Source organism: Castanea sativa, chromosome 12 (assembly GCF_040712315.1).
Source record: "Castanea sativa cultivar Marrone di Chiusa Pesio chromosome 12, ASM4071231v1".
In the NCBI taxonomy this organism is placed as follows: Eukaryota; Viridiplantae; Streptophyta; class Magnoliopsida; order Fagales; family Fagaceae; genus Castanea; species Castanea sativa.
The window spans coordinates 5,365,118-5,436,401 of record NC_134024.1 but is presented as its reverse complement, the minus strand read 5'-3'; the positions used below and the strand labels follow the sequence as shown (position 1 = coordinate 5,436,401).

The 71,284-nt window shown below is 33.7% G+C and overlaps 6 protein-coding genes and 1 pseudogene across 6 annotated transcripts in view; 6 read left to right on the top strand and 1 right to left on the bottom strand.

Annotated features, from left to right (window-relative positions):
• Window positions 1-2,975: 2,975 nt before the first annotated feature.
• LOC142618778 (WAT1-related protein At1g43650-like) lies at window positions 2,976-6,164 on the bottom strand (annotated as a pseudogene).
• Window positions 6,165-14,013: 7,849 nt separating this feature from the next.
• LOC142621331 (3-hydroxyisobutyryl-CoA hydrolase 1-like) lies at window positions 14,014-26,242 on the top strand. The gene is made up of 14 exons (XM_075794648.1): window positions 14,014-14,052; window positions 15,394-15,474; window positions 18,247-18,315; window positions 18,838-18,901; window positions 19,138-19,217; window positions 19,352-19,435; window positions 21,013-21,097; window positions 23,010-23,095; window positions 23,627-23,748; window positions 24,176-24,236; window positions 24,404-24,502; window positions 25,760-25,861; window positions 25,940-25,981; window positions 26,105-26,242. Exons 1-14 carry the CDS (start codon window positions 14,014-14,016, stop codon window positions 26,240-26,242), a joined length of 1,152 nt encoding a protein of 383 aa, XP_075650763.1.
• Window positions 26,243-35,562: 9,320 nt separating this feature from the next.
• Window positions 35,563-38,268, top strand: LOC142619913 (large ribosomal subunit protein uL6). Its single transcript, XM_075793286.1, has 3 exons — window positions 35,563-36,025; window positions 37,764-37,886; window positions 37,986-38,268. The coding sequence occupies exons 1-3, from the start codon at window positions 35,651-35,653 to the stop codon at window positions 38,070-38,072; spliced, it is 585 nt and encodes a 194-aa protein (XP_075649401.1). The 5' UTR covers window positions 35,563-35,650; the 3' UTR covers window positions 38,073-38,268.
• A 12,258-nt stretch (window positions 38,269-50,526) lies between these two features.
• On the top strand, window positions 50,527-51,510 carry LOC142621237 (germin-like protein subfamily 1 member 14). The gene is made up of 2 exons (XM_075794554.1): window positions 50,527-50,683; window positions 50,862-51,510. The coding sequence occupies exons 1-2, from the start codon at window positions 50,554-50,556 to the stop codon at window positions 51,407-51,409; spliced, it is 678 nt and encodes a 225-aa protein (XP_075650669.1). The 5' UTR covers window positions 50,527-50,553; the 3' UTR covers window positions 51,410-51,510.
• A 2,195-nt stretch (window positions 51,511-53,705) lies between these two features.
• LOC142620069 (uncharacterized) lies at window positions 53,706-54,743 on the top strand. Its single transcript, XM_075793504.1, has 2 exons — window positions 53,706-54,174; window positions 54,456-54,743. The coding sequence occupies exons 1-2, from the start codon at window positions 53,706-53,708 to the stop codon at window positions 54,491-54,493; spliced, it is 507 nt and encodes a 168-aa protein (XP_075649619.1). The 3' UTR covers window positions 54,494-54,743.
• An 11,389-nt stretch (window positions 54,744-66,132) lies between these two features.
• On the top strand, window positions 66,133-67,208 carry LOC142620928 (germin-like protein subfamily 1 member 14). The gene is made up of 2 exons (XM_075794237.1): window positions 66,133-66,313; window positions 66,478-67,208. The coding sequence occupies exons 1-2, from the start codon at window positions 66,181-66,183 to the stop codon at window positions 67,023-67,025; spliced, it is 681 nt and encodes a 226-aa protein (XP_075650352.1). The 5' UTR covers window positions 66,133-66,180; the 3' UTR covers window positions 67,026-67,208.
• A 4,047-nt stretch (window positions 67,209-71,255) lies between these two features.
• Window positions 71,256-71,284, top strand: part of LOC142621230 (germin-like protein subfamily 1 member 14) — an 852-nt gene continuing 823 nt past the window's right edge. Inside the window, exon 1 of the mRNA XM_075794548.1 lies at window positions 71,256-71,284. This exon is cut by the window's right edge and continues 106 nt beyond it. Within this exon, the coding sequence (XP_075650663.1) occupies window positions 71,258-71,284 (27 nt within the window). The 5' untranslated portion in view covers window positions 71,256-71,257.

The following is a 71,284-nucleotide window of genomic DNA, read 5'->3' as shown; positions in this document are numbered from 1 at the left end:
CCAAATAACTTTGAACAGTACCTATAACAATAATAAACTTCATTTTTTACAATTTTTAACCAAAAGACTCTAGATATTGACGGAGCTAAATGTAAACGCAAAAATATTAAACACTTTACTTCAACTTGTAGTAGTGCATCGATATATAGATTAGAATAGCTATAGGCTAATAGGTTATTGATTAATATCTCTGCACCAAGAGGGTATCTTGTGAGACGCGTGGGACCTACACGTCAGTGAGACGTTAGACACATACGCACGTCTCATTCGTGTTTTTTTCCTCTGCACCATGAATTTCGATCACACGTAAAGAGAATGTCTAAATTTTTTTATTAGGTTTGAGCCGTTTGACAAAATGATTGCAACCCATCAACCAAACCAACTACCAAGCCCAATTCAAATAGAATAAGTTGGTTCAAGCTGATTTTTGAAACTACCAACCCAAAGAGCAAGAGAGAGAGACACACACACAGAGACCATGAAGATCATCTTGTCATCTGAGACATGGACATTTCAGATGCGTCAAGATTAAGGTGAACACTAAGGTTATTGAGATGGAAGATTCAAGCACCTGAACTTCGATTTCGACCTCATCACCGATGAGAAAAAGGTACCCCATTTCTCTTTTAGCTGTTTTTTTCAATTGGGTTCTCCTTGTTTTTTCATTTTTTTGCATCTGGGTCGTTTTCGTTTACTGTGAGTTATGTATATTTGTTGTAGTAATCGATTTTGGTTTAAATGCAGCGAAAAAGTGTTTGGGAAGGTTTATATCTTGTTAATGCATTTGGTGGTGTCAATAGTAGTTACTCTTGTGCAAAACCGAAACTTTAGGATACTACAAAGTAATGTGTTATGGGCTACAATTAAAGTTCCTATTGTTCGTTCACTTTCCGAATGTGACTAGCCTCTGTAACAGTGCAGCTTAGGCACTTTATGGTTCTACTTGTTAATGCTTATAGTTTGGTAGTGTCAATAGTAGTCACTCTCATGTAGTAATTTTATATCTAATATGAAAATCCGAAAATGTTAGGATGCTACAAAGCACTCTGTTATGGGTTATAATTAAAGTTCCTATTGTTTGTTCACTTTCCGAATGTGACTAGCTTTTGTAATAGTGCAGCCCCTTATTTTATGGTTCTACTTGTTAATGCTTATCGTTTGGTGGTGTCAATAATAGTCACTCTCATGTAGTAATTTTTTTTTTTTTTAATCTAATATGCAAAACCGAAATGTTAGGATACAAAGTACTCTGTTACGGGCAATAATTACAATTCCTATAGTTTGTTTAATTTCTGAATGTGACTAGCCCTTGTAATAGGTTGAAAGTCTTAAAATAAAAAATAAAAAAAGCTTAAAACTTGATTGTACAACGTCAAGGGTGTGACACAACTCATAGGATCTATTTGACATCTGTTTATTTTACTAAAACTGAAAACTCTTTACTGAAAGTACTGTAGATAGAGATAAAAGTTAGCTGAAATGGTATAGTGGGACCCATAAATAGTACCAAAAAGTGCAGTGAGGCCCATGAATATTAGCAAAAATAAGCTGAATAGTAAAATAAACTGACAAATTTCGACATGCCAAACGCACACACAATATAGGTTGAGAAGAAAAAAAATTTGTTGTGACTTCAATTTTTTTTGGCTAGGAAAAATAGGTCTCTCGGATTTCTCACATACACTACGTATAGTTTAGTTAAAAAATTGAAACTTTAGACCAATTAAATGGAAAATTTTTTGAGCAAATCGTAATTTTTTCGATCTTAATTTTGGAATTAAAAACGGTTGATGTCACTTTTTTACAATTATGGGTCTATCAAAATATTTATTTTGAAAAAGATAGACAAAGCCCATGTGTACTTTTTTCCTAAAGGAAAATTTAAGAGTTGTGGATTGGAAGGCAAAAGAGGATTTTTCTTATCTATTTTGGGTTTGATGGGAAAACCTTGTAAATGGGCCTGAGGTATTTGCAAAACCCATCAGCCCATGTGTAGTTCACTGTGCATAAATCCTTTTTGTCTGCTAAATATATTTGCATACCAGACAACCTCAAAATCCCCATTAATTGTAGACCTATGACCATCCAATATTGATTTTCACAATCTCACTTGCATTTCTCTTAAAAGAAGAAACAGGAACAAGTTGGGTGCTTCAAACCAAAACATCAAACTTTGTATGAAATCCCATTACTCAATGTTCTAGTTTAGCCAAATATCCACAAAACAAAGTGGTCGTTCTATTGAAAAAGAGAATCTTGGCAGCACCTCTAAATTGTTACAAGCATCGGAGGTATCTCACAAGAATCATCCGCTACTTTATTAATAAAGTCAATATCATTCTTTCACTAGAGTTTAAATTAATAGGGGTAGTTTTGAAAACTTGTACATTTTTAACTAAAAATGTAATGTATGAAATAATGTTCCCTTAAAATAGTTGTACTTAGCAATTACTATTATAGTATTACATTTGGGCACATAGCTTTCCATAATTCTACAAGACGTTTGTTTCCCTGAAAAACAAACTCAATCTAACTTTTGAAAGAAATGGATTTTGGGTATCTTGTACATTATTAATGAACTATTCATTGCAATCACACACTGTATCTACTTTCATCAACTTTCTCTCTAGAAAATAAGAAAATTCTATGTGTGTGCTTGCAAATTAGGAGTAGAAGCCAGGTTAAACAAGCATATGATATATATGCAACTCAGTAGCTGCCTCTTAGGTGCACATATGAGTAGGAACTAGAAATTTATATTAGGAGGATGAGAAGCTTTTTCCTGTAGCTGCAGAGAGATACTGATAGATAATAGAATGTGTGTGCACAAGCTGCACTTATTTCCCTTGATTAATGTGTATGTTTTGCGCAATGCACCTCAAATTTATTTTTTGGATTGAAAAAGCACTCACAAGACACAATAGTGTTATCATTTCCCCTCCCCCCGCGCACGCTTTTGTCATTACAACTGTTGATTACACGACTGCAGATTCATCAGCGGTTGTGGGTGCTACTACACTACCAGTATCATTGTTTGTCTGAAGCAAGCTTTTCATCTCCTTCCTTTTACCCCACAAGAAGGAATACAACCCGACAATGATCAAAACTGAGCCTAGTAACCTGCATTGATAATTCAATAAAAGTGAGATTGATTTGATATATGTAGAGTGGTATACAAAGAAGATGTACTGTCATAATAACTTGTCAAAAGGTAACAACTCTGGCTCAGTTAAAAGAAAACATGTCCTACATTCCGAGTCTGATTTCTGCACCGAGTATGGGAGATTCTAATATGGTCACAAAAATTAGTGACAGTGGAGAGAACATTGGGGCATAAACGGGCCCCCCAATTGCAATTGCCCATGTAACTAAGCAGAATGTTCCAGCCGTGGCTAGCGCTCCCTAGATGAATAAAATGCATTTGTCATTGTCTAACATAACTGGGGACAAAATAACAAGTAGATGTAGGGCAATATTCAAATAAAAATGATGTCTAACAAAGGAAAATAATTAGATATAGCATTGCAAATTTGCAGTAGAAATGGTTATGCCTAGAAACTTACTGAGTAAACTATTGTAAGTAGTTGCAGATTCCACCCTAAGCTCCATGCAGACTTCTATCTATTTAAGCAGAGGCCTATTACAGCTGATTGCATTGATGCTATGATGCATGCTAACGCCTAACATTATTGCCCAGTATTTTGAAGGGAAAATTTTGAGCAACTTAGCCTGTTTGTTGAAAAAAAAGGATAAGGTAAAGTAAAAAGAATGAGACCTGAAAAGAAATTGATTGTAGATTATAATGTGATACGTACTTGAACTATGTACCACACACCATAGGAGAGGCAAAAGCCAACCAACGTGAAAGTGCCACGGACCCAATGAGCCATAGATGTTTTCAGAGCAACACTATGGTGAAGACCTTGATGACCAATATGGAAAGCTTTTCCTTCATAAAGACAAGCAATTAGTGCTCCTGCCACAGAAAAAATTGCCCCCAGAATCTTCATCTTGCCTGCCTTTGTAGTCAGTCCTAGTTTCTCTATACTACAACCATTAAAAACAAAATATTGACACGCTGCTTTGGTGATTATAGACGTTGAAATTTCATATCTACTACAATAAGTTCAATTGATGATCAGTATACTATACCCTACGATTGTGGAGAAGACAAAGGTAACCATTAGAATCAAGTTGAAGAAGCTCATCGCATATGTAGCGTTGGTGTCTCGAAGACCATAATAATACAGTCCCACAGTCATTGACATTCTGTATTTATAAATAATAATAAAAAGAGACTCAAGAAGTCAGCATTGGTTTATCAATTAGAATTGGCAAAACTTGACTCACTTTAACAATGGTCTATACCAAATGATTCTATGCTGGGTATAGACTGAAAATTCGAATTTGTGTTAAAAATACAAGAGCTTTTCAGACCCCAAATTAATTAAAATATTACAACTCGGTTGATTTTACTCTAACTTAAACTAAGTGGAAAGGAGTAAATGCGAGCACACAAACAATGAAACTACTCTAAGCCATATTCATCAAATATCAATAATAAAATGAAAGCTAAAAGAGTAGGGAAAAAAGATGCAAACATAAGATAACACGGTGATGTGTTATTGAAGAGGAAACCAAAGAACTCGGTGAAAAACATTTCCGCCGCCCTCCAAGTGGTAAATCGATCTACTAGACAATAAGTTGGGATACACGAATAACAAGAGACCCTCCAATCCTAATCTACCCAATGCACCTAAGCCCTTCAAGCTCCTAAGCCCTTCAAGCTCCTACTCTAACAAGACTTCTCGGAAACATGTCTTGTCTAACTTTCTGAATCCCGTAATACGCCCAATTGCATTCGTCAAAACTTAGCTTCTTCCAATATTTCCCAGCAGCACCAAAATCTCACTTTACACTCAGATTGGGTGTGGTAAATGTTTGGGCTATTAACCTCTCAAAGATATGGATATGGAGAGGTAGGAGTATGAGGAAAACCACAAAGGATTGTGTAGAGGATTGTGGGTACAACAATCTCTAACTCTCAAGTATGTATGCTAGGTTTTTCTCTCTGAAAAACACTTCTTACAATATGTGGGTAATGATGGTATAGATAGTGTGGGTGAAGATATGGTAGAACAGATATGCCAAAATAGCAAAACAGAATATTTCGCGGGTATTTCGTGGGAATGCCTTACTTGCGAACTACTCGCAAAAACCAATTGTCACCAGTTTTCATGACTCTTCGCATTCAGTTATGTGTTTTGCACGTGGCTCACTTCGTGGGAAGTTTACTTACGAAATACTCGCGAAATCCATTTTGTCTTCAATTGAAATCTTGAGTTTTCATACTCTCTCTCACACACAACCCATACAATGAAATCCTACATAAAATAAAGTGTAAACATGATTAAATAAAATTACAATTAAATTTAGTACGAAATTAAAGCCAACACAAAATAATTGTAAATAACAATTTTACATGAACCAAGATATTTTAGTAAGGAAAAAGTGTTAACTTGACTGCATGACATATTTATCAAATGGGTCAATATACAAGGTGGCCATGCTCAAGCCTAGAAATTAAATTTAATGAAGTTGATACTTTAAGAGACTTTAATTAAATGTAGCTATATTGGGTATTGCTTTTTACGATTTGCATCAGAGAACGAGAGTCATAGTTTTTTGAGATAAAAGATAGAAAATGAGAGTGATTGTTGAAGATAGAGTTTCATGCAATTCTATAAGCATCAAAAGGCACCCAGTTTAGTCTCAAATGGTAATACTAACCCAGTTAAGGCGCTAAGAAAAAGCCAGAACCAAACTGACCAGCTCAACTTCTTTGTGATTTCCCTGCAACCACGCAGAACCATTTTCAGTCTTATCAACCAAAAGATAGCGAAAATGAATGTCACACAAAATTTATGAAAGGAATAATAAACAAAGACAAGCTAACCTTTCGAAATAGAACGCAAAAGGAGCAACACAAATAGCAGCTACAGCATTACGGTAAGTCATGAGTGCAAAAACAAACGTTCCCTGGCTAAGTATGACCCTTGACAGTAATTGCAGACCGGTCGTGAAAATTTGAACCAGCAACATAGCCATAGCTAATTAGCTATCTCTGAAGCTACAAACAATTTCTTCACCTTTCCCATACCCATCTCTCTTTTCTCTCTCCCTCAACAAAAAAAAAGTAATAGCAAAAATGAGAAAAGAAATGCAATGGGGTCAGATAGAGAAAGAAAAGAAATTAATTAATGGTTGTGAGCATTGAAAACAATCCAAAGGGTCAAGGATTGTTGGAGTTGCTAGTAATAACAGAAGGTTTTTTTGTTTTGGTTTTTTGAGTTACTACTTGGCACTTGCTATATATGCTCAAGTTTAGGAGAGTCTCTCTTTCAGTTTGGACGCTAAGCCTACTCCTCCACCATGTTTTCTAAGGCGATATAATGTGATATCAAAGTATCTAGATTTTAAATATGAAAAGTACAAGAGTGAGAGAATAATTGGCCATATATGTCTTTGCTACATCATCAAGTTTAACCCACTTTGGCCCTTTACACTGATTTATGATTTGCATTATTAAAAGTTTGCAATTGATTTCAGCCCATAATTTATTACCTCAGAGTCATTTCTTTTGTATTTGGGAGAGAAAAGCATCATAGTCATTGTTTAAGAAGTTCGTGCATGAATGGGATCGAACTATGAGATATTATTGGGCCACGTAAGGATTTCTTTGGGTAAAACCTTTTTGAAGAGGAATTCAATTTGATGGGATAGTTTTTCTTATGATTTGACGATCGATTTTGGAGTATGGGAGGAATAGTATGAATTACCAAGTAATATTACGGCATAAATGCGGGCAAGGCAATGCACTTGTGATGAGTGAATATTTTCGTAAGGGTTCGGTTAACGTGTGTATTAAGTTATTTATTTTTAAAAATATTTTATAAAAATTTAAAATAATTGTAAATTTTTTTCAATATTCGATATAAAAGAGTTCGGTTAATGTGTACCCTAAGACACACGTTAGTAAAATCATTTTCATAATTTTAGGTTTTAGATCTTTTCATGCAACTTTTTTTTTTTTTTGAAATCTTTCATGCATCCTTTTTTATATTCTTACGTGATCTTTCCACAGAATCCACACTTGTCCACTTTGGAATTTGCTTGAAAATTTGAAATCACAGTCACACTCGCTAAAATGAAATTTCATTTATTTATTTCGACGGATAAAATTTAGTTACAAAATTAGTTGTAACTTTAGTTTATAATTTTACTCAATAAAATAAATATTATTACATATTTTGAAAATTTAACCATTGTTTTGCATATTTTTTACTCTATTAATACATACGTCAAATCTTGTGTCAATAAGATAGTGTTTACTATATGATCTATAAGCTTATATTTTATGTATTATTTTAAATTACAAAAACTTTCAATTTAAACAATTTATTGATAACATAGCTATTGATCTTTAATTTTCTAGAAATTTTGCAAGCATGGAGGATATAGGAAAAATATGTAATCCAATGATAGATTTGTCAAAATTCACCTCCAATAAAAAAATATTAAGTAAGATTGTAGCCTGAATTTACAACCAATTTTGTAACTAAATTTTGTCTTATTTCGACCGCTTTTTACTAGTGTTTATTGAAAAGATAGAAACGAATTCTACAAATGAATTTTACCCCCTAAATTATACTCCAATTTACATTTATCCTTCTAAATTATAAGAATACACATTTTACCCATTTAAAATATATTACTTTTACACTTATCTCCATGAATTATGAGAATACACGCTTACTTCCATAAACTATTACCTATGAGATGGTGTGCAAAGTGTTATGGGAGTTATAGTTTAAGGGGTAAGTGTAAAAGGAAATATAGTTTAGGGAGATAATGTGTATTTTTTCCTATTTATAATTCTATATTCATATCCATTTATTTTGATTCAATATAGCCATATTCATATTCATTTACACTTACTTCCCTAAATTATGAGAATGCACACTTACTTCCGTAAACTACTACCTATGAAATGGTGTGCAAAATGTTACAAGAGTCATAGTTTAACACGTAAGTGTAAAAGGAAATACAGTTTAGGGAGATAACGTGTAATTTTCCCTATTTATAATTCTATATTCATATTTATTTATTTTGATTCAATATATCTATATTAATCATGTTACATAGAAGACACTAGTATTTTTAAAAAAAAAAATTTATAATTTAATAATTGGTAAAGGTGAATTTGAACTATAGACGTTTCCATTGAAAATATCATGAAGTATTAGCTGAGTTACAAGGTTGTTGATGATAGTTGTACAATTTTTAAAAATATATAATCTTGAGGCTACTAAGACTATGTAATTGAAGAAGACCATTTGGCCAAAACTTGTTTATAAAATTAAAAATATTAAATTACAAATGATAAACTCTAATTTGACATATTTTAATTGTAGTCCTTATAATTTCAAATTTTCATTTCAATTCTATAACTAGCAGTTGTTTTTAATATAGCCCTTTCATCATCTTTCATTTAGTTTAAGCCGTTAATGGTCACAAAATGATGAAAATACATTTTTTATTATAAAGAACTACATTTTAAGGAGAATTAACAATAACATTTTTCTCCTGTCAAAAGCCTTATTGCTTAACTATCACATCTTAGTGTTTTAATAGAAATATTCATGGTCCAAATCCCCCCACCATAATTATTAAATTACCAACCAAAAAAAATTAACATTTCTGTTATTTATTCTCTTTCATCTTTCGTTCATCCGCTCTATACTACTTCATGGCTCCTCTCTCTTTGTCGGTTAAAGACTTAAAGGTGTCATCTTGGCTCTTCGCATAGGTATATATGCTTCTAGATCAACTTACGTTAAATGGAGTATCTATTGACTTGCTTATGCTTAAGATATAAGAAGGAAATATAAAACTTCATACATGTTAAAGGTTATAAGATTGTACAAAAAATTTTTGTCCTTTTTTGCTGTCCTAATACTCATTATGCCTAAAATTGATTAGATATTTAGATGGGATATTCACCTTATCAAATATCTCAAACCAATGCAATGATGGGTTCTATTTGTTTGGCACCTAACCTAAATAATTAAAGAGGTACACATGTTGAACCAAACCTTTTTTTTTTTTGAAGCTGTTGAACCAAACCTTTTGTTAGGCTGATGTTCTCTTGTTTCATTCCCGGAAACATATAGTAAGATATCAATTTCTCATTAAAATCAACTCTTTAAACGGAGACTATCTCTATCTACATTGTTTAGCTTAAAGAAACAAATATGAAACTTCATGCAAATTATATCTCATAAGATAGGATGCAAATATCATTTTTCCCCTTTTTGAGGTCTCGATACTCATTATGCCTAAAATTGATTAGATGGGATATTCATCTTATCAATATCTCAAATCAATGCAATGGTGGGTTCAATTTATTTGGCAACTAACCTAAATAGGCACGCATGTTGAACCGAACATTTTGTTAGACTGTTGTTCTCTTGATTCATTTCCAAAAACATATAGTAAGACATCAATTTCTTAATAAAATCAATTTTTTTAAATTGAGTCTATCTACCTAATTTTGCTTAAAGAAGCAAATATGAAACTTCATAGGTAATAGTTTCCATTATGCCTGATTTTCTGCAATAAAATAATTTCCAAAAGACTAAAGAATAAAAACTAAGAAAAGTCATCACAAAACAACTTTAGGAATTTATTTTTATTTGATTGGATAGGAATTTATTTGATTCTAAAAGGAAAATATTGACTCGTGTTTTCATATATACCGATATTTTTTCAAATTCTAGTTTGAATAAATAAGAAACATAAATTATACAAAATTTTAAACAAATGATAAATTAAATATTTCGACATCACAAAAAAAAAATCATAATACATAAAGTTTTACAATTGTCTTCTACGATGTTTCATATTTTGAAATTGTTACATGATATCTCCATTATCAATCCTATTAACTACATCTGTTTCAATATACATAGTCAAACAATTATTTATCCACTAATTTTCCATTTCATTGATTTATTTAAAATTTGTTAAGATCTAAATGAGTTTTTTCTAAGGTTTAAGATTAGCAAATTCTACTTTTGTTTTTGGGCTAATTAAAATTTTTTTCTAAATTTTAGATCAACTTGATTAGTTATTGAGATTTTTTTTTGTGTTTAAAAATGTCAAGATATTGTTAAAAATTAAGATGAGATAAAAAAATATTATAATAATTTCTTTGGGTCAAATTCAGGGGTAAGATAAAAAAAAAATCATAATAATTTTTTTTGGGTACAATTCAGGGAAAATTATATCTTGCACCCGGCATATATGCCGGGTGCAGGATATACCGGCTCCCAATTTAGGGGGGTTCATTTCACCCCCTGGGCTCCAAGTGGAGCCGCCCCTATATATGTGTGATTTTGTACTTTTGCATGTCACGTGCTTAGCACATGATACAGACTGTTCTGATGGGATTCTTAACTAGTGCAGAGGAACATCAGGATCACCAATTAGCTTAGCCCGTGATGCACAAAAGTGTAATTTGTCATGACTTCTCATGTCTTTATCAAGAGGACCAATGTATCAGGCTTATCAGAACAGCAGAGAGAGAGAGAGAGGCATGGATAAATCAATCATTCAATCAATCAACGATTGAGAAGAAGGGAAGAAAATAAAAGTAACAAAAAGGGCAAAAGGGGTTGAACCTAGCTGAGTAAGATTATATTACACCTAACACTTTTTTGTTAAGTAATGTAGGATAACTATCTTCTTCTTTTTCTTTTTTCTTTTTTTAAACAAACACACAAAAACGAGAAAAAAAAAATTTTAACATAAAAGTACACTACAACTCTACTCAAAAGTTATAGTAACTTTTAAGGGAGAGTGAGGTAAGTTATACTACACACAATACCCTCCCTTAAAAGTTACCATCACATTTGAATGAAATTGTAATATACCTTTATATTAGAACCTCTTTCCTTCCTCCTTACGTGTGTGTGCTTGTTTTTCAAAAAAAAAAAAAAAAAAGCTCAATAAGACATCAATTTCTTAATAATATCAATTTTTTAAATTGAGTCTATCTACCTAATTTTGCTTAAAGAAGCAAATATGAAACTTCATAGGTAATAGTTTCCATTATGCCTAATTTTGTGCAGTAAAATATTTTCCAAAAGATTGAAGAGTAAAAACTAAGAAAAGTCATCACAAAAGAACTTTAGGAATTTATTTTTATTTGATTGGATAGGAATTTATTTGATTCTAGAAGGCAAATATTTACTCATGTTTTCATATATACCGATATTTTTGGTGGCTCCATGAATTTCGTTTTGGGGGTCATTAAGAAATTTTAATTAAAATTTTTTTAATAAAAAGAGAACTTGAATATATCAAGTTATTGACAAAAAAAAGTTTTACAATTTCTTTCTACAAGCTTTCAAATTTTAAATTATTACATGATAGTTCATTATGATTGTAAGGACACAACTTGCATCTAAGCCCAAAAAAGGGAAGTGAACAAGCCCAACGATCCAAAGACAAAGAATTTGTAAAAAGTGGGTTTAAAATCCAGATTCTAATGAGTTTGTATATCAATTGTAATAGGCTTTGATGATCATAGAATAAAGATGAAGCAAATTTATATAATGAAAATCGTTCTCGGACTCAATCTGAGGAGGCTGGTACTTCTATGTATTTCACTTAATGATAGTTTAAAAATATTGTTTTTCAGTCTATAGTGTTTTTCTCTACTTCTTCTTCGATCCCCTGTCCTGAGGGTCTCCTCTCTCTTTTATACTGTCCTTCCTCCTCTCTCTACCATCCACGTATGAATCAAATTGTTGGTTTAGATACTTGTCCCTTTAGCACTTTCCTGAAACCTTTGGAAGTAGCTGTAAGGTTGAACACTGCTGCTCATGCATTACTTCCTCATTAATATGGTCAGAGAGTTAGTTGCAAAACATTCAATGCAGTGGCAGCAGCTTTTTCTTAGATATTTTAGGACTTCCCTCTCTCCTGTGTTTCTGTGATGCTTATCCTTATCGATCGAATCTCCTAGGACGTTGCCCTGAATGGCAAACCACCCTCTCGGACCTTGGCTTCATTTAGCCGAGGAGACATCTCTCTTCGCACCTCTCCTTGGACCATTGTAACTTGATTTCTTTCTTTATTCATCAGAGCTAACCTTCTTAACAATGCTTACCCCGTCCTCGGACAGTTAGACATCCTCGGATTGGGTCGCCAGCCCAATATACACATGGATACAAAATATTGCCTGGCCTAACACCCCTACAATGAGTATTTAGTGCCCATGTAGGTAGTTATGACCATTTTATTTTGTTAAGTTGTCTAACATTTTTATTTTTATGCAGTTGTTGTTATCTATTAATCTGTCATTGTTTTTATAAAAATATTTTAAACTAAATGAATAAACTTAACTTATTGGCTTTGTATTAATTATTGACGCACACAATCACACTCATTCATACATAAAATAATACACTACGTGTCTACTTAACCAATTAAATGCTTGAACAATTAATAACTTTACAATTTTTCTTCTTAAATTTTTCTGACTTTATAACAAAAAGTTATTATAACGTGATAACAATACACACACATTACACACACATGTAATAAACTCTCTCTATTTCCTAATTATTAAATTATATAAAGTTATATTTTATTTATATTGTACACACAAATATCCACACACATCATTATTCACACAAATAACATTATAACAAAAAGTAATGCACACAATTAATATTAGACACACTCACACACATGTAATATAAATTTATAATAAAGAGTGATACTTACGATTCACAAACACTTACTCGTACTCTTAGAGTTAGAAATACTTGTAATAAGGGTGTATAAAATTTAAGTTAAGTTGTGCAAAAATATTTTTGAGAATAAATTAAAATATTAAACTAACAAAAAAATATTATAAATATAAATGTTTTTTTGGGAAGTCAGCAGGGACGAAGTCAGGACTTGGAGTTAGGGGAGACAGTTTTATTATTAGCGATATGTAGTGGCTTCGGCTTTTAGCACTATTGTTTAGCCGACAAAGGTTTTCATTTATTTTATTTTTTTTATGTGTGTGTAGAGCGTGTCTTTTGTTGATAAGGAAAAAATTATTTTGTTTAAAATTTTTTAAAGAGCTAAGTTGTTTGATTTTTGGTAAAATTGGTTGGTTGGTCTCAATTTTTATTTTTTTATTTTTAAGCTTTGCTATTGCCTATTGATGATTTTTGTTGTTGGGCTAATATTTTGGACTTGTATTTTTTTTAAAAAATTTTAAATTTATAAATTTTTTATGGACTTTAAAAGGAGGAAAATACTAAATCTACAAATTTTTTTATGATTAATGGTCATTAATAAGTAAAAAAGTGATGTAAATCGTAAACTCAAATACAAACCAATAAGAAATTGCTACTTCGATAGTCTATAAAAATGTTGTAAAAACATTTGTTACTGTAGTATTTATCTCATAATGATCAATATGAATGATAAAATGTAATTTTACTAAACAAAATTGTTAAAATTAATACCTAAATATATAATTATATAATTATATTATTTTAAAAAAAATTAGAGGAGGCATTGCCCCTAGCCCCTAGTTCATGAATAGCCCCGTCCATAAAAGTCAGGGTTCATTTAAAACCCTGAAGAAAGTGTAGAGCCGCCTCTGTATTTTTCCAATTATTAGTTTGAATATATGTATGATTTTGTACTTTTGCATGTTACGTGCTTATCACGTGGTACAGACTCTTCTGATGGGATTCTTAACTAGTGCAGCAGGAACATCAGGATCACCAATTAGCTTAGCACGTGATACACAAATGTGTAATTTTCTTTTTTGATAAACACACATATGTGTAATGCCATTACTTTTTCATGTCTTTTTATGTCTTTATAAAGAGGACCAATGTAACGGGCTTGTCAGAACAGCACACAGAGAGAGAGAGAGGCATGGATGCACTCAATTCTACTAAACCCGACGACCACCAGGTGACTCCAAGCATAGTCTTGCTTCACTTATCAATCTTATCTATTAATATGGTTTCACACTTTCATGTCATTTCTTTTATAATATTTAACTAGAGGTGGCAGTGTGGCACACACACATATATATTATAATACAATAAATGATTACTGTTTTTTTTTTTTTTTTTTAAAATTTCCAGGGATAGATTAGTTGCATCGATTTTTTATATATTTTTTGATGAATTCACGAAATAGTATAATGCAGTTTCAAATAATTTAGTTTTTAAAAAAAATTAGTTAATTGGTTTGAAATTGCTTGATTTATGATAAAAAAATCTAATATGAATAAAAGTGTGCAATAATATGTTTGTTTGGGTGATAATATTTTATAGAAAATGAATCATTTTCCAAAAAGTAGTGTTTTTTATAATACTAATTTCTCTTTTTTAGTTTGCTGTGAGATATAATTATTTTTTTTAAAATTTATTAGAAAACAACATCTAAAAATAAGTTATACTTTTTATGTTGACCAAATATAGTTTTTCTTTAACTCATTTTTTATGATGTTACTAAATATTAAAAAATATGAAAAATTATCTTTACACAAGATTTTCTATTGAAACAATTGAAAGACAAAGTTTAGATACAATGTCTTCACACAAGATAACCAAACAAAGGACAAATTTTGTCCTTTCTCAGTATCTTGTTTATCTACAATATTGAGGAAGGACAAAGTTTAATTACAAAATTGGTTATTGTTTTAAATTACAACCTTACTTAATATTTTTTTTATTGTGAGTGATTTTTGACAAATCCACCATTGGATTACATCTTCTTATTATATCTTCCATGTTTGCAAAATTTCTAAAAAATTAAAGATTAATAGCTATGTCATTAATAAATTGTTTAAATTACAAGTTTTTATAGTTTAAAATTATGCATAAAATATATATTTATAAATCAAATAGTAAATAATATCTGATTGACACAAAATTTAATATGTATATTAAGAGCGTAAAGAACATACAATTCAACTGTTAGATTTTCAAAATATGTAGTAATGTTTATTTTATTGAGTAATGTTGTAGTCTTATGCTACGACTAATTTTGTAGTTAAACTTTGTTTGCCTAGGAATTATCATTTGCAGAATTATGCAAATAAGTTACCGAAAATAAGCAATTTCAAAACAGACAAGCTATTTGGATGATTGAATAAATTACCTTTATATTTGCAATAATGGCAAGAATTATCATTAGCAGAAGAACTAAGAATATCGTGGCCAATTTATGCAATGGAGACGTCGTAAAGTGTATTGTGTTTGGTCGTTTACAGTAACTTATATATATTCCTTTCTTGTTTGACAGATTCTGGTTGAAGAGAAGTTGTCTGCAAGAATATTGACATTGAATAGACCTAAGCAACTGAATGCCCTTTTATTTCAAATGGTGTGAGACCTAACTTTTTGAATACTTTTGATGTGTTTTCTTGCATTCTCTTTTATATTATACTACCATATTATGGTATCAAATGCCTCAGTTATCTTATGTTTTTAAATTGATATATATATATATATATAAATGAAATCAAATGAAATGCGATAGCAGGGTGCAAAGCTATGTCTGCTATATGTGGTGGATACAAGTCTATGTTTTGAGTTTAGGGTTTTTTTTTTTTTAGCGTGTGAACAGTAACTGGTACTGTTTAAACACATGGATTTACGGTGCGGGAGACAACACGCACTATTCATGGGATTCACAAGCACTTTATTTAGAAAAAAATATTAAAAATGAATCTCACAATACTATTCATACATTTAAAAATTATTTTGTTACAATGTTTTCAGTTTTCAGCAATTAATTCTATCCAAACGGACCCTAAGTATAATTTATGTAATATGGATGATTTTGTATTTCTAGTCCTTTAAGTGGATCAACCTTATTCCGTTTCTTTGTTCTTTTGAATATACACGCCCTTTTGTTTCCTTTTGTAATGTCCATAGAGGTGGCAAATGGTGGGTTGTGTCATAAATGGGTTGTGTGATAAATGAGTTGGTTGTGTAATTACTCATTTATCCATTTATGACCCATTTATATATAAATTAATTATCCATTACCAATCCAATCCATTTAATTAGTAACCTACTCATTTAACCCAATATGACCCAAATACCTTTAAAACTACTTGAATACCTTCTTGACCTCCAAAATTACCAAAATACCCTTAAATACCTAAAATAATGCAAATACCTCTACACTTCCAAAATTACCAATATACCCTTGGAAATCCAAAATATTGCCAAAATCTCTAAAATGAGGAAAATATTGCCAAAATCTCTAAAATGAGCAAAATACCAATAAAACCTCTAAAATAATTAAAATACCCCCAATATCTCTAAAATCACCAAATATACTTAAAAATTACTAAAATGACCAAAATACCCCCGAAACCTAAAAATTACTAAAATAGCCCCAAAACCTTAAAATGACCAAAATACCCTGAAACTCAAAAAATGACCAAAATACCTCTGAAACCCAAAAAAATGGCCAAAATACCCCTGAAATCCAAAAAAATGGCCAAAATACCCCTGAAACCTAAAAAATTACCAAAATACCCTCGAAATCCAAAAAATGACCAAAATACCATCGAAACCAAAAAAATGTCCAAAATACCCTCGAAACCCAAAAATAGACCAAAATACCTCCAAAACCCAAAAATGACCAAAATACCCCCGAAACCCAAAAAATTACTAAAATACCCTCAAAACCCAAAAAATTACCAAAATACCTCCGAAACCTAAAAATGACCAAAATACTTCCAAAACCAAAAAAATGACCAAAATACCCCCAAAACCCAAAAAATGACCAAAATAACCTCGAAACCTAAAAATGACCAAAATGCCCTCGAAACCTAGCTGTCATTTGTTGGGTTTTGGGGGTATTTTTGTCATTTTTTGGGTTTACGGGTATTTTGGTCATTTTTAGGTTTTGGAGGGTATTTTGGTAATTTTTTTGGATTTTGGGAGTATTTTGGTTATTTTTTAGGTTTCAAGGGAATTTTGGTAATTTTCTAAAAATTTAGATTTTATGTTGTTTATTTAAATTTTAGATGGGTTTTAGGAGTATTAGTGGGTTTATCCATTAAGACCCATATAATTAAATAACCTAATGGGTCTTTACCCATTTATCCCAAATATTCAAATGAAATGGGTTAAGACTTATCCAAATTAGGTGGGTAATTGGTGGGTTCATGGATATGGATAAAAATTGCTGCCCCTAAATGTCAATCACAATTTTACTTGGGGAATTTTTGCCATTTCCGGATCTTGTTATGTGGTTTCTTGCATTCCATTTGCCAGTCATGATATTCTGCTTTGTGTAAGATAATGTTATGCATGTTGGGGATAATACACAAAGTAATCAAGAAAGAGCAAAGTGAACACAAAAGACAAACGGAAAAATAGATAACTTTGAGGCACAAAATTGTTATCCTTAGACAAGATTTGCCCTCACACTATTGTTGTTAAAGAGTTATCACAAATTCGTCTCCTAGATGCAACCAAGTTTGTTGGGTTTTACAAACAGGAATTTTGGAGAATACCTACAGGATTTTTTGTGTTTCTTAGAAATTGATTTTAAGAGAGAAAGAAATTAGTTATCAAGTGAACATGAGCCACTATTTATCCCCATAAGGTTATAATCCTTTAAAAGACACGAATGGAGAGTTTAAATATTTCATAAAACCGTTCACAAGGTTTGAAACCTTTTCAAATGTTCAAAACAGTTACCAAAAATATTTTGCAAAAATTCAGTTTTTATATGTCTCGAAAGATTGAGAGGAATTGCGCATCAATCGAAGGTTCTTCTCGACCAATCGAACAGGAATCAAACATCAATCGAGAGAGGTAGAAACTCTAGATCAAATTTCTTGATCATTTCAATTGATCGAGAAAAATCTCGACTAATTGAAAATTCCTAGACTTGAATTTTCACATATAAAATTCTTGAACTTGAATTTTCATTTTATCATCTTTATAAATCAATACTCTCCAATCTTAAATATCATTATTACAACCTATTCACATATATACCTATATATACAACAATGTATACTAATATCAATATTGCAATAATACTTATGCATGCATGTCATAGTGCAAATGAAGTAACCAATTTGCTATAACATTTTATCTGGAACTTGTGTTTAATGCAAAATTCTAGATGTCTCGGCTATTGGAGCTTTTCGTTGCATATGAGGAGGATTCTAATGTGAAGTTGGTAATTGTCAAGGTATGTCCATTCTGAAGTTGGTAATTGGCTGATCCTCGCAAATGAATGTGTGGGTACATGGCAGTGGAAATTACATTTAATTTTCTTAATTCAGGTAGTGCTAATGAATCAATGTGATTGCTGTTTTGTTATGCAGGTTGTAAGGATTTTGTTTGTAAAATTAACCCTTAGTTATTTATGTTGGTTCTAAATGAAAAGCCAGTTTTGTGGTGAGGGCGGAAGTTATTTTATTTTGGCTAAATAAAATAGATTATCTTCTTTAATCCTCTAAAAAAAAAAAGCAACCTTCTTAATTAAGGTTGTTAACTTGTAAGCTTCATCTAGTTCAATTGTAAATTTACTTAGTATAGCTAGTAAAGGCTGTTCGTATGGAGGAGTCTCAAGACATTTTCTTGTGCATATATGATAGAAAGACATTTTAATTTGTTTAGCTGAAGTTTATAAGAAAAGAATTGGGCACGTTTTCGATTGTTTCACAGAGGATGCAAACTGATTGCATGTCCTCTGTGGTCATTTTTTTAGGGAAAGGGAAGAGCATTTTGTGCTGGAGGTGATGTTGCAGCAGTGATTCGGTATATTAATGAAGGTGTAGGCTCTTTTTATTACTCATTGGACCACCCTCATTGGTCCTCAACATCTAGATTATTCATGACCTACCACCACAGACAAGATTCAACTGCTAATGTGGAGTCTTTCAGTCATCTCTTCTTTACAAGATGCTCAATTATGCGAATTTCAAGAATTTATTTTTTAAGAAGTAAAGGACATCAATGCTAATCCTGTAATACTTCCCCCCGTCCCCCCATTATTTTTATGTCTTAGGTACCTGGAGATTAGGTGCAAAAGTGTATTGGATGCAGTTCACCTTAAATTACATTATGGCAACATATCGTAAACCCCAGGTGACCCTGTTCACCATGAATTGTAAATTTTCATTGTCTTTTGTTTATATTGACTTTTGACTGTGGAGGCATTCTTGGTCAAGTTAGTTTCATGAATATATTCTTTCTTACTATTAGCATGCAAATTGTTGAAGGTTTCAATCCTTAATGGAATTGTCATGGGAGGTGGGGCAGGGGTTTCAATACATGGTAGATTCCGGGTCGCAACAGAAATTTCGGTATTTATCTCTCTTTATCTCCAGTTTTAAGTCATACAGAATTTTACTTTCTCCTAGTAGATGATTATGAATTACACATTTTCCTGAGATTTTATAGAGCAGTAATGTATTTCCATTATCTTATCCCATTCAATTGATGATGGTCAGTTTGAATGTCCAAAGCTGGGAATCGAATATGGTTGTTTATCTCATGGTTCACTAGTCTCTCCCCCCACCCCTTTAATTTTAATTGTTGCAAATTTTCTTCTTTATTTAATATGTATAGTTGCAGGTACAATAGTTGCTAAATTGGGCTAGAAACCTTGTAGTTCAATTGGCACCTCTTAGTGTTTCTAATAAAGACATTTTGAGTTCAAATAAAAATGAAAAAAGATGCTAAACTTAATTTATTACAAAACTTCTTGTTTTTCTTTTTTGGGTCCTAAAATAATCTTAATGCTTCCTGTATCAATAAGAAAAGAAGAAGAAGAATTGTATTGTTAAACCTGATTTAGCAAGAAATGCTGATGCTGTCCACTATCATCACTTGTGTTTTGAACTCCTTAAAAGGTTCTTAAATTTGGTTTTAGGTCGCTCCTCTTTGGCCTACGTACACTAAATTGCAGTGTCCTAATGCAACTCCAGGCACTAGGGGCTAGCTATTCTGTACCATATTTATGTGTGAGAAGTTGCCAGATGATGCTCAAGTTCAAATGGTCCTTAAATGACTTCGCCTTTCCTTTGGCGGTGGCAATTAGAATTTCTTCTCGTTTTGCAGATGAGAATTTTAAATGCATTGGCAATTATGGTGCCATGTGTTCCATATGGATACATGAGTTGTATTTAATTTTCAATGGAATGACCAATTGTTGTAGCTTCATCTTTGCTATGACTTAATATTTTATTTTTATTTCCCCTTTTCTTCTTCAATGCTATATTATTCATTTGTCTTAAAGTGGTATGTAATTTTGGTTCCATATGGATACATGAGATGTATTTACATATAAAAAGAAAGATTGAACTGCTCCTTTTTTTTCTATGTTTTTTAGTAGTATTGTTTTAATCTAGTAGTTCTAGTTTTTTAAAGTTTGATCATGACAGCAAAGTATAAAATCACATTAAAACTCCAAAACAAGTGTGCTTGGCAATATTAGTGCTAAGCAAGTGACCTCCTGCCTCCTGGGATGGGAAGTCCTAAGCTGAGTTTGGATACAGCTTATGCGTTCGCGTCTGCTGCGTTTTGCGTTTTTTTTTTTTTTTTTCTTCTTCTGCTGCTGTACGGGTCAGGGGACAAAGGCTACTGTTCATGCACTGTGCATGAACAGTAGCCAGCTTTTGCTGACTTTTCAGCACATTTGTGGGTCCCGTGTACTGTTCACGGGACCCACAAACTTCACTTTACAGAATTTTTTTTATTAAAAATGGGTCCCACGACACTATTCACACATTTAAAAATTATTTTGGTACAGTGTTTTCAGTTTTCAGTTTTCAGCAATAAGCTCTATCCAAACGGACCCCTAGTGTTACCCTCATTTAAAAAATAATTGTAGATCTAGGTTTCTTGGATAACTTGCATTTTGATAGTGGACTTTTTGCAGGTCTTTGCAATGCCAGAAACAGCTTTGGGATTCTTCCCAGATGTGGGTGCCTCTTATTTCTTGTCAAGACTCCCTGGATTCTTTGGTAATGCCAATTACATCATTGACATATATAGTAACTCTTTGAATACTTGTAAAGTTGTTATTTACAACTATTTTGTGTTAGCTTTATTTCTGTGCCAAATTTGATTGTAATTATGTTCAATCATATTTACCCTGTATTTTATGTGGGATTTCATTGTATGGGTTGTGTGTGAGAGAGAGTGTGAACACTCAAGAAATTATTGAAGACCAAGTGGATTTCACAAGAAGTTTCGCGAAAAGCCTTCCCTCGAAGTGAGCCACGTGCAAAACACATGACTAGAATGCGAAGAGTCATGACAGCTGGTTTTCGTGAGTAATTCGCGAGTAAGGCATTCCTGCGAATTACCCATGAAATGTTCTGTTTTTCTATTTGGCATATCTGCTTCACTACATCTTCACCCATACTATATATACTCTCATTACCTATATATTGCAAGGAGTGCTTTCAGAGAGAAAACCCTAGCATACACACTTAAGAGTTAGAGATTATTATACCCACAATCATCTACACAATCCTGTGGTTTTCCTCATACTCCTACCTCTCTATATCCATATCTTTGAGAGGTTGATAACCCAAACACTTATCACACCCATTCTGAGTGTAAAATGAGGTTTTGGTGCTGCTGGGAAGCATTGGAAGAAGCCAATCATTGGAAGAAGCCAAGCTTTGGCGGATGCAATCGGGCGTATTGCTGGATCCAGAAAGCTAGACAAGACACAGTTCCGAGAAATCTTGTTGGAGTAAGAGCTTGAAGGGCTTAGGTGTATTGGGTAGATTAGGCTTGAAGGGTCTCTTGCTATTCGTATATCTTAATTTATTGTCTAGTGAATCGATTTACCGCTTGGAGGGCAGTGGAGAGTTTTTTCGCCAAGTTCTTTGGTTTCTCTTTGATAACATATCACCGTATTATCTTGTGTTTGCATCACTCTTCCCTACTTTTTTAACTTTCAGTTTGTTGTTGTTATATGATGAATATGGCTTAGAGTAGTTCTTTTGTTTGTTTGCTCGCATTTACTCTATTCCGCATTTTATTAAATTAGAGTAAAATCAACTGAGTCGTAATTTCTAATTTGGGGGTCTAAGCAGCTCTTGTGTTTTAGCACAAATCCGAGCTTTCAATACTAAATCTTTCCTAGAAAGGGGGTGAAGTTCATTTTCTTTTGTAGCTTGTCGGAGTTTGGATGGTATAATTCTTTAGCACTTAAATTTTCTCGAGTAGTTCAATTCCTATTTTTAGGTTTTAATGTATATGGCTGATTGATGCTATTGCAAACTAGCAGTATTGGTGAGAGTATTATATGTACTTGTTATCGTGATATAGGACATGTGATCGATAGAGGTGCATAATCTGTAGGTTGGTAGAGTCATTGGGATTAAAGTGTCAGTTTGTAAATCTCAAGTTATCAATTCGTAGCACAGAAATGAAGAAAAAAAAACTGGTGACCGAAGTAGTTAAGAATAAACCAAATCTTAGAATGAACCATGGTTCAACAGAAAACAAACCATAATGGGTGTTGGTTCTCTGTACCATGCAATTAATCTACTAGAAAACTTAAGTTTTATTAATTCCTCAGCAATTATGAATAGATTACTACTAGTGCTTTTGTATTTCTTAAATTTCCATTGCGCTAACTTATGGTGGTCTCTCTGCTCTAAGAAAATCTCTACTATCTGTTCTACACCACATTTATTTCTTACTATATTGTTTTTTTTATTTGTTCATATTCTTAGATTTACTTGTTACATAAAATTTGGAATTATAACAATTCTATGTTTCTTTGTACCAAAGCTTAAGAGTGTTCTAAGGTGGTCTTCTCATTTTTTGCATTGTTTTGTTATTATAATGGTCTTTTTTGGTAACTCCCCTCCCATTTCCCATCTTCTACTCGCTATAATTTTAAACCTTTGGCAGGAGAATATCTTGGTCTTACAGGCACTAGGTTGGATGGTGCTGAAATGCTTGTATGTGGGCTTGCAACTCACTTTGTCCCCTCAGAGGTAGTATTTCATTCTACTTTAATTATTTGATTTTAGGCATAGCACTCAAAATTCTAATGAAGGAAAAAGATACATCTTGTGTGGTTGATGAATAGTTGGAAGTAGTAACATGCATCAGCATGGTTTTAGTGCACATTATGAATTATTGTATATTTTTTTCCAAAGACTTGTTTTTTCCATTCCCTACTTGGTTTAAACTGAAAGGCAAAGTAGTGGAGTGGATGGGAGGAGGATACATAGGTCATTTGATTTGAAGAAAGACGGAAATTATGGTAAAAACAGAAATTGAAAGGAGGAAATACTTATATAGTTCAATAGTACAAAATAGACCATTAGACCAACCCTTGGGGTTAAGTCTAGGATATACTTTCTATTTACGAATTATTTTCGACAATATTTATCCTCATGCCATTAAGATGAAATGCTATGCATGTGTAGTCATCACCATTATGTTTATCTGCAAAATTTTTATTTTTAATTTTGTAATACATTGCCATTTGAATGCCTTGTGTGTTTTTAATTGTTGGCCAGAGATTGTCTTTGTTAGAAGAAGCACTGTGCAAGGTAGATTCAAGTGATCCAGCCATAATCTCTGCAGTTATTAATGAGTACTCAAAGCAACCTTATTTGAAAGAGAAAAGTGCATATCACAGGTTATTTTTGCATTCATAATTATAAAGATTATACTTCTTGTTCTAATTAAATGGCCTCTCCAGTTTTTATTCATTAAACTGTATTCTATGTATGCCAAGGATTTTTAATACTTATGATGTCAAGGATAATCAATCATGAAATAAACTTCTCTTAGTGAACGCATATATGAAAAAGCTCTGTTAGTTTATTAGCTAGCTGTATGTATCATCTTAACATATAGTGATAAATAAACTACATCTCATAGATTGAGTGCTAGAAGGTTCTATTAGAGTTGATTTTGTATTGAAGAACTAATGTTTTCATTTTCGCAAATGCAAACCTATCTTTCCGTTGTCAAAGATCCTCAAATATAATTTTTATATATTTTTTTAATCTTTTCTCAATAAACTCGAAATCCTTATTTTTTTCGCAATCACTTGGCTACAGATTGAATGTCATTGATAGGTGCTTTTCTCGAAGAACAGTGGAAGAAATTATATCTGCCCTTGTAAGTTCAATGATATTGAATTTTATCCCTGATGAGAATATTAATTTGCTGTCCTCTTTGTCAGATGTCTTCGAAACGTTTGCTAGTGCTTTGAGTAATATTCTTTTATTTTTGGTGTTTACATGTTTACCTCTTACCTGACCATGATCTTGTGGTGGCAATTTTAGGAGAGAGAGGCCTTGAATAAGAAGGATGATTGGATCTCTGAAACAATCCGGTCACTGAAGAGAGCATCACCAACAGGCCTTAAAATTTGTCTGAGATCGGTAAGGGAGCAGCAAGCCTTAATACTGCCATTCCAGTCAGTATTTAACTGCTTACGACAGATTGGCTTGTGGTTAAGATATTCATGACATCTTCTGTTGAAATTTAGCTCTGTAGGATTTTCATTATGTGCTCAAATCATGTGAGGCTATAGAAATCTCTTTTTCTTTCCTTAGCAGAAGTATCATTTATTCCAGTTTCGGAAGGTTAGAAATTCAATTTCCAGAATTATAAACTGTTTAAAAAAGTTGACAACTGAAAACAGTGTCCTTTTTCAAGGCATTTTTATAATAAGCTCAAAGGTTTAATACAGGTGATAAGTGCAACAAGGACCTATATAAAGTTATCAAAAAGGGGATATGGTGGCATTTATTTTTTAATGGACACTAAAATGTTTGAAGTGCCTATGTCAGATGCAACATTGACTCTTGTTAGCAAGTGTTATGCTTTCAATGATCAGCCATTAAACATGTAACTACCTCTTAATAACCTAAGGAATGAACAGAATTGAATGCTCAAATATATCAGGTGTTTTCGTTTCTCTCTAGAACAATCAGATAAAATAAAAAGATAAGGCTTCATTTCTAAGTAACGGGTATGAAATTGGTTTGATGCCTAGATACACATCTACACCCAACACATGCTACTCTGTCCTTGTGAATTGCGACATAGGTTGGTACGGGTCCAACGGGAATCAGGATGTGCTATGGCCATTGGAGAACAGTTGAGTTAAACATTTTTAGCCACCATGCAGAGGTGATTGTGGTAGAATTCGAAGGAGCATCCAAAAATGTATAGAGAATTAAGTTGGATCCAAAGAAAGAGAATGTCCTTATATTATTATTCTCTATTTTGTTTCAAAGGCCAATATGAGTTTTATCTTGATCAAAAATAAATAATGCCCTTGTACTTTCTGGCTTCCTTTTTTCATAAGGGCATAGAACAGATTTTTTTATAAGCATGGTGAATTTCCATTTTTTTGTAGCTGTATATATGTGAAGTCATAGTTGTAATAGTAGTACAAAATTTTTTATCACCATGTCCAAGAAAGCATATCATTTGAGGTATGAAGATGAATGTGGGGATTGTGTGTCACTTAGGATGCAAGCTTGACTTGTGGATACCACCATAATAGAAATATGATATTTAGTTCCCTCAATAAATTTATAACTAAAGAAAAAACTAAGCAGCCATCCAATTTATCTAAATCTTGTGAGATTGCTTGCACTTTTTAACGCTTATTCTCCTCTTGCAAACAGATTAGACAAGGACGGCTCCAAAGTGTTGGTCAGTGCCTTGTTCGTGAGTATAGAATGGTTTGTCATGTCATGCAAGGAAAACAAAGCAAGGATGTCTTTGAGGTTTCAGCTTACTCAAATATTTATCTTCTCCTAATTTATTCTTTTGCGGATTATTTTAAGACTTCCCTTTTACTGTAGGGCTTTAGAGCTATACTGTTGGATAAGGATAAGAACCCAAAGGTAAACATGCATCTGTTTCTGTATCTTTGCAATTTAGATTTTTCACTCTCAATGATTTTCATAAATATAGATTTCTATTGGTTTATTTTTCTTATTTCATCTTTGGCTTCCTATCTTTCCCAGTGGGAGCCCTCTAAATTGGAGCTTGTTAGTGACGATATGGTTGACTCATACTTCTCTATGATGGATGATGAAGGCTGGAAAGATCTAAAGCTCCCTGCAAGATCTAATATGCCTGCATATGCCATTGCAAAGCTTTAATGCGTGAAGGTGAAAAATGGGGAAGTTGTTGCACTTTTTAAATTATAATAAATGAGATATCAACTCATTGTGTGGAGACATATATAACCGCAATGAAATTGTCATTATCTTTGTGCTATTAGTCAATCCTTGTTACGGGTGCCAATCTCAGCTGATGCTATAGTTATAGTTTATGGAACACAAATATCCTGTGTATGCTTCAAATTATTTTCACTGGTAATCTTTGCAAGAACAGGAACCACCTTTGACATGATGGAAATGACTTTGACCCTTGACTCCTACTTTTCGTTTATAAATCTTGGAAATAAGTTTAATTGCAGAATGACAGTCTGACCCTTAACTAATCAGTTCAACTTTTGAGTCATTTGATTTAGCATCAAGTAAAAATATGTAGTTTCTGGATGAGAATGATATTTGACCAGAAATAAATGAGAAACTCCATTTATGACAATTGAGATGCAACCTGGTGTCTTTCGAATAGATTTTTGTGCACAAGTTTTATCTCTCTTTTCACTTCTTCCCACTTTCATAGATGTTCGAAAGAAAAATATAGATTCTGTCATTTTCTGGTTCAAGATTTAGCAAGTGCCTGGTTGCTTCCTCCCCTAAAATGATTTTTATAAACAATCTGCTGCACTAAGCACAACCCCCCAGATTGCTCCATTTGGTTCCATGGGCTTTTTTTTTGTTGATAAAATCTACATCTTCCTCGAAAGTCCTATAAAAGATCAATCATGCATCCATAGTGTTGCAACTTAGGGCTTATTCCATATTGTGCTCTCATGATGTTGAAATGTTACCTACTTTCTTGAATCACTTATCACCCTTGCACAAATAAAAGCTAATAATAGTATAATACTCCATTGAAGCTTATATCATATGGTTGAATTCATGTCCTTTTCATCAAATGGAATTGACGCAAAGCCTCGTCACCAAGGCTATGAATAGCAAGTACTTGGATCATATTGTTAGGAACATATTTTATGTAATTGACTAATCCTTTGACAAAATGCACTTTACTTGTAATTGGGTAAATTTAGGATGGATTTAAGACTTCAAGAAACATGTTGTTCAAGTCAAGTGTTAAAGTCATGAAGATCTGACCAAGAAACAAGTGAAGAAGAGCCGTTCATTAAAACTCGACAGATACCTCGACAGAAACAGTATCTATCGAGATTTAAGAACGAAGCTCGACAAAAGCTGAATCTGTTAAGATCTACGAAATCAGAATTTTTAGATCTTATTTTCTACATATGCTGAAATATTTGTATAGGGTTTCTTTTCTCACTACCCTAAACATATATAAGGTTTATTTTAAAGGTCGTCATACATGGAGAACATATGCAGAAAATGCCCTAGTTCATTATTCTCTCTAAAGAAGCTACTGCATCTTTATGCCAAGGGTTTTATGACCAAGGAGCTTCCTAATTTTCATCGTTGATGAACTGCAGAACTTTGCAGTTAACATCTATTGTTTAGTCAAATACTGGGGGCCGTGCATTAAAAGGAGAGATTGCCACTACAAAACAAGTCCAATTGAGTATTAGGGTAAGGGTTCAACTGTAGGTTGGTATACGGTACTAGGATTCCTTTACTTGTAATCGCTTGTTGTGATAATAGCGAATTCTCGGGAGTGGTGACCTTAAAATCACCCGGTTGAGTTTTTGCCTTGGAGGTTTTCCTCATTCACAAACAAATCATCATGTCAACTTTAATTTCCGCTGCATTTTACTTTAGTTGGTGATTTGTTTGTGCTGCCATATGTTTTGCATGTTAATTTGATTAATTAATACACTTGGCTAATTAATCAATTAATTCATCATAAGGGGTCGATACATTCTTGGCCTATCATAACGGTCTATTTTAGAATAAGAACTTAAAAAAAAAGATTTAATTAATTATCTTACAAAATACTCACATATGATTATTTATTATATACTATATTTTATTAAAATGTCGATTTTTCTTTATTTTTTTAATTGCTTGTCTCTTTTCACACAGCAACTGCCTCTCATTCTCTTCCTTCACAATCAAGAAACGCAAAGAAATTTTTTTTGCATAAGCTACTATGCTTAAGTATATTTATACAAGCACTGTAACAAAATCTCATTTCACACAATGGATGTACATATTGATATGTGTGTTTTTTGAGGTTGACTTGCCAAAATCTGATGTGAATGCTCTCAAGCACATTTTTATGCCATAAATTCCTTTGGTTGGTCTTTTTTGTGTAGATTATCATGCACGGGTGGTGGTGGTGTAAATTTATTAAGTAGCATTTTCCATGACATAATTTCTTTCATAGCAAGTAGTTCCATCTAGTGTAAACTCTCATGTAATGAATTCCCTTTCTTAAGGTAAATTCCTGCATACTCATTAGCCTTTTTTTTTTAATGTAAGTTCTCGCATTCACATATTTTTCTATCCCTTGTGGGAGGCAGTGGCGGCTCCAGGATTGTTTCTCAGGGTGTTCCTCGGTGGACTTGCTCTGTTACAATTTTTTTTTTTTTTTTTTCTGATTCTCTATTACAATTTTTTATTTTTTAGATTTTAGTTCAAATTTTTTTTTTAGCTTTTTCTTTTTGCTTGAAAGCAATGTTATGAATACCGTTTTGGACCTTGTTTCGTTTTGTTTAGTGGAACGGAATATTTTGGTACCGATTTATTTCGACGTACTGTTTCAGGGTGTTTCGAGGTTTCTAAAAAAAATTAAAAATTAAAAATATTTATATTTTCTTATACAACATAAAATTATTAATCCAAATAAGTAAAACTCAAATAAACAAATCATTAGTTTTTCTTTTTTGACACTCAAATCATTTAGTTATTACATAACAATTATTGTTTTAGAATATTAAAACATAAATATGTAATTGAATAATGAAAAACAACAACAAAAAATAGTAAAATAAGAGTGTATATATATGTATATCATATTGGGAAGAGGCAAGACTCAATAAATAAATTTGAAATCAAAATCTTTTGTTAGATTTTTGAGTTTTGTCATTTCCAAAGCTTTGTCATGTGGGTGGGGTCAGCAAGCTAAAAGTCTAAAAAACAAACTAAAGAAAAAACTTGACAAACCAAAAATTAGAGTAAAAAAAGAAAGAAGAGGTAGACTAGCAGAACGTCTGAGACGAAGCAAAGAAGAAGAAGAAGAAGGGGCGACCTTTGCGATAGTTGGATTTGTTTTTTAGGTGTTCGACGCAAGTAATGACATGCTATGCTGACGAGTTTGTCAGTTTAAGAGTTTTTCTTTTTTTTCTTCTAAAAACTGGAACCAGCCAAAATGTAACAAATAATCTACCAAAATTTAATTTTATTGGCATAAAATTTTTTTGAGAGTGTTCCTAATTTTTTTGAGGGTGTTCCCAATTTTTTTTTTATAGGTAGATATATAAATTTTTTTTATTATATATATTTAAAAAAAAAAAGAATTCAGGTCAGGGTGGTCCTAGGACCACCCTGACCTATATGTGGCGCTGCCACTAGTGGGAGGTATAGATCTATATTTCCATCCACTTCTATCCCTTGTTGGAGGGATAAATGCACAGTTACCACATTCACACATGCACTTATATCTACATTGTTTTCAAATATACATCATATCGAAATTTTGGCCCAACTTGGTGATTTAGATTTGGGGAGTTGGATCCATAAATATATCAAGATGGTTAGACTAGAGCATTCTACAAGTTTGAAGAACTCACTAGTTGAAATGTACTCTAAATGTGGAGATATAGACATTGCTCTAGGAGTGTTTGACGACATATCCAAAAGATGTTGTCTCTTGGAATGATATGTGTTGGGTTAAAATGAATTGACCCCTTGCAATTAATTAATTAATTACCCAAGTTAATTAATTAATTAATTACCCAAGTTATTTAGATCAAATTTCATGCAATAGCGTGGCACCACAAATAGATCACCAAATTATCTAAATGCAGCGGAAAATAAATTTAACATAAGTAATTTGTTTACGAATGGGAAAAACCACCGAGGGAAAACCCCATCAGGTGAATTTCATGTCACCACTCCCAAGAATTCACTATTGTCAATCACAAGCGTTTACAAGTATAAGAAATTTTACCAAACCTTTTGGCCTATTCCGAAATACCAACCTACAGTTGAATCCTTACCCCAAAACCCAATTGGACTTGTATTGCAGTGACAATCTTCCAGTTCAATGCACGAATCTCAGTACGTGACTAACCAATGATGCACGGATCCCAGTACGGGACTTAATCATCAACTTGAAAAGGATGTTGGTTGCAAAGTTATTCAGTTCATCACATGATGAAGATCACGAAGCTCTTTGGTCACAAAAAAAACCTGAAAAAAAACCTGAATTTTTTTTTAAATTTTTTATATTTGCTTTGTATTAGGAACACCCTCAAATTAAAAAAAAAAAAAATTATATGTTCTACTTTCAAGCCAAAAAAAAAATTGAACTAAAAAAAAAAAAAAATTGTAACAGAGCCCACGGCAAGCCCAACAGATTACAGAGTTAGCAAACCCACAGATTCTCCACAAAAAAAAAAAAGAGCAATGCCTTAATCCCTAAAGGTCTAAATCAGAAATCACTAAAGGCTTTATCAAAAAAAAAGAAAAAAAGAAAAAGAAATCACTAAAGACCTAAACTAAAGCAAACCTAAAGACAGCAACGCCTCAGTCCCTCAGAGCAAGAGCAACGCCGCTTGAGCCTGAAGCCAATAGACAGAGATCGGATTGGTCCAGTCCAGATCGTCGTCGTCGTCGCTCGCACGTTGTTGTCATTGCCCGCCCGTCGTCGTTGTCGCTCATTGAGTCGTCGCTCGCCCTCATCGGAGATCGCTCGTCGCCTTGTGGCTTGTTACTGCCTCAACGGCCTCAGCCTTCAGGCCTCCCTGCTTGGCTGCTTCGGTGCTCCCTCCCTCAAGGTACTTCTCTCTCTCTTTCTCTCTCTCTCTCTCTCTATTTGAATGAAATGAAAATGATGAAATAAATGAAACTCGCTTTCTCGTTATTCTTTAATAAGACTAACTCTCTCTCTTTACTCTTTTGATTCTTGAACTGTGAGTTTGTCTGTGATTGGCTCATTGGCCGAAGTTTAAGTCTTTAACTTTATTAATATTTTGTCTATTTTTGACCTTTTGAATTTGGCTTTATCAGTTTATCTTATCCATTGGTGTTGGTGTTGGTGTTGGTGTGTGTAGTGTGTTGGTGTTGGTAAGATATTAATTGTCTTTTAGTGTAATATGTGATTGTGAAATTTTCTAATTGGCAGGGGCATCAGGCATGAGGCGTGCTTGTGTGTTGAGTGGGGTGGGAGTAGATGGGCACATGGGGGGCCGGGTTGCACATTACACTGCTTTAGTGCTTTAATTATTGTGCTGCACATGAGATGTGTAATGTGCACATCAGTAGCTCTTTTAGTGTAAACAATATAACAAATTAAAACAATATAATTAATGAAAAATAAATTAAAGCAATATAGTTTATTGTTAGGCTAAACAACAATAATTAAAGCAGTATAATTAACCAATACATTATAAAAGACAAACAAATTAAATTATGTTAAGCTAAATAATAATTAATAAATTTATAATTAATGAAACAACAATATAACAAATTATAGTTTATAAAAGATAAACAAATAAATGAAACAACTAAACAACAATAATTAATAATTTTATTAATATTTCAATTGAACTTATAGTTTATTATTTATTCTTTTGTTAGAACTATGGACAAATATTTGATAAGAAAACCACGTACCCAAGATTCATCTCCTGAGCAAGATTCATCTCTATCTTCTAAGCGAATTTGTGTTGACTTTAACTTAGAAAACTTTCCTTCAGATCCTGGGTTATGACAGAAGATATCATCTTATCATTCTAATAATCATGATGAAATAAGAAGACATTATTTAACAAAAGGCCATTGTCAACCTGTTCATGATTACCCTGTATCACATTTTTCTGGAAAGCCCCGTCGATTTAGAGCTGAATGGTATGTAAATAGAAAATGGTTGGAATATAGTATAGACAAGGATGCGGCATTTTATTTTTATTGCTACCTATTTGGGCAAGATGTTTGTAAGCAAGGAGGAGGTGAGACTTTTGTAACGAAGGGATTCAAACTTTGGAATTAGCTTGTGAAGTTCGATTCCCATGTTGGAGGAGTTAATAGTACTTATAACCAAGCTGTCAAGAAGAGTGAAGATCTACTGAAGGAAAAGCAACACATTTAAAGTGTTTTGGTTAAGCAATCAAATCAAGATAAATCTGAATATCGGGTTTAAATAAATGCAATAGTTGATTGCATAAGATTCCTTTTATGCCGGGATTAGTTTTTCGTATTCACGATGAATCTCAAGGTTCAAGTGATAAAGGAAATTTCCTTGAGTTTCTACAATTTTTGGGAGATCACAATGAATCTATCAATAAAGTGTTGCAAAAAGCTCCGAAAAATTGCAAGCTTACCCACTCTGATATTCAAAAAGACATTGTGAATGCAATTGCACGTAAAACATCCAAAGTCATCATTAAGGATCTTGATAATGAGTTCTTTTCAATATTAGTTGATAAGTCACGTGATATCTCAGTGAAAGAACAAATGACCCTCGTTCTTTGTTATGTGAACAAAAAATGAATTATTATAGAGTGGTTCCTTGGTGTTGTACATGTAGCAAGTACCACCACTTTGTCACTCAAATATGCTATTGAATGTTTACTTTGTGAACATAATTTGAGTTTATTGAATCTACGTGGGTAAGGTTATAACGGGGCTAGTAATATGCAATGTGACATCAATGGTCTCAAAAGTTTAATTTTGAAAGAGAATAAGTTAGCATTTTATGTCCATTGTTTTGCTCATCAACTTCAATTGATACTTGTTGCTATTGCTAAAAATCACACTAACATTACTGAATTTTTTTTTATGTGATTAGTAATTTAGTAACTGTTGTTGAAGGCTCTTGTAAGAGACGAGATGCTTTTTGAGATGCACGATTTGCCAAAATTAAAGAAAATTTAGAGAACGGTGTACGTAGAAGTGGGTAAGGTTTGAATCAAGAGACAAATCTTAAATGCCCTAGTGATACACGTTAGAGATCATATTATGAGACTATTCTCTTTTGATTTTGATGTTCTTTGCTGCTGTTGATGTACTTGAGATTATTGAAGAAGATGGCCTCTCCGAACGAAAAGTTGAAGCTCGATCTATTATAAGGTCAATTCTATCTTTTGAATTTGCTTTTGTTCTACACTTGATGAAAAACATTTTGGGGGTCACAAATGAGTCATCAATAGCATTGCAAATAAAAAAAAGAAAAAAAATCAAGATATAGTAAATGCTATGGATCTTGTTAAAGTGTCTACGTAACGATTGCAAGATGAGAGATGATGAATGGAAATCTTTATTGACTGAAGTGTATTCATTTTGTACCACACATGATATTTCTATCTTGAACATAGATGAAATATTTGTAGTTAGTGGGAGGCTGCGATGCAACATTCAACAAAATACAAATTTACATAATTATCGTGTTGAGCTATTCTACACAATCTTAGATATGTAACTTCTAGAGCTTAACAATCGTTTTTTTAAGGCGAATACCAATTTGCTACTTTGTTTGGCTTGCTTGAATCCAAGTAATTCATTTGTGACTTTCAATAAGGAAAAGTTGATACGTCTAGCTAAGTTCTATCCCTATGATTTTCTTGGGACCGATATTTTGGCATTTGACTCTCAACTTCAGAATTACATTTTTGATATGTGTAGCAATGACTTGTTTTTAGAGCTTCTAGAAGTTAGGGAACTTGCTGAAAATTTAGTGAGCACAAGGAAGCATGAGACATATCCATTAGTCTATTTGCTTGTGAAGTTAGCTTTGACTCTTCCAGTTACTGCTGCAACAGTAGAAAGAAGTTTTTCAGCAATGAAATATATAAAGAATGAACTGCGTAATCAAATGGGAGATCAGTGGATGAATGATTGCTTGGTTGTGTATATTGAAAAAGATGTAGCTTGTAGCATTAATAATGATAATTATCATGCAATGATTTTAATATATGAAAACTCGTAGAAGGCAATTGTAAATTTTATGTATTTGCGTGTTTTTTTATTGTTATTGTTGTCAATATATAAATTTTTTATTATTAGATTGTGTAATTTATGCTTATTGAGGAACACATTGAAAAAATTTTCTAGAGTCGCCACTGAGTTTTGATTTGTTTTATGTAGATGATTTTTAGGTTAAGAAGGGGTTGGCCAATGGTATGGGCAGCTATTTGGAGGTAGAATCTTTGGTTGGTCTCAATAATGTGATACTCTGTTTGTTTGGTTTTTTTTTTTTTGTCAGAGTAATGGTTAATTAAAAAATAATTTCACATATATAAATAAATAGATATAATTTTCTTGGTTTTGTTAAGTTTGGATACTAATTTATTTTTTATTTTTTATTTTTATCGTGTAGAGTTTGATGACTTTGGACAAAGATGGACTGAAAGGGTACATTGAAACCATATGCAAATTAAATGATTGAAAATCCAAAAATAAAAAAAAAATTAAATCATAAATTTAAAAATTTTACAAGTAAAAATTAAAGGGAAATTACACTTTACCACTCTAAACTATACCTTAAATTACACTTTGTACCTTAAACTTTTCGAATGCACGTTTTGCACCATAAAATATGAATTTTGTTACACTTTGCACCCCGATATTAAGTTTGCTGTTAGCTTGGATGAAAATCTAAAGTTTAGAGTGTAAAGTGTAATCAAGAATATAGTTTAGGGTAGTAAAGTGTAATTTCTCTTTTTATTTTTAAGGGATTGAGAAGAAGGGCAATTGAGTCTTTTCACGTGATGTCATACTTTTCCATCCAAGTTAACGGTAAACTCAACGTTAATGTGCAAATTGTAACAAGAGTCATAGTTTAGGGTGCAAAATGTGCATTCGAAAAGTTTATGGTACAAAGTGTAACTTAGGGCATAGTTTAAAAAGGTAAAGTGTAATTTCCCAAAATTGAAAAACATAATTTATATAATTTTGCAAATTATATAATACGTAGCCATCAAACTACTAGGAATATAGTAATAGTCTAATAAATTATTGGTCAATGTCTCTGTACCATTAATCTCAATCAGGAAAAGAAAATGTCCAAACTTTTTTCTTAGGTTTGACAAAATAATTACAATCTATTAACCAAACCTAGCCCAATTCGAGCTGATTTTTAGAACTACCAACCCAAATAGCTTAAATTGGGTCTCAACAAACAAACAAAGGCCCAAAAGGGTTTAGGTTTTTACTGTACCTTGAATATATACACACACATAGTTTAGGGTTTTTGGTTGCCACCACCTCATTGTTTTCATTCTCACAGAGGCGCAGCTAGAGTTTGAGAGCGAGACACACAGAGAGACCATGAAGACCATCTTGTCATCTGAGACCATGGACATCCCAGATGGGGTTAAGATCAAGGTGAACGCTAAGGTCATTGAGGTGGAAGGCCCACGTGGCAAGCTCGTAAGAAACTTCAAACACCTGAACTTGGATTTCGACCTCATCACCGATGAGGAAACCGGGAAGCGAAAGCTGAAGATCGACGCTTGGTTCGGCTCCAGGAAGACCTCCGCCGCGATCCGCACCGCTCTCAGCCACGTCGAGAATCTCATCACCGGTGTCACCAAGGGTTACCGTTACAAGATGAGGTTCGTTTATGCTCATTTCCCCATCAATGCCAGTATCACCAACACCAGCAAGTCCATCGAGATCAGGAACTTTCTTGGAGAAAAAAAGGTGACCCATTTCTCTTTTCGCTGTTTTTTCAATTGGGTTCTCCTTGTTTTTCGTTTTTTGCATCTGGGTCGTTTTCGTTTACTGTGGATTGTGTATATTTGTTGTAGTAGTCGATTTTGGTTTAAATGCTGCGAAAAAAAGTGTTTGGGAAAGTTTAAATCTTGTTAATGCATTTGGTGGTGTCAATAGTAGTCACTCTCATATGGTACTTTTTATATCTAATATGCAAATCAGGAACTTTAGGATACTACAGAGTGCTTTGTTATGGGCTATAATTACAGTTCCTCATTCCAGCTTACGCGATTTATGGTTCTACTTGTTCATGCTTATAGCAGTCACTCTTATGTAGTAATTTTATATCTAATATGCATATCGGAAATGTTAGGATGCTACAAAGTACTATGTTTCTGGGCTATAATCAAAGTTACTATTGTTTGTTCACTTTCTGAATGTAAATAGCACTCTTATGTAGTCACTCTTATGTAGTAATTTTAAATCTTGTTAATGCATTTGGTGGTGTCAATAGTAGTCACTCTCGTGCGGTACTTTTTATATCTAATGTGCAAAACAGAAACTTCAGGATGCTACAAAGTGCTTTGTTATGGGCTATAATTACAATTCCTAATTCCTATTGTTTATTCGCTTTTGGAATGTGACTAGCCTTTGTAATATTGCAGTTTACGCGATTTATGGTTCTACTCGTTAATGCTTATAGTAGTCACTCTTATGTAGTAATTATATATTTAATATGCAAATACGAAATGTTAGGATGCTACAAAGTACTATGTTATGGGCTATAATTAAAGTTACTATTGTTTGTTCACTTTCTGAATGTAAATAACCTTTGTAATAGTGCAGCCCATTACGCGTTTTATGGTTCTAATTGTTATTGCTTATCATTTGGTGGTGTCAATAGTAGTCACCCTCATGTAGTAATATTATATCTAATATGCAAAACCGAAAATGTTAGGATACTACAGAGTACTCTGTTATGGGCTATAGTTACTGTTCCTATTGTTTGTTCACATTCTGAATGTGACTAGCCTTTGTAATAGTGCAGCCCCTTGGGTGTTTTATGGTTTTACTTGTTAATGCTTATTGTTTGGTAGTGTCAATAGTAGTCACTTTCATGTAGTAGTTTTACATCTAATATGCAAACCCGAAAATGTTAGGTGCTACAGAGTGCTCTGTTATGGGCTATAATTAAAGTTCCTATTGTTTGTTCACTTTCTGTATGTGACTAGCCTTTGTAATAGTGCAGTCCCTTAATTGTTTTATGGTACAACTTGTTAATGCTTATCGTTTGGTGCTGTCAATACTCAATGTTAGTCACTCTCATGTAGTACTTTAATATCTAATATGCAAAACAAAAAATGTTATGATACTACAAAGACTCTGTTTTGTGCTATATTTATAGTTCCTATTGTTTGTTCACTTTCCAAATTTGACTAGCCTTTGTAATAGTGCAGCCCTAAAGCCTTTTATGGTTCTACATGTTAATGCTCATCGTTTGGTGGTGTCAACAGTAGTCACTCTCATGTGGTACTTTGTATTGTTTGTTCACTTTCTGAATGTGACTGCGCTTTGTAGTTTGTAATAGTGCAGCTCCTTAAGCATTTTATGGTGCTACTTGTTAATTTTTTGCAATGTTGCGAAAGGCTAAGGCCTGGATTCGTTGATACTAAACTTTGACAAGTTAATTGACTTGGTTGGTTTTTTTGTGTTTGTTGGTTTTTAGGTAAGGAAGGTGGATATGCTTGATGGGGTCACTATTCTCCGATCTGAGAAGGTCAAGGATGAGCTTGTACTGGATGGGAACGACATCGAACTGGTCTCTCGTTCTGCTGCCTTGATAAACCAGGTCCATTTCTTTGTCCAAACACATATAAAAAAAAATGTACAATCATTTCTGTTATATGTTATATGCACTTGCTGACCTAATCTCTTGTTGGTTTTGCAGAAGTGCCACGTGAAGAACAAGGATATCCGGAAATTCCTTGACGGCATATATGTCAGTGAGAGGGGGACCATCGTAGAGGAGGAGTAATTGTAATTGTAATTGATCAAAAATTTTGAAAAGTTATCTTTAAAATACCTAGGTTTGAATTATGTAGCTTTTAATAGTTGGACCATAATTTTTGTTTTGAATGGTTATTCCCAGCTTTTGTGGACAAAGGTTTTCTGCTTAAGATGTGTCAATTTTACTCAAACAATGGCGTTGTAATGTATGAATCTTAACCTAAGCAAGACCCGTGTGTGATGTTTGAAGGGCATTCAGTGGATGGTTCCACAAACATAACCTATATTCTTGGCTTATGTTTGAATTCTTTTTTGTTTGTAGACATTTGGCATTCTTTTTTTGCCTTCTTCATTGGATTTCCCTCGCAGGGAGAGACTCCTTTTTTGGGGTGATATGACTCACTATTCTTAAGTTGATTTCATTGTACCATAGGGAGAATTTGATTCTGCCACTGTTAATTTTTTTTTTGTTCCCCCTGTTTCTGTTATGTGACTAAATTGTTTTATGTGTTGAGGCCAACCCCATTAAAGCTTTGACTTCTCAGTTCAACCACTGTAACTCGTTCCCAAGCAATCTGGTCGTAAGCTAGTGCTGTCAGTCACTTAAAAAAGTTTTCATATTGGTGTTGACACTAGTGAAACAAGTTTCGCAGAGAACTTACATTTTGGACCTATATAAGTCGGGAGAATTGCATTTATATATTAATTTAGTTCTTGCAATAAAAGAAAACCTTATCATTGGTGAGTTTCCCACCTTATGTAAAATAATTTTCTGAGTTGACGTATGTGATATGGTATTGTGTGGTCAATCTTGTCCTTGGTCTATCCTAACAATGTTCCCTTACGGTCTACATCTTTCTCGGAAAAAAAAAAAAAAAACTATAGGCTTGATAAATGAACAAATAATTCATTTTTTAAAAAATTCTTAAAAAATGTAAAGTGCCATTTTGTTAATTATAGATTTCATCTGTGTTCATTGAGTCTGATTCAAAGATATTGAGAGTTTCGGTCATTCCAATTTCTCTTGCAAACTAGGAAGTAAGGATATAGGCACGGTACAACACGGCAATAGTAATGACTAATTTCTGAAAAATTATACTAGTCTCAGTCATGTGTTTTAAGACTTTTCTTATTTTGGTATGATGTCAAAACTTTCTCTTCATCCTAATTCACGGTTTCTTTGTTTGTCTAATGATATTTATACATTTTTCAGTCACCGATATATTGGAGTGTGATGATAGCTGGTACTAGACGCTCATACAAACTACTTATATCAAATATAAATTTGGGTTCAATTGAAAGTTTCAAATATAAATTTGGGTTCAATTGAAAGTTTCAAATATAAATTTGGGTTCAATTTAAAGAAATATGTAGATTGACATCATAAGGACAAAATTGATAATTTATTATTATTATTATTATTATTATTATTATTATTATTATAAAAATTAGAAACCCTCTCCTATCCCTTCCAAATTCTTCCCAAAAATTAAAAAACTTTCAGCTTGACCAAACTAGACTGAAGTGGACCGATTCATTATTTTACATTGTTTTAGTTGATATTTTATTAACATAGTTTGCAATAAAATGATAGAGGAATAGGAAAGTTATGGTAAAATTTAAAGACAAAAATAATAGTGTAAATAGGAGAGAGAGAGGAAAATAAAATAGTAGTAATTTTTTAGTGAAAAATGCTTTAATGTACAAAATATGATTGACAAATGGAGTGCTAATATTTCAACGTCACGAGAAAAGAAAACCATCAAAAGAACTGTTAGAAAAAAAGTCTTAAAGGGGTGTTTGGATTTTTAGTTTCTATCACTTACAACTCTGTTTCCATCACCCATAATTCAAAATATGTGGGTTCCACGGCTAAGGAGTGTGTTTGGCATTGTTTCCAGTTTTTGTTTCCATCACTCAATTCTCTGATTTTTGAGTGATGAGTTATGGAAACTGAAAACATATTTTAGGTGTTTTCAAGTTATGGAAACAGAGTTATGATAACATTTTTGTAAATAAACACACATTGAGAGACCCACCCAGCCGCAACTTTTGACATTTTTTTTCTGCTGGGTACAGTGTGTGTGTGGTTTTCTTCTTCTTCATTTTTTCTTTTTCCTTTCATGCTAGGTCTGGTCTGGTCTGGTCTTCTTAATTTTTTTTTTTTTTTTTTTTTTTTTTTTTTTTCACATTGTGTTTTTGGGTTTGGTTTGGTTTTTTTTTTTTTTCACTGGGTTTGGTGAGTTTGGGTGGTCTTCTTCTTCTTCTTTTTTTTCTTTTCCCTTTCACGTTGGGTTTGGTCTGGTCTTCTTCTTTTTTTTTTTTTTTTTTTTTTTTTTTTTTCACTGGGTTTGGTGAGTTTGGGTATTGGGGGTGGAAGGAAAAAAAAAAAAAAAACTGCACCAAGTTAATCCATGGGTCCCACAAAAAAGTAGAAAAATTGAGTGATAAGAAGCTGAGTGAAGTGTGCCAAATGGATGGGTATAGGAAATTGAGGTATTTTAAGTGATGAGTTATGAGTTATGAGTGATGAGTGACGAAAATTGAGTGAGGAGTGATGAATGATGAAAAAAAAAAAATCGAACATTCCCTTAAGCTTCCGCTTTTTTCTTTTGGGGGCAGGGATGAGGGTGAGGGTGAGGGTGAGGGTGAGGGTGAGGGTGGTAGTTAGCGTCACGATATAGTGATTGAAAAAAAAAAGTGTCTAACACCACTGAGCAAATGCGAAAATCCTCTAATTTAGATTAACATAAACCCCAAATGAGAAAGAAGTTTTGAGCACACGTGCGAAAGAGGCAAGTTATTATCTCTATATATTAAGTGAATTTCGAAAGTTAATTACATGTCAGTAATCTGAGGACTAAATTCTCTAGATAACCCCTATAGTTAATTTAAATTTAATAATTCAATTTAAAAAAAAAACGGCTCCCAGTTAATTTTTCTTGCTCACGTTCCTTATCCTTAAAAATAGGCCACACAACTTTAATTCAAAACACACTGTTATCCATATTGGCAACTCACGTTAAAAAAACAAAAACTTCCCACTAACATTGCCTCCTACTTCTTTCTCAAAAAAACATTGCCTCCTACTTCTAGCCAAATACAATCTATATTTATATCTAAAAGCTAAAACGTAACATTTATTGTTGCTACACTTTTGTTGAGTCATATCATCCACCCATTTACAAAATTCTCTCTTATTTTAATTCTTTTTTTTTCTTATTAATTTTTCAACTTATGTTTTTTAATAAATTTGGATTTAAATTATGTGCTTTCAATCCAAATATGTCTTTTTCCATTATGTAAGTGCACAAAAATAGATCGAAGTAGACCAAAATGAACCGAAGTGATTCGAAAGACCGAATTGGACCAAATGGACATAATAGGACCAAATAGATTCAAGATGAACTGAACAGGACTAAATAGGACCGAAGTTGAAATTATGGACTGAATAGGACCAATAAAACCTAACTGGACTGAGTAGATCAGTGGTGACTGAATAGGACTAAATAGAACTAAAGTGGAAAAAATGGACCGAATAGGACCAAAGTGTACAAAATGGCCTGAATCAGATTGAAATGGATCAAAGTGGACAGAATGGACAGAATAGGACCAATATGGACCACATAGGACCAAATAGAACCAAAGTAGGCAGAATGGACTGAATAGGACAGAAGTGGACAGTATAGGACCAATATGGACCGAATAAAGCCGATGTGGACTGAATAAGTCTAAATAGACTGAATTGGACTGAACAGAACTGTGGTGGACAAAATGGACTAAAAAGGACCGAATAGGACTAAATTAAACAGAAGGTGACAGATTGAATCAAATAGAACCAATGTGGACTGACTAAGACTTTTGAATATTTATCGTTTTTATTGCATTTTTAGGACGCATATTTCCAATTTCTAATGTCAATTTAAGTATTTTATTTGTATTTTTTAACTCAAAACTAAAGAGTTTAGCCCAAATATGATAAAATTTCATACTTCTCAACCCAAAAATTAAGAAAAAAAAAAGAATTTTTGAGCTAAACTAGAAAAGAAAACCTACAAAAAGAACCAATTTAAGGCCCAATTAGTCTAAAATGGATTGAAGGACCGAAATTGACCAAGTGGACGAAATTGGACTGAAGTAGACCTAATTGGACCGAATAGAAATTGTTTAATTTTAAGGAAGAACAAATTATCTTCAAAAACTTTTAGAGAAAAATTTATACATTGTATTACAATATAAAATTATTATTATTTCCCATGCAATAAGTGGGTCTGCGACTAGTGTCAATAACTACAACTTACATGTCTCTCCACTATTACCTCCTATCCAAATTCGATAACTACATCTAACATTTCTCCCACGGTCCTTCCCCCATCTTTCTGCTTCTTCCATCATCTTCAAAAAAGAACTGTAGTTGTCAAAGTTATCTTTAAAATGCCTAGGTTTGAATTATGTAGGTTTTCTTGTTTTGTTGTTAACTTTTCCTTAGTATTTTTTGAGTTTGATAGTTGGACAATAATTTTTGTTTTGAATGGTTATGCTGTGCTTCTGTGGACAAAGGTTTTCTGCTCAAGACATGTGTCGATTTACACGAGAAATGGTACAGTAATGTATGAATCTTAGCCTAAGCAAGGCCCATGTGTGATGCATGAAGGGCATTTAGTGGTTGGTTCCACAAACATACCGAAGATACTTGGCTTATGTTTGAATCCTTTTATGTTTGTAGATGTTTGGCATTATAATTTTTTGTCTGCCCTCTCCATTGGATTCTCCCTTGCAGGGCGTGACTCCATTTTTGGGGTGATATGACTCACTTTTATTAAGTTGATTTCATTGTGCCGTAGGGAGAATTTGATTGTGCCATTGGTAATGTACGTTTTTAGATCCCTATAAAAACTAGATTGTTTAACCCAATTAATTAACCAAGTGAATACTTAGATTTATTATTCAGATCTAGGTTAAAACAAAACAATCATATCATGCAAAGCAGCGGAAAATATAAAGAACACAAAGATCTGATGACCTAAGAAAACCAAATCGGTAAAAAACTTGAGGAGGATTTAACCTAACTATCCTCAAGGTAAAAAGCATATCAACTATAGAGAATCGAAGTTTACAATAAGACTTAGACCACTAACATCTTATTGCTACCACATGTAGAACTTATTGACATGACCACATGCAAGTTCCGAATCCACGGACTACTTCTCTATTAGGCCTTTGCAACATAAACACCCACACTTGTGACTTTGAGACTACACTCAAAGTTTTGGATCTCCTTAGATGTTGATCTTGTATGCAGCAACTTCTACAATACCAGATCTTGAGATTCTTCAAGGAATAACACCGGTAGAAGACTCTAGAGAGCTTTTGGGTACAAAACCCTAGATCTACAAAAGAGGCACAAGCTGCACTCTAATCTCTCTAAAAAACTCTGAAAACCCTCTCTAAGGTTAGCTTATAATGTCCTTTAAATATTGGAAAAAACGGTTCGTGATTTGGGCTTCAAACGGATAAGTTATGGCATTTTTATGTTTGCTGATATGCGACTTTCGATTGATCGAGCACCAATCGAATGAAACAGATTATAACTCATTTTTTTTCATCCCGAACTTGAGTTTTTTGTCTTGGACTTCAATGTAAACAATGTAAACCAACAAGACTTAGTTTTTGTCATGCTTTGCCAACATTACAAACTCAAAACATAACTGGTAAATTATTTTTTGTTCCCCCTATTTCTATTATGTGACTGTAATTTTTCAATGGTGAGGCCTAGCCCATTAAAGCATTAACTTCTCAGTTCAACCACTGTACTTTTTTTTTTGAGAAACCAGTGAAAACATTTTATTGGATCTTAACGACTAAAATCAGCCTGAACTACACTTGATATGTCTGGTGGTACATCTTCCATCTAGACAATTAAAGAGGGGGAGTTAATAGCCCATCTAGCCAATGCATGAGTGACCCTATTGCCTTGTCTGTGTACATGAGTAAAACTGATACAATTGAAAAAAGGAGTTAACATTTTAACATCTTCAATCAAGTGCCTGTGGAGTGATAGTGATTGATCTGGATTATTGAGATCTTTTGAGATTGTGTCTGAGTCCCCTTCAAAAACAGCTGAGGTGATACCAATCTCCAAGGCAAATTCGACTGTTTGTCTTGCTTTGAGTGCTTCCATCTGTGCCATTGTAGTTGGTTGAGGAATTTGTTGCGAAAAGGATGCTATTACCGCTCCTCTTGAGTTACGGATGACCACTCTAAGTCCAGCTCTCCCTGTTCCTGTGAACGTTGCACCATCATAATTCACTTTGTAAACTCCCAGGTCTGGCGGTTCCCACTTCGTGTGAATTACGTGTTGCTGCTTCGGACTGATTTGGTGGAGGTTCTGAAATTCAGCTTTCCGCTTCTTTGACAGTTGAACGATGTGGTGCAAGGGACAGGCTACTTCGTTGAGTCGGACCTGATTGCGTCTATTCCAGATGGACCAGGCCATAAATGCTAATAAGGGTGGATCTCTGTTTTCCTTGAATGCACGTTCAAAGATATCCAGTGGTGTTTTCTCGTTCATCGTTGCCAGCCAGCCCCATTGAGGATCCATTGTCCACGCTTCCTGCAAATCATAACAAAAAAACAAAGCATGTGAGTAGTCTTCAGCCTTCACGTTGCAATTTTCACAGGTTACCTCTGTGATGACTCTCCTCTTGCATAAATTGGCCTTTGTTGGAAGAGCTTCCTTGAAAGCCCTCCACACAAAACTTTTCACCTTGCAAGGGACTTCCAAACTCCATATGTCTCTCCAAACACCCGAATTTACAACTGATACATGATCCGAAGCCTCCCTTTCATGCAGAAATCGGTAACCCGATTTGATAGAATATTGCCCCGATGGAGTGAAGGGCCAAATGAGGGCGTCTTGCTGCGGTGAGGAGCTAAGAGGGATGCTCTTAATTGCCTCTGCATCGCTGAAAACATGATCTATCACATCAACTTTCTAGCACTTGGTTGGCGGATCAATCAGAGCTTCTACACATGAATTCTCCTGCCTAAACAGCACTGGCGAAGTGATTTTGGCTCTGTTCTTAAGTGGCAGCCAATTACCCCCCCCCCCCCCCCCCAAAATCCTAATTTATTTTATATCCCCAACTCTCCTTAACGCCCCTTTAGAAATCACATCTCTCCCTTTTAAAATGCTTTTCCACGCATAAAAGGCTGATGGTGATTCTTTTGCTTGGAGGAGGGATCCATTAGGAAAAAACCGAGCTTTAATCACTCTATAAAACAGCGAGTTATCATCTTTAAGGAGTCTCCAAGCTAACTTGGCTAGCATCGCTTCATTGAACATTGTCAAATCCTTGAAGCCCATCCCACCTACATCATTGTGATTACACAACTCACCCCACTTCACCCAATGTATTTTTCTTCTTGCACCCCTTTGACCCCACCAAAACTTTCTGATGAGTGATTCAATCTCATGATACAAAGTAACTGGGAGCTTGAAACAGCTTATGGCATAAGTTGGAATTGATTGGATGACCGATTTTATAAGAACTTCTCTACCAACTTGAGACAACAACTTCCCTTCCCAACCTTGGAGTCTCTTCCAAACTCGTTGTTTCAACTTGTCAAAACTTGCACTTTTATTTATACCCACCAAAGCGGGCAAACCAAGATAATCCTCATACTGCTTCACTTCGGCTACTCCAAATTCGGCCAAGATGTGGCTTTGCATGTCAATAGTTGTTGATTTGCTGAAAAAAAGAGATGTCTTGTCTCTATTTAATTTTTGCCCCGACACCCTCTCATAAGAAGAGAGAATCTCCAACACCTTCTGGCAATCTTGCTTAGTAGCTTTACAAAACAAAAGGCTATCATCTGCAAATAGCAAATGTGTTAGCTTACGGCCATTACGACATATAGAGACTCCTTTAATCTCACCCAAGTTTGCTGCTCTCTGAAGAAGTCTATGCGACCCCTCTGGGCATAAAAGAAATAGATATGGTGAAAGTGGATCCCCTTGGCAAATACCTCTACTAGGTTTGATATTGCCTTGGGGCTCCCCATTAACCAAAAGTGAATATGAGATAGTTGTAACACGTCCCCTCGACTTCTCCGATTGTTTGACAATCTCATTAAAATTGCTGGCACATAACCACGGGAGGGAGTTTCTACTGTGCAATCAATGAAGTAAGTCCCAAGATTCATTCCTTCTGTGAGTTTCTGGATTGCCGTAAAAACCGGTGAATCTCTAAGCTTTACCCGAATTTTTGTTAATGACGGCGTCAATGGGATTCAGTGAAGAGGATTCAACTTCAACCTCAATGTCATTCTTCCAATACAAAACCAAACCTCCACCTCTAGTTGCTCTTTGAACAAAAAATTTCTTATCAAAACGAATTCTGTCTTTCATGTATCCTAGCTTCATCTACCAGTGTCTCGGCTAAAAATACGACAGAGGGAGCTTTTGCTTGCACCAAATCCACAATCTCCTGAACTGCAAGTTGGTTCCCAAGCCCCTTGTAGTTCCACACTATGCAACTCATTATGACTGGCGAGGCTGTAGAACAGCCTCCGCCAATAAAGGTGAATTTTCTCTATCATTGCTTGAAACCACTATCTTCTTACTTGGTAACTCATAATGATCATTAACTCTGTCAATTGGTTGTTTCAAACCCGTGGAATCAGTTAGGGAAGTTTGAGTCACTGAGACTGGGTGGGGAATGCGTTTCCATGTTACCTGATGGGGAGTAGCAGCACTAACTCGTGGGGTCTAAGAGTTGGTTATATCCAAGAGAGGAATGACTGGGTTTTTTTCCAAGGGGGGTACCAACGTGGGGGCACGTGACATGCGAAGGTTGTCATCCAAATTTTTTTTCAACGTGTCCAAATCGAAGAGTGGAGAGTTTTCGTGGTTGGGTTGAACTTCCTCGGATTGGGCTAGAATTAAGGGATCCTCATAAATCCCAAGATCCTTGTCAATATCCTTCAATTGTTGGGAAAAGGAAATTCCTATATTTTCGTGATCCTGAATATTCGGGCGTATACTTTCCTTTGGGACCATGGACTCAATTGGATTCTAGTTAGGAAATTCCCTGAAATCTGCTTCCATATTCGAAATATCCTTTTCTGTTGGGATTGCCGTTGCTGGGGTGGTCACTGGAGTTGGATGCTGCTGCTTAGTTCTCTGCCAACGTGAGGATAAGTGTTTGTAAGAGGCAAAATTTTCAGCCAATTATAAAATGCCACATCAAAGTTTAGTGGCAAATTCTAAATTAATGTCATTAAATTAATTAAATTAGATGATGACATGTGTCATCCAAATTGGCATCACATTGGCATATCAAAATTTGCCACGTGTCATTTGACCCACAAAATAAAGATAAATTTCCTATTCAAAGTTTATGGGTAATTATCTTTATTAAAATAAATAAATAAATAAAATAAAGATAAATTTTCTATTCAAAATTGGTAGATAATTATCTTTATTAAATAAATCAAATAGGGATAATTATTTATCTTTGTTGATTATTATCTTTATCAAAATATGATCTTTATCAAAATAGATAAATAGAGATAATTATCTCTAAGAAGAATTTAGGCCAATCAAAAGTCTGCTACATACTTTCAAGCATATCAATTCATAGTGGAGCTTATCCTCTAAAATCACTATAAATAGAGGACATCCCTTCTCATTTTCCGGAGGAAGTTTTCAAGAGGCCCAAGCTCTGGAGAAATTCTGTCTCAAGAATCTTTGAAGAACTTGAAGAACATTTGAAGAACTTGAAGAACATTCGAAGGGCTTGAAGAACTTGAAGGACAACAAATCTCTAACAAGCTTAAAGCCAGAGATTTGTTGTGAAGACCATTTGATCCATCTTTCAACCAAATTGAAGAAAATTTCGCGTTTGAGTCAAGACTATAAAGAAGATAGAATCAGAGGAGCATTTGTCAAAACTGAGATTGAACTCATTACTTGATTAATATAAAAATATATTTGTAGAACTCATTTTTTTCAATTTGTTTGATTTTCCTTCAATTGAGAAATTTGTGTTTACAGTGTTCTTTCCTATCCTCGTAAAAGCCTGCTACTCAGACTACATTGCCTTTCGATGGCCCCAACGATGTTGCCCGAAGCCATGATCCAAACTGTTGAGAGGATTTTTGGAGAGTACCCCTACTCTGGATCCACAAATCACACTCCTTATCACTATGGTCAAGGCATTCGCACAAATAGCAAATATTCAGAAGCTGCTCATACCTGAACGTAACCCAAACCTTTTCATCATCCTCAAGTTTGATTATCCGGCCTCTACAGAGAGGCTGAAATACATCAATGGTAACCCGGACTTGAATGTAATTCCCACACTCACACTCCGAAGTTTCTCTTGAACGGTCCACCCTCCCTATGGCTTTGCAAATATCTTCCGCTACCGATCTGGTTTTGTAACTAATAGGAATGTTGTGGACTTGCACCCAAAAGTGACCTTATCAAAACTCAAATCTTCGAGAACAGAGTGCCTTTCATACCGCTGTAGCACCACAAGGGACTTGTCAAAACTCCACGGCCCAGTGGCCATAATCCAATCGACTTCCTCCTCCTTGTAGAAAACAAAAAGAACCTTTTGACCATCTTCATTACTAATCTCAAAACCATTCTGAGGTCTCCAAAGAGGTTTGAAGGTTCTACCGACCGCATCCATATTGAGTGCTTGCCTGGTTAGGAAGAGTGCTGCAATGATAAAATCTTGCCGGCATCGGTCTTTTTTAAAGCTTATATCATTCCCTTCCCTTTTGGAAAGGGACAGAAAACTCCATTGCCTAGATAGATCTTCCATACCAGCGCAAAACTAATATCAAAAGAAATAGATATGAAAACAAATAGAAAGATGGAAAAGAGAAATAAGAGACCTATAATGTATTTTCCCACCCTCGAAAGAAAGAGAAGGAACCACTAGCCCTACACGTAACGTTGTTACAAGAGGGGAGAACAAGCCTTACTAGAAGGGACGACGATTCTACTGCCTAAGAGAAGAAGGGGGAGCCAACTTCTTAGCGATAGAGAAAAAAAATTCCCTCTTTAGAGTTACTAGTGAAACAAGTTTCACAGAGAACTGCATTTTGAACCTTTATAATTGTTTATATACATAAATATAGATTTATAAAAGAAAAAATTTATATAAATATAGGTATGTTTGTCTTAATGATCAGTAATGATCAATCACTAAACATTTTGTGTTAAATGCCCTTGTGCTTTTATTTTAGAACATGAACTTTGCTGATGTAGCAAATACGGTCTATTTAGATACTATTTATTTGCTGAAAACTGAAAACCTATTGCAGAAAACATTGTAGCAAAATAATTTTTAAAAGTGTGAATAGTGCCGTGAGACCCAAAAATGCATTAATACGCGCGTTTTTGCATTTTTGGCTGGGTTGTGAACAGTGCCGTGGGACCTAGCCAAAAACTCAAACGCTGAATAACTTGGGCTGAACGTGCAATCCAAACGCACACATAGCACCCCTTAACTCCATCTACAATGTAACCTCTTTTTGCTCCAAATCACTTAAAATTTGTAAAGAAGAGGTCTAGTTGCAACAACATAAAAAGTTTAGTTGTCTTTTTGTTACAAAACCAATCTTTATAAGTGTACATTTGGCAAAGATTATTTTTGCCAACTTATTTTACTATTCAACTTATTTTTGCTACTAATCATGGAATCCACTGCACTTTTTCGTACTATTCATGAGCCTCGCGGTACTATTTCAGCTAATTTTTATCTTTTATCTATAATACTTTCAGCAAAAAGTTTTCAGTTTCAATAAAATAAGCAGACCCCAAACGGATTTTAAACAAAACTGGGTTCTAAGCTGTTATAGTTTTTGTTTTTCCAACATAAAAATATGGACCTAACACATTTGAAAGGTTAAGGTGCTTCCCATTGACAAAGACTATCTTCATATGGACGTTGATTATAGCAGTTACCTAATACACTAGAAGCTTTGAATTCATGTTCTGCAATAGTAATTATCAAGCATTCTATTTAATTTAGGCAAACAAACTTTCCACAAAAGTATTAAGTCATTAACAACCCCATGAAATACAGACACATCGAATATGAGAAATGTTGTGTTCAATTAGTTCAGAGCTTGATCAATTGTGGACAAAGATGAGCGATGAAGTACATTGCAAGAAAAAAAAACAGGTTTAGTACACATAGTAGTTAAGATTGGTTGTGCCGTAGTAGCATAGAATTGTAATATTATCTCATTGGTCTTATTTGTTGAAAAATTAAGGCATGGGGTAGCAGTTAAAGAAAAATTTGGCAATCAAAAAGAAAATTAGTAATAATGGAAGACTGAACAAGCCTATATGTCATTCACTTGTGGAAAACTATAGACCTATTCAATGTGTCTTATCTATAAATAGAAATGCTTTCCATGCAACATTTCTCATCCCACACCCGAAGCAAAAATATATAGAATTGAAGATAGAGTAAGCCTGAAATACGATGAAAGCTTACATTGTAACTGTTGCCCCCTTCGCTTTGGCATTCTCCTTTGCCTCTGCCTCTGACCCCGATCCCCTGCAAGACTTCTGTGTTGCACTTAAGGACTACTCGGAAGACTCCAAATCAGCCAGTACAAATATATATTTTTTTTCTTTCAAGTTTTTTCATTATTTTTGTCATGTGAAGAATCTACACTAACCAGAATATTAATGGAAGAAATATTATTAGCTACTTGGCCTTACTATTTTTTGCATTGAAGTCTTAAGCATTCTTTTTAAAGTGTCCATAACAAAAATTCCTTTATGCAGTATTCGTCAATGGAAAGTTCTGCAAGGATCCAAAACTGGTCAAACCTGAAGATTTCTTCTTTGAGGGATTGAACATTCCTGGGAACACGGATAATAAAGTTGGGTCAAACATCACTACCGTGAATGTAGACACATTACCAGGCCTCAATACTCTTGGCATATCCCTAGTTCGAATCGACTTTGCACCAAATGGAGAAAATCCTCCCCATACTCACCCTCGCGGCACTGAAATTCTAGTAGTCTTGGAGGGTACTCTCTTTGTTGGTTTTGTAACATCCAACCCAGAGAATCGCCTCTTCACCAAAACTCTAAATAAGGGGGACGTGTTTGTCTTTCCAATTGGTCTCATTCACTTCCAATTAAACGTGGGAAAAACTGATGCACTTGCTATTTCTGGTTTAAGCAGCCAAAATCCAGGCGTAATCACAATTGCAGATGCTGTTTTTGGATCCAATCCTCCCATTAATCCTGATGTTCTCACCAAGGCCTTCCAACTCGACAAAAAAGTGGTTGAAGAGCTTCAAAAAAAATTTGGAGGTGACAATTAGAAAAAAAAAATTTTGTGAGTGCCTTGAAGCACTAGTCATTTTGCTATGTTTATCTCCTTGCAATCATAACTAGAATAAAATAAAATGATTGCTTATGTAACTCCTTAATTTGGAGAATTTGGGATATAAAAAAAATGTTGGGTTTAGTATCTCTTCCTCATTTGTCAATTAATTTATGCAGTAAAACCACTATTTACTAAATTTTAAGAAAGGAATTTTTTTTTTTTTTTGCATAATATATTAAGCTTCAGTTTATTTAAGATAGACCGAGGCTCAACTACAATTAAATGAAAAAAGCTTACTAAAAGTATCCCAAGCTAGCTTTGGCCATCCCTAGTTGACTCACGTAATTTGTGAGCAATACTATCATAATTAAACTGTAGATGAACATGAAACTGTTCTAGCTTCGATCGACAGCAACAGTTACAGAAATTCACATAATAAATCTTCAAATTTAAAACTGAAAAATTTATATATTCATAGTAAGACATAAAATCTACAGGCTATCATACACTCAGACACGTAAAACAAATTAACAGATAATTACCCTGAATTTCATTTCTAATGAATTGGTCCATATATATAATTGACCATAATTTACCATCATTTAGACTACAGCAGCAGCACCTAATTCTATTCAAAAGCATGAAATTTTTTTAAGACACTTTATATAATACGTTTGCATGTTCATAAACCAGCCCACTCAGCGATAAAACTTACTTTAAAATCTGTTACATGGTTCATACTGTATACTAAATATCCATATTGAATAGCAAATTGTATACTAAATATATTTGATCCTGAAAATGACATGCTTAATACTGCACAAATTTTTTTAATTATTAATTAAATCAAGTTCAACTGATTTAATTACTGGCATAAATTGGAGAGTGTAGCCCCGTTGAGAATATAGGATGTTAACGTACACTCATATGTGGGCTTGGCCCATTTAGATCACTTACTTGTACTGCACACTGTACTACTTGTACTGCACACTGTACTACTTGTACTGCACTCATATTTACTTGTACAGCACTCATATGCCTCCTATACAAAGGCACTCATGTATATTATTTTACTAGAGAAATACAATACTATTCAATTCAGTATTTCTAACATGGTATCAGAGCCACTGCTCTGACCTTTTCTTCGCAGTCTTGTCTTTATTGGTGTAACTCCATTCTTCATATTGCTTCCGCTGTCACAACAACTGCCACAGTCTTTCGCCGTTGAACCTTCGAGTCTTCCAGAAATCGTCCTCAGGTTCCGGACCTGTAGCAGCCGCTGTTGGGGAGTTCGAACACAGCAAAGACCACTGCCTTTTCGGCACCGCCGTGAATATTGCTCCGAAAAATTTTCTGAAGGTACCACGAAGATCGTCTTGCTCTGATCTGCCTGATCGTGAAAACCTTACAGTCATCGGAGCTTCCACGCGCCCTCACGCGCTGCCCAAAGGTTCTGCCCTAAAGGTCACGCGCCCACGCGCCTCCATGAGCCGATCTGAGCCGCCACGCGCCGTCACGCGCCAGGTCCGTCCTGCTGACGTCAGCCCTAGACACGTCAGCCTGCCACGTCAGCCTGCCACGTCACCTTCCAGCGCGCCGCTGACGTCACCTTCCAGCGCGCTGCTGACGTCACCTTTGACCGTTGACCGTTGACTTGGACCGTTGACTTTTTTGGAGTTGACTTTTTCGGCCCAGGTTCTCCTTACTCAGTTTTTCGCGTAGATTTCATTTTTGCAGTTTGTTTTTGCATATTGTGTCTCTAAATGGATAAAAATGATGTTTTTCTTCCTCGTCCCATAAATACTGTATTGGAGGGGACTAGGAATTACTTATCTTGGTCTCAAGCTATGCGCAGTTTCCTTAAGGGTCGCATGCTCTGGCATTATTGCACTGGTGCAATCACTATTCCTGTGAAGGGGGCAAGTGAAGAAGATGCTGCTTTTCTCAATCACATGATTGAATGGGATAGTCACAATCACATGATCCTCACATGGATTCGAAATACTTCCATTCCCTCCATCTCCAATTTGCTGGGCAACTTTGATGATGCGAAATCAGCATAGGATATGTTGGCCAAAAGATACTCTACCACTCACGAATCCATGAAATATCAGTTAGTGGTTGAATTGCATCAACTCAGGCAAGAACCGGGGCAGTCCATCAATGACTACTATGATCAGCTTCGCTTCATTTGGGACCAAATTGACCTTTCTGATCCAACTTGGGCATGCTCAAAAGATGCCCAACAATATGCTGCTATTAGAGATGAATTTCGTCTCTATGAGTTCCTGATGTCAATCCACAAGGACTATGAGCCCATTCGAGGTCAGCTTCTGAATCGTTGTCCTCCTCCCTCTCTTGATACTGCTGTGAATGAGTTAGTCAGAGAAGAAGCTCGCCTTGCAACTCTTCGAGCCCAGGATAAGTTTAATGTTCTGGCCCTTACTCCTTCTATAGAGCAACCTCAGCACTCAGGTGATTCTTCTGGCTCCAGCAATCGTCGCAGACAGACCAATAAAAAGTTCTGCAACTATTGCAAGCGCCCTGGCCACACTATTGAGACTTGTTACCGTCGCAACAAATCTACTGCTGCAGTTGCTAAGACTGAGTCTACTCCGCCAATGCCTCCCATTTCAGCTGAGTCCCAGTCTTCTGGATCCACTATCAACCTCTCACCTACTGACCTACAGGAGATCATAGCTCAAGCTGTTCGTATGGCTGGTAATGCATCTCTTTCCACTGCTCTCTCAGTTTTACCCGGTAAGTCTCAAACTTGGCTTTTTGACTCTGCCTGTTGCAATCACATGACACCTCACTCGTCCTTATTCTCCAAACTTAATCCTGCTCCACATCCCCTCAATATTCACATAGCTGATGGTTCCACCATGCATGGGAATAGTCTTGGTTTTGTTTCAACCTCCAACCTCTCTGTTCCTGGGGTCTACCATGTTCCTGACCTATCCTATAATTTGTGTTCTGTGGGACAATTAGCTGAACTAGGTTATCGCCTTATTTTTGACTATTCTGGGTGTATTATGCAGGATCCGAGGACGGGGCAAGAGCTTGGGACCGGCCCTAGAGTTGGGCGTATGTTTCCAGTGGATAATCTTCATCTTCCACCTGTTGCTCCGGTGTCTGTTACTGCTGCTGCTGCTGCGGTGTCTTCCCTACCTTCTCTCTCACTTTGGCACTCTCGTCTTGGTCATGCACCCTCTTCTCGGGTACAACAGTTAGCTTCTAAGGGTCTGTTAGGTTCTGTGTCCAAAGACAATTTTGATTGTACTTCATGCCAGTTAGGAAAACAGCCAGCTTTACCTTTTAATAATAGTGATTCTATTTCTAATAGTATCTTTGAGTTAATTCATTCTGATGTTTGGGGACCTTCTCCTGTTGCTAGTATTGGTGGATCTCGATATTTTGTTGTTTTCATCGATGATTATTCTCGTTATAGTTGGATATTTCCTATGAAATCTCGTTCTGAAATTTTGCCAATATACAGTAACTTTGCAAAAATGGTTGAAACCCAATTCTCCAAAAGAATTAAAATATTTCGTTCTGATAATGCTTTTGAATACACTCAATATGCTTTTCAAGCTCTGTTACACTCCTATGGCACTGTACATCATCTAACTTGTCCAGGTACCTTTCAGCAAAATGGTCGAGCTGAACGTAAACTTCGTCATATTCTTGACACTGTTCGTACTCTTCTTCTTTCTGCCAAGGTTCCTCCTCCATTCTGGGGTGAAGCTGCTCTTCATGCTGTTCACACCATTAATCGCATTCCAAGCACTGTCATCCATAATCAAACTCCGTATGAGCGCCTCTTTGGGTCACCCCCTGACTATCATCACCTTCGCTCTTTTGGATCTGCTTGTTTCGTTCTTCTTCAGTCTCATGAGCACAACAAACTTGAGCCTCGATCTAGACTTTGCTGTTTCCTTGGTTATGGCGAAACACAAACAGGGTATCGCTGTTATGATCCTGTCTCTCATCGCCTTCGTGTTTCTCGTAATGTTGTCTTCTGGGAACACCGCTTGTTTGTTGAACTCTCTCATTTTCGTTCTTCCCTCACTACCTCATCTGTACTTGAAGTCTTTCCAGAGGAGTCTCATGTTCCTTCTCCAACTCCTATTGATCCTCCTTTAGACTTTTCTATACAAACACCCGATCCTTTTAATGTCTCTTCTGGCCAGGTCGAAGATGAGAAGATTGATGACGAGCTATCCCAACTCGAGCCTAGGTCCCCCGCTCCTGCTCCGCCTGAAGATCCTCCACAAGACCTTCCACCTCCACAAGACATTCCACCTCGTCACTCAATCCGGGTAAGATCCATTCCTACACATTTACTTGATTACCATTGTTATACTGCACTTGCTACACTCCATGAGCCTCAAACCTATCGTGAGGCCTCCACTGACCCTTTATGGCAGGTTGCAATGAAAGAGGAAATTGATGCATTAACCAAAAATCATACTTGGGACTTAGTTCCTCTCCCTCTTGGACAATCTGTGGTTGGTTGTAAGTGGATCTACAAGATTAAGACTCGCTCAGATGGGTCCATTGAGCGCTATAAGGCTCGCCTTGTTGCAAAAGGTTTTACACAGGAGTATGGGATTGATTATGAAGAGACCTTTGCACCAGTTGCCCGCATCTCATCTGTTCGTGCCCTCCTGGCTGTTGCTGCCGCTACAAAATGGGATCTTTTTCAGATGGATGTTAAAAATGCATTCCTTAATGGGGACTTGAGTGAAGAAGTTTACATGCAACCTCCTCCAGGTCTCTCCATTGACTCCAACAAGGTTTGTCGCCTTCGCCGAGCATTGTATGGTCTTAAACAAGCTCCTCGAGCCTGGTTTGCAAAATTTAGCTCTACTATTTTTCGCTTGGGTTACACTGCCAGTCCTTATGATGCTGCCTTATTTCTTCGTCGTACTGATAAAGGCACCATTCTACTTCTCCTCTATGTGGATGATATGATCATAACTGGTGATGACCTTAGTGGCATACAAGAACTCAAGGATTTTCTTAGTCAGCAGTTTGAGATGAAAGATCTTGGACATCTTAGCTATTTCTTGGGGCTTGAAATCACTCATTCCTCAGATGGTCTTTATATTACTCAAGCCAAGTATGCTTTTGATCTTTTGTCTCGTGCTGGACTCACTGACAGCAAAACTGTTGACACCCCAGTTGAGCTTAATGCGCATCTGACTCCCTCGGGGGGGAAACCATTGTCTAATCCTTCTCTTTACAGATAATTAGTTGGCAGCCTAGTTTATCTCACAGTTACTCGTCCAGAAATTTCTTATGCTGTTCATCAGGTCAGCTAGTATTTGTCTGCTCCACAGTCGACTCACTATGCTGCTGTTCTGCGCATTCTTCGTTACCTGAAGGGCACTCTCTTCCATGGCCTTTTCTACTCAGCTCAATCTCCTCTTGTACTTCGTGCATTCTTTGATGCTGATTGGGCAGGAGATCCCACTGATCGTAGGTCCACCACTGGCTATTGTTTTCTACTTGGCTCTTCCTTGATTTCTTGGCGAAGTAAGAAACAAACCTTTGTGGCCCGCTCCAGTACTGAAGCAGAATATCGTGCTCTTGCTGATACCACATCTGAACTTCTTTGGTTACGATGGCTTCTTACAGACTTAGGTGTGTCTACATCCTCTGCTACACCTCTTTATTGTGATAATCAGAGTGCCATTCACATTGCTCATAATGATGTCTTCCATGAACGGACTAAACATATTGAGATTGATTGTCATTTTATCCGTTATCATCTTGTTCATGGTGCTCTCAAGCTCTTCTCTGTCTCCTCCAAAGATCAACTTGCAGATATCTTCACCAAGTCCCATCCTAAGGGACGCCTTTGTGATTTGGTTGACAACCTCAAGTTGGTCTCACATCCACCTTGAGTTTGAGGGGGGCTGTTAACGTACACTCATATGTGGGCTTGGCCCATTTAGATCACTTACTTGTACTGCACACTGTACTACTTGTACTGCACTCATATTTACTTGTACAGCACTCATATGCCTCCTATATAAAGGCACTCATGTATATTATTTTACTAGAGAAATACAATACTATTCAATTCAGTATTTCTAACATAGGAGATTTGAACTTGAGAGTTTTAACTATTTTTTTATTGTTGAAAAAAGAAAAAAGAAAAAGGAAAAGGAAATCGATGGTATGCACAAGTGCATAGGATTTTTTCGGAGCGAGTAATGTTAGAGAGTAGGGATAATAAAAATTTTATCATATAACCTTTATACATTCATATCTCACAAAACCAAAAAAAATTGTTATCATTTATTATGTAATTGAAATCCATCAATTACATTCATTGTTATGCCAATTTGTTAACTTGTTGTAATAAAATTTAGAGTGGCTTTAGCATTAAAAATAACCTTGTTTGAGTTTCGATGATGAGATCGCCTTTTCATTAAAAAAAAAAAACAGATGATGAGATCGCCTTCTCCAAATTTGTCTTGCTGATGTGAGTTGAAAAGTGTTAAAGATAGAAGTGGTTAAAGAATATTAAGAAGAAGAAAAGTAGGAAAGGTAGAAGAAGAAGAAAAGTAGGAAAGGTAGAAGAAGAAGAAAAGTAGGAAAGATAGAAGTGGTTAAAGATCTTATCAAAAAGAAAAGAAAAAAGAAGTGGTTAAAGAATATTAAGAATAAGAAAAAAAAAGTCGTTGAAGAATAAATAATTGATAAAATTTGGATATAATTTCTTAGTTAGATGCAATACATTTTCTTAATTTAATTCAAATATATAAGTGAATTTAATTTATTTTTCCTTAAAAAAGAAAACACATTTTATACTATGTTGGTCAATATAAATTACTGACATGTGTTTCAATTTAAGCACATTGAAAAACTGTATATAAATTTTATCCTTTAATAATAAGCAAGTTAGGAAGACTAATCAAATCTATCACTTAAAAAAACAAAAAAATCCTTTTTAGCATAAAATGAATAAAAAATATTGTAAGTTGAGAGTTATCAATGCATTAACAATATATCAGATTTAATTTCATTAAATCAGATTTGCAATATAAAAACAAAGCTGACCATAAGCTCAAGCTGAACTGAAGTCTATTGAAACCTATTTTCCATCGTGCAGGTGAAGACTAGAGAGCTTGATGTTGTGAACGTTGCTAAAGGCTCACTATTTAGAGGCGTTTTTCAAAAACGTCACAGTATACCACTTATAGCGGCGAATTTATAAACATCGCTAAAAAACGCTGCATAAACCCAGATTTCTTGTAGTGACACTCTGGAGTTAAAATAAACATTTGAATTTTGAAATCCAGACATATATGACCCATCATATTCTAGAAAGTTGAAATGCAGTCACAACTGTCAACAATCACATACTTACCAAGCTTAAACACCACCTTTTTTTTTTCTTTAAAAAAAGAAAACCAAAATTGAATGTCTAACATGTTATATCACAACAACAAAGTGCATTCTTTTTTTTTGATAAGCCAAATTCTTTTATTATCAAAATAAATAAATAAAGGATTCTTTTTGTGGTTGCAAAAAAAGCTTTTCCCAAGCTTTTCCCACTGGTTGCAAAAAAAAGTTGTGAATAGGAGGATGATAACTTTTTGTGGTTCAAAATGGTGTCCGTTTGTTTTCACTTTAAAATCCATTTCACTTGTACTTTCCTTGAAAATAATTGGTAAAAACTAAAATTGGGATAAATTATTTGGACAGCCTTCTAGCTAAACATTATGATAGAAAAACTTAATGTCAATTATATTTTTACAACTAGTCGTTAAGCCGTGTAATGCACAGGAAAATTCATTAGCTTAAATACAAATAATTTTTTTGAGAGTGAGTTTCAACCTATGACGTCTACTCTTGATGAAAGTTTTTTATCATCAGACCAAGATACTAATCGGTTTTTGATGTAGGCATGGATTAAACCCCCAGATTTCTTATTCAACCATCAAAGACTTTATCAATTTAACTAACTAGAATTCACAAATACATAATATGATTAGAATAGCATAAGATAATTTCAATCTATATATATATATATATATATATATATATATATATATATATATATATATATATATATATATATATATATTTAAAAGCTAAAGCTTAGTATTTATTGTTGCTACGCTCCTATTGAGCCACTTCAACGGCCACATCATTTACCAATTTTCAACATTCTCCCTCTTATTTTTGACTCTCTTTCTTTCTTATTAATTTCCCAACTTGTTGTTATATATACTTCTCTAACTTTTCCTCTCCCTTTTACCTTTTTCATATCCTCATTACTATCTACCTTAATATCACTTTTCCCATATCCCTGTATCTTCTTTTATTTTTTGCTTTTCTTATTCCCCTCCTCTTATTATAAACTAGCTGATGTCCCGTTCGATGCACAGGCATGATATAAATTTATTTTAAAATATTATATAAGAAATTATCTTTATGACCATGCAACATAAGCTCCTCCTTCATTGATTATTTCCTTAAATGGTTAAGATAAATAAAAAGATAATATGAAACATTGCAACATATTTTCAAAAGTAAAATAAATCCAATCAGTGCTCTTATGTCTATCAAATATTGATATGCCTGTCGAAAAAAGAAAGTCATATAGTTGATAGGGCTTCAAAATTGCAAATTCTAGTCATTTTGTTGAGTTTGTAAAAACTATAAGTGTTAATGTAACTTTGACAATACACCAAAAAGAAAGACACATATGGGTAATTTTAAGAATTTATTCTGATCAAACCTCTATCAAAGAAAATGTTTCTTTTTAATCACTATCATGTTTTATGAGTACATCAAGGGTGGCTATACTTATACTTTAGCCTAAGTGAAGATTCAATACACTTTTAGGCATGTCATAGCCATACATATAGATACTCTAACCAAGTTAATTGCAGTACAATCAGGAACAATTATTAAATTAGTACCTGTAAGCTTAGTTGCATGCTCATCCAAGGCACTGACATTTGTTGGGAAGATGTCTCCCAAATTCTTGCATAGTAGTTGTATTAGCAACATCACCATTAGTTTAGCAAAAAGAAAAAAACATCACCATTAAGACCAACCAATTGAGAAAAAAAACATTTATAAGTGAAGGGGTAGATCACCATAAACATTTATCATTTGAACTACTTTCCTAAGTACAGTTAAGGTTTAGTACCATTCACCTATTAAGTCTTGCTCTATTACAACTATCAGTATTATGAATCATTGCTATGTCATTAGGCTTTTTACTCCTGTGACTTCCACCTCCAAATTTCTTTGACAACTCTATGTTTGTGTCTATGCAATCTTTTTCTTGTCATAAGCCTTCTTTGGAAAAAGGTATTTGAAAAATACTTCATTTGTTTTGTATTTTTTAATTATGTTTTTTTTTTCCTGTAGATTAACAACTGTTTTTTTTTAAAATTTTTTTTCTTATTGAATTATAAACTAAATACTTCAAATGAGTAAAATATTTTGGGATTCAACAAACAAACCAATATTTTTTTTTTTCTGTGTGTTAACAATTATAATTTTTTAATTTCATTTCTTATTGAATTACAAACAATTTATAGAGACAGCTAAACTAAATACTTTAAATGAACATAATATTATGGGATTGAACAACAAATCAATATTTTTTTGGGGGTTAAGAATTTTTTTTAATATTATTATTGAAGTATAAATAGTTTTTAGAGAGCTAAACTAGATACTTCAAACGAACATAATATTTTGGGATTCAACAATAAATAAATAAATAAACTATTTAAAAGGAAAATGAAATTATGAAAATTATTATACTTTTTTGAAATGAAATGTAAATATTGGGAGAGAAATTATAGAAGCATAACTTTTTGATTCCTAAGGAGATGGGGATATATAAAAGAATAGATTTTACAACATGCAAAGCCTTTCACCTACACGTGGGGAGGGTCAAGCCTAGGACATAATATGTAAGGTAATAAATAGGATTGAGCTTTCATAAGGTTTGGTCTATTTTTAAAAGGTAGTCCATTCTTTAGAATAATTGTCAATAATAGCCTATATTTTATGTAATAGTAAAAATAAGTTATTGTGATCTATTGGGTAACAGTTAAAAAAACTTAATGAAAGAGGTTAAAAAAGCTAAATGCAAAATTAGAGCGCCACATGGTAGGAGCTCATGCACTTCCGCATGAGGTCTCTGTTTATATATATTGATTGATTTACAATTCTTTCACATCTTATACATTGTTTTCTCATACACAAAATGTCAATTCTCTATCTTTCTCTTTCTCTTTCTCATTTTTGGCAAAATTTTTAAATATTTTTATTGCATCTCTACTTTAGGTTGGATGAATTTTTGTATTATTTGAAACTCAAACATTGAGTTGATGTGATTAAGTTTTGTGTTTTTAAGTTGTTATCTTTTTTATTTTCTTTGATTTTATAGATGTTATCATAATGCATTATAAAGATAGCATATAAGAATATAATGTTATTTTATTATATAACATGACTTGGATGACTTGGATAATTTGGTGTTTACTACTATATACATACATACATACATACATACATATATATATATATATGCTATTTTTATTCCCATATTATTTTCTATAAATTTCTTATTATTTTCTCTCACATTCTCTCTTGAAAAATGGTTATTTTCTTTCTCTTGGTCTTTTATTCTTTCTTGCAACTCTATTTTATATTGATGAATCATTGTGGTTTTTAAAACTCTATTTTTTTGGTTCATACTTTTTGGTTTTGTATTTTTTAGTTCCCAATCACAAGTAATCTTTCTCTCTCTACAATAAAATTTAGGAAATAAATTATACATATTCAGTATAAGCTTGATATGAATTTTGATTATCATGATAATCTCTTTTAAGAGAATGAATATATAATTTGAATAATTTATTTAAATAAAAAATACACACACACACACACACACACACACACACACACACACATATATATTGCTTAATTGTATAATCAACCTCATACAATTCTTTTAAAAGTAATGACGTTAAAACAAATGAATAATTGCCCTAAAGATTACATTTGTATATTCATAGCCATTGTGTTTAGATAGACTTTCACTTAAATTTAGCTGTACCAAAGCGGACGGAAATGCTATATTAATGTAGATCAATAAAAGCATAGCAACAATATATGCTATGCTTAAGATTTTTGATATTAGAGTTTGAGATTATATATATTTTTAATAAATTTGGATTTAGATTAGGTGCTTTTAATCAAAATATGTCTTTTACCATTATGTAAGTGCACAACAATAGATCGAAATAGACCAAAATGAACCGAATTGGCCGAATTGAACTAAATAGCACAAAGTTGATCAAATGGATGTAATAGAATTGAATGGACTGAATAGGAACAAGATGGACCAAATAGGACCGAAGTAGACATAATGGATTGAGCAGGACCAAATCAGATGGAAGTGGACTGAGTGGACCGATTAAAACCAAAGTGGACTGAATGGAATCAAAAGTGGACCGAATATCCTGGATAGGACTGAAGTGGATCAAAGTGGACCGAATGGACGTAATAGGACCAATATGGACCGAATAGGACCAAAGAGAACCAAGGTAGGCAGAATGGATTGAATAGGACCAAAGTGGACAGAATGTACTGAATAGGACCGAAGTGGAATGAATAAGACCAATGTGGAATGAATGGATCGATGTGGACTGAATAAGACCGAATGAATCGAATTGGACCAAATACGACTATAATGGACAAAATGGACTAAATAGGATCCAATAGGACCAAATTAGACCGAATAGGACTGATTGGACCAAATAGATACAATGTGGACCGAATAAGACTTTTGAATATTTATCATTTTTGTTGCATTTTTTGGGCTCATATTTCTAATTTTTGGGCTCATATTTCTAATGTCTATTTTAGTATTTTATTGTATTTTTAACTCAAAACTAAAGAGTTTAGACCAAATATAATAAAATTTCACACTTTTCATCACAAATATTAAGAAAAAAAATGAATTTTTGAGCTAAACTTGAAAAGAAAAAAAAAAAAAAGGAAAAAAAAAATCAGTTTAAGGCTCAATTAGTCTAATATGGACTGAAGGAGGACCGAAATTGACCAAGTGGACCAAATTGGACCAAAGTGGACCTAATCGGACTGAATGAAAATTGTTTAATTTTTAGGGAGAACAAATTATCTTCAAAAATTTATAGAGAAAAAACTATACATTATATTCCAATACAAAATAATTATTCATTCCCACACATAATGTGGGTTTACAACTAGTGTCAATAACTACAACTTGCATGTCTCTCCACTATTTCCTATTTCTATCCAAATTCAAACACTATATCAACATCTAACATCTCTCCCACTGCCCTTCCCCCACCCCCTCCGTTCTGCTTCTTCCATTATCTTCAAAAAAGAACTGTACTTGGTGCAGTGGGTCTTACACTCTTACTCAAGATCACTTTGGTAATTAGTTAGTAGGATTTGCATTACTTTTAAATTAGTTGTTGTATTATGGGCTATTAGGGATAATTTGTCTTTAGCCTGGGATGCTATCATCGTAACATTACTCTTGAAATTGATTCCTTACTCGTTTTTACATTTCCAATTACTGATTGAAATATGTCTTCACCCCTTATTGCATTAATTTTTGTTTGTCAATCTAGCATATATATATATATATATATATATATATATATATATATATATATATATATATATATATATATATCGTGAAGAAAAATCAGTTTAAGGCCCAATTAGTCTAAAATTGAGTGAAGGAGGACCGAAATTGACCAAGTGGACCTAATCGGACTGAATGAAAATTGTTTAATTTAGGGAGAACAAATTATCTTCAAAATATTTTAGAGAAAAAACTATACATTTTATTCCAATACAAAATAATTATTTATTCCCACACATAATGTGGGTTTACGACTAGTGTCAATAACTACAACTTGCATGTCTCTCCACTATTTCCTATTTCTATCTAAATTCAATAACTACATCTACATCTAAGATTCACATATAAATATCTAAATTCCTTCATTCCCCGTTAAATGCCTAGGTTTGAATTATGTAGGTTTTGTTGTTTTTTTGTTAACTTGTCCTTAGTATTTTTTGAGTCTGATAGTTGGACAATAATTTTTGTTTTGAATGGCTATACTGTGCTTCTGTGGACAAAGGTTCTTTGCTCAAGACTTATGTCGATTTACACGAGCAATGGTACAGTAAAGTATGAATCTTAGCCGAAGCAAGGCCCATGTGTGATGCATAAAGGGCATTCAGTGGATGGTTCCACAAACATACCCAAGATACTTGGCTTATGTTTGAATTCTTTTATGTTTGTAGATATTTGGCATTTTTTTCTGACCTCTCCATTGGATTCTCCCTTGCAGGGAGTGACTCCATTTTCGGGGTGATATGACTCACTTTTCTTAAGTTGATTTCATTGTGCCATTGGTAAATTGTTTTTTGTTCCCCTGTTTCTGTTATGTGACTGTAATTTTTCTGTGGGGAGGCCTAGCCCATTAAAACTTTGATTTCCCAGTTCAACCACTGTAACTCGTTCCTAAACAATCTGGTCACAAACTAGTGCTGTTAGTCAATTACAAAATTTTCATAATGGTTGCACTAGTGAAACAAGTTTACCAGAGAACTTGCATTTTGAATCTCTATAAGTTTTTATATTTGTATATATAAATTTTTAAAAGACAAACATTTTATATATATGGGTATGTTTGTCTTAACTATCAGTAATGATAAATCACTAAAATTAAATTTTGTGTTAAATGCACTTATGCGCTCGTGCTTTTATTTTAGAACATAAAGTCATAAACTATTAAACTCTGCTAATGTAGCAAATATTACCCTATATTTTTTTTCATTGCCAATGTTGTAAATAGACTTTGGCACTGTACTAGCATGACCCCCATTACTCCATATGCAATGTAACCTCTTTTTGCTCCTAATTATCAAAAAATTGCAAAGAAGAGGTCTAGTTGCAACAACATAAAAAGTTTAGTTGTCTTTTTGTTACAATACCAATCTTTATACACTAAACTAGAAAAACTGGGTTCTAACTTGTTACTGTTGTTCATATTTTTCCTACCTAAAAATATGGACCTAGCACATTTGAAAGGTTAAGTTTCTTCCCGTGGACAAAGACTATCTTCATATGGACGTTGATTGTATCAGTTACCTAATACACTAGAAGCTTTGAATCCATCTAATTATTGGTTCTACAATAGTATTTATCAACCATTCTATTTAATTTTGGCAAACAAAAGCCACACAGAAACTTTCCACCAACGTATTAAGTTATTAACAACTCCTTGAAATACCAACACATCCAATCAGTTGTATACAAGACATGGTGTGTTCAATTAGTTCAGAGCTTGATCAATTGTGAACAGAGATGAGCCATGAAGTACATTGTAAGAACAAAGTACAGGTTTAGTACACATACTAATTCAATCTATTGGTTGTGCCGTAGTAACATAGAATTGTAATATTTTCTCATTGAACTGGTCTTATTCGTTGAAACTTTTAGGCACAGGGTAGTAGTTAAAGAATAATTTGGCAATCAAAAAGAAAATTGTTAATAATCGAAGACTGAACAAGTCTATATATCATTCACGTATGGAAAACCATAGACCTATTCAATGTGTCTTATCTATAAATAGACATGCCTTCCATGCAACATTTCTCATCCCTCATCCGAAGCAAAAATATATAGAACAGAAGATAGAGTAAGCCTGAAATATGAGGAAAGCTTACATTGTAACTGTTGCCCTCTTCGCTTTGGCATTCTCTCTTGCCTCTGCCTCTGACCCCGATCCCCTGCAGGACTTCTGTGTTGCACTTAAGGACTACTCTGAATACTCCAAATCAGCCGGTACAAACTTTTGTTTTTCTTTTTTCAAGTTTTTTCATGTGAAGAATCTACACTAACCAGAATATTAATGGAAGAAATATTATTAGCTACCTGGCCTTTATTTTCTGCACCGAAGTCTTTGGCATTCTTTTTAAAGTGTCCATAACAAAAATTCATTTATGCAGTATTCGTTAACGGAAAGTTCTGCAAGGATCCAAAGCTTGTCAAAGCTGAAGATTTCTTCTTCGAGGGGTTGAACATTGCTGGGAACACAGATAATAAAGTTGGGTCAAACGTCACTACCGTGAATGTAGACACATTACCAGGCCTCAATACTCTTGGCATATCCTTGGCTCGAATCGACTTTGCACCATATGGAGAAAATCCTCCCCATACTCACCCTCGCGGCACTGAAATTCTAGTAGTCTTGGAGGGTACTCTTTTTGTTGGTTTTGTAACATCCAACCCAGATAATCGTCTCTTCACCAAAACTCTAAATAAGGGGGATGTGTTTGTCTTTCCAGTCGGTCTCATTCACTTCCAATTCAATGTGGGAAAAACTAATGCAATTGCCATTTCTGGTTTAAGCAGCCAAAATGCAGGCGTAATCACAATAGCAAATGCTGTCTTTGGATCCAATCCTCCCATTAATCCTTATGTTCTCACCAAGGCCTTCCAACTCGACAAAAATGTGGTTGAAGAGCTTCAGAAAGAATTTGGAGTTGACAATTAGAAAAAAATTGTTTGCAAGGGCCTTGAAGCGTACTAGTCATTTTGCTATGTTTATCTCCTTGCAATCATAAATAGAATAAAATAAAACGATTGCTTATGTAATTCATTTTAAATTTAGAGGGTTTGGGATGTAATAAAAGAATGTTGGGTTAAGTAACTTCTCCTCATTTGTCTATTTTTCTATTAATTTATGCAGTAAAACCATTATTTACTAAATTAAAAAAAAAAGAAAAAAAATTGCATAATGTATTAAGCTATAGTTTATTTAAGTTAGACTGAAGCTCAACTTCAGTTAAATAAAAAAAGGCTACCGAAAAAAGGCTACCAAAAGACAAGCACAGTTACATAAATTGAATACATCCATTTTCAGCTCATATGTTGTATCCCAAGCTAGCTTTGTTCAGGGTGGTCATTAAGAAATTTAAATTAAACAAAATTTAAATAAAATAAAACTTGAATATATTGACATAAAAAAAACAGTCGCATATACATAAAGTTTTAAAATTTCATTCTACAAATTTTTCATATTTTGAAATTGTTGTATGACAGTTTCATTATTAATGCTACCAGCCACATCTTTTTCAATATAAACAACCAAAATAATCATTAAACTACTATTTCCCTTTCAATTACCAACATCTTGCCTAAATAAGTAACAATATAAATAAAATGCATTATCATTTTTTATGATATGTTCCAACTAATATTTTGTATTATTTAAACTAATCAGAATGAAATCAATGCAATGCTCCACTAATTTCTTTTTTAGGGAAATCATGGCTAAGAGTTTCACAAGAACATCTTTGTAAATATGCTCTTTTTATTTTCTCTCAATCATTAGAATTAAAAGATGAGACTTTTTCTCATAGTCTAGGATCTAAAAGAAGATTATTCAAGTGAATACGAATTTGCTTAGAAGATAAATTTTACAATAAATTTGATTTCCTTATAAGAAATTTGTCCATAGTGCTAACAAAAAAATAAATGGTAAGCTACAAGTTCATTCATCATATTCAACTTAGGCATTAAACCATTACATTAATCATGTTCAATAAAGTATTGAGGTATTATTTTAGTACATATGTGTATGTACAAGATGTATCACATGAATCCAATAAAATTAGCTAAAGATTTAAGCAAGCACTAATGGACTAGTTATTGGATAATATACATTTTTTATAATAAAAAAAAAGCCATTTTAAAATATGTCTTTTGACAACACAATTTAAAATATCACAATTAAACATTTGATTTGAGCTTTTAGGCTAATTTGTTTGTTTAAACAATTTTTTATAAATGCTACGTTCGCAATATTTTCATAACAAATCTTAGTTGGCAATTGTCTTATTTATTATTCCGCTATACATGATATTCGCTATACATGATATTGACATGATATTGATGTTTGTTTGTTTTAACAAGGTTTATTCATAATAAATCTAATTAACAACTTGGGTTTAAAACTTGTTAATTTTATCAACCAGGGTCTTAATTTCCAAACAACTAGTTTAAATTTACATATCATTAAAATTGTCTTTTTGTCCACCGTTAACAACTTGCCACTTAGAATTTGTTATAAAAACATTGAGGACATGTTGTGAACATAACATTTCTTGCAATTTTTTGGTTCAATCTTCAATGGACCAAAATTTTTTAGAAGTGAAATTTTATTTTTAATGGGCAAATTTTTATTTAGGATGCTCAAGTTTTTTTTTTTTTTTCCAGGGTGGTCAACAACCCATATTAATTTAGAATTTCATTTTTTTAAGTATAAAATTTATCTATTTTTTTCCAAATTGAAGTTGGTCCTGTGACCACCCTCAATTATACATGGCGCCCCACCCCTGTAGCTTTGGCCATCGCTAACTGACTCACGTAAATTGTGAGCAACACTATTATAATTAAATTGTAGATGAACATGAACCAAAGGAGTCAATTTTGTACCCAAGACTGTTTCAGTTTGGTCAAGAAAACGAAATATTTCAGTACTGATTGATATCAGTGTACCGTTTCGGGATTACTGCTATTTATATATATATATATATTTGAATTATTTATGTAATTATGAATTTATGAATTTTTATGTTTATCAACATAAATTTTAAAATCAACATATTTTATAAGCCTGTATATTAGCTTAAGTACATTAATCAATATATTAGATTAAATAAAATGTTTTTGAATAGTTTCAATATATATATATATATATATATATATATATATAAGATACAAACTAGTATAGCCGAAATAAGCCGGTACAACCCAGAATTTTTTTGGGTACGTTTTGGAGGCGTATCAGTACCAGTTTAATGGCTGGTACGGTATATTTACCCAGTACCAGTATGGTATAAAATCTACATGAACCTGTACTAGCTTCGATTTGACGGCCACAATTACAGAACTTAACAAAATAAATCTTCAAATTTATAACCAAAAACTTAATCCATTGAAAGTATGACATAAAATCTACAGGCTATCATACACTCAGACCATAGGTTACCATCATTTAGACTACAGCAGCAGCAGCTAATTCTATTCAAAAGGATGAAAATTTTAAGACACTTTATAAAATACTGTAAACTAAATTCCCAACTTGAATACCAAATTGTAAACTAAATATTTGATCCTGAAACTGACATGGTTAATACTGCACATTTTTAAAAAATTATTAATTAAATCAAGTTCAAGTAATTTAATTACTGGCATAAATTGGAGAGTGTAGCCCCGTGGAGAATATAGGAGCTTTGAACTTGAGAGTTTTAACTATTTTTTTATTGTTAAAAAAAGAAAAAGTAATAGGAAATCAATGGTAAGCACAAGTGCACATGATTTTTTTCTTTTTTCCGAAGTGAGTAGTGATAGAGGGTAGGGATAATTCAAATTTTACTACATAACCTTTATAAATTCATGTCACACAAAACAAAACAAAAATATGTTATCGTTTATTATGTTATTGAAATCCATTAATTACATTCATTGATATGTCAATTTGTTAATTGTAATAAAATATAGAGTGGCTTTAGCATCAAGGATAGCTTATTTATAATGTAGGCACCTTGTATGAGTTTCGATGATGAGATTGCCTACTCCAAATTTGTCTCGGTCATGTGAGTTGAAAAGTAGTAAAGATAAAAGTGGTTAAAGAATATTAATTTCTGAGTTAAATGCAATACATTTTTTTAATTAAATTCAAATACATAAGTGAATTTAATTTAATTTTCCTTTAAAAAATAATACATTTTATACTGTACTAGTCAATATAGATTATAGACATAGATATAATTTAAGCACATTGAAAAGCTGTATTTGAGTTTTGTCTACGAATAATAATAAGCTAGGAAGACCAACCAAATTTATCACTTTCTTTATCTTTATCTTTTTTTTCTTTTATCTTTTTTGGCATAAAATGAATTAAAAATAGTGTAAGTTGAGAGTAATCAACGCATTATCAATCAGATTTAATTTCATGAAATCAGATTTGCAATATAACAAAGCTGACCATAAGCTCAAACTGAACTGAAGTCAATGAATTACACTATCTTCCATGGTGTAGGGAAGACTGGATAGCTTGATGTTGTCACCTTGACGCTATCCAAAAGTCACTGGATTACACTCTGAAATTAAGATAAACATCTGAATTTTGAAACCCAGGCATATACGATCCAGCATATTCTTGAAATGCAGTCACAACTATCACATTCGTACCTAGCTTTGAATCCATCTAATTATTGGTTCTACAATAGTAATTATCAACCATTCTATTTAATTTAGGCAGACAAAACAGAAAAGTCACACAAAAACTTTCCACCAAAATATTAAGTTATTAACAATCCCTTGAAGAAATACAGACACATCCAATCAGTTGAATACACATGATGTGTTCAATTAGTTCAGAGCTTGATCAATTCTGGACAGAGCTTGACCTATTAATTCAATCTATCGGTTGTTAAGATTGGTTGTGCCGTAGTAACATAGAATTGTAATATTTTTTTCATTGAACTGGTCTTATTTGTTGAAAATATAAGGCATGGGGTAGTAGTTAAAGAATAATTTGCCAATCAAAAAGAAAATTGGTAATAATGGAAGACTGAACAAGTCTACGTATGACGTATGGAAAACCATAGACCTATTCAATGTGTCATATCTATAAATAGACATGCTTTCCATGCAACATTTCTCATCCGTCACCCGAAGCAAAAATATATAGAACAGAAGATAGAGTTAGCCTGAAATATGAGGAAAGCTTACATTGTAACTGTT

Bases quoted from the DNA above. Each gene is read 5' to 3' on its own strand.
- LOC142621331 (XM_075794648.1), top strand. From the start codon at position 14,014: ATGGATGCACTCAATTCTACTAAACCCGACGACCACCAG. The intron at 25,862-25,939 runs GTTTCAGCTTAC...CTTTTACTGTAG, and splicing joins AAAGCAAGGATGTCTTTGAG to GGCTTTAGAGCTATACTGTT. The intron at 25,982-26,104 runs GTAAACATGCAT...TATCTTTCCCAG, and splicing joins ATAAGGATAAGAACCCAAAG to TGGGAGCCCTCTAAATTGGA.
- LOC142619913 (XM_075793286.1), top strand. From the start codon at position 35,651: ATGAAGACCATCTTGTCATCTGAGACCATGGACATCCCAGATGGGGTT. The intron at 36,026-37,763 runs GTGACCCATTTC...GTTGGTTTTTAG, and splicing joins ACTTTCTTGGAGAAAAAAAG to GTAAGGAAGGTGGATATGCT. The intron at 37,887-37,985 runs GTCCATTTCTTT...TTGGTTTTGCAG, and splicing joins CTGCTGCCTTGATAAACCAG to AAGTGCCACGTGAAGAACAA.
- LOC142621237 (XM_075794554.1), top strand. From the start codon at position 50,554: ATGAAAGCTTACATTGTAACTGTTGCCCCCTTCGCTTTGGCATTCTCC. The intron at 50,684-50,861 runs GTACAAATATAT...TCCTTTATGCAG, and splicing joins GGAAGACTCCAAATCAGCCA to TATTCGTCAATGGAAAGTTC.
- LOC142620069 (XM_075793504.1), top strand. From the start codon at position 53,706: ATGTCAATCCACAAGGACTATGAGCCCATTCGAGGTCAGCTTCTGAAT. The intron at 54,175-54,455 runs GTAAGTCTCAAA...TGTATTATGCAG, and splicing joins TGCTCTCTCAGTTTTACCCG to GATCCGAGGACGGGGCAAGA.
- LOC142620928 (XM_075794237.1), top strand. From the start codon at position 66,181: ATGAGGAAAGCTTACATTGTAACTGTTGCCCTCTTCGCTTTGGCATTC. The intron at 66,314-66,477 runs GTACAAACTTTT...TCATTTATGCAG, and splicing joins TGAATACTCCAAATCAGCCG to TATTCGTTAACGGAAAGTTC.